This window comes from Nomascus leucogenys, chromosome 18, assembly GCF_006542625.1.
Source record: "Nomascus leucogenys isolate Asia chromosome 18, Asia_NLE_v1, whole genome shotgun sequence".
Taxonomy (NCBI): Eukaryota; Metazoa; Chordata; class Mammalia; order Primates; family Hylobatidae; genus Nomascus; species Nomascus leucogenys.
The window spans coordinates 404,704-473,839 of NC_044398.1; the positions used below are offsets into that span (position 1 = coordinate 404,704).

The window sequence follows — 69,136 nt, forward strand, 5'->3', positions numbered from 1 at the left end:
AGAAGGCCCCGGCCCCGCGTTCCAGAAGAGCCGCCTGCTCTCCGGCCTCAGGCTCCGCAGGGCCCCGCGGGGCTTCCCCCTCCTCTGCTCCCACCAGGCCGGGTCCAGGGGTCCCGACGTTTCCGGCCTCGAATCCCGCCTCCAGCCGCCGCGGTTCCGGGGCCGTGCGGGGCCTGCTGGGGAAAAGCGCCTTCTGCGGGCACCGGGGCTGGGAGGCGGGCGCGCGCACACACACCAGCGTCAGCCTCGCAACAGATTTTATTAGCGTGGGACAGGGGCTCCCGCGGGGGTGGGGGGGCGGCCGCGGCGCTGTGTGGGGACGGGGCGTCCGCTTCCTGGGAGCCCCGGCCTCCTCCGCAGGGCTGGGCGCCTCGTTGCAGGCCCTCACCGGGGGGAGGGGAAGGCTCCGCGCGCCCCGCACGCGGGGACCCCCCGGTGCAGATCCCGGATCCGCGCGGCCCACGGGGCTCAGCCCACCGGCTTGACCTTCGCGATGAACAGCGCGGCCGCCCTCTCCAGGAACTCCTCGCGGGTCATGGGCGCGCTGGGCCGCCGCCCCCCGACGGCGCGGTCCAGCGCCAGCGCCAGGCTGTCGGGCCCCAAGCGCGAGCCGGCCTCCAGGAAGCGCGCGGGCGCGGCGGCGTCGCTGGCCTGCAGCGCGCCCTCCAGGGTGTCCAGCACGGCCTGGCCCACGCGGCGGTCGGCCACGGCGGCAGCCGGGTCCTCCAGCAGCTGGAAGAGCGCGCCGGCGCGCGCCACGAACTCCAGCAGCACGAAGCAGGTGAGCGTGCCCGCGCGGAAGACGCTCAGCGGCACCGCCTCGTGGTCACGGCACTGCACCTTGCGCAGCAGCGGCGCCACCACCTCCTCGGGGGCTTGGCCGTCCCGGCAGATGCGCCTGAGCAGCTCGCTGTAGGTGCGCCCGTCCAGTCCCGGCCTCTTCCTGCGCCCGCCGGCGCTCAGGCACTCGTAGGCCACGCTCACGTTGTTGTTGAAGGCGGCCCTGCGGAGACGGGGACGTTGGGGGCCGGCAGGCAGAGCGCTCGCGCCCACCCAGCCCCAGCCTCCCCTCTTCCCCTACCCCCCATCCCCGGCCTCCCCTCCTCCTCACCCTCTATCCCTGCAGCTCCCCTCTTGAGCCCCCAGCCTCCCTCCTCCCAGCTAGGGCCTCTCCTCCCTGGAGCATCCCCAGCCCAGGCCTCCCTCCTCCCAGCCCCCACCCAGCCAGGCCTCCCTCCTCCCAGCCCCCACCCAGCCAGGCCTCCCCCCCCCCCCCCCCCCCTCCTCCCAGCCCCCACCCAGCCAGGCCTCCCTCCTCCCAGCCCCACCCAGCCAGGCCTCCCTCCTCCCAGCCCCCACCCAGCCAGGCCTCCCTCCTCCCAGCCCCCACCCAGCCAGGCCTCCCTCCTCCCAGCCCCCACCCAGCCAGGCCTCACTCCTCCCAGCCTCCTCCCAGCCCGGGCCTCCTCCTCCCAACCTGGGCCTCCCTCCTCCCAACCTGGGCCTCCCTCCTCCCAGCCCCTACCCAGCCTGGGCCTCCTCCCCGCCAGCACCCCCAGCCCGGGCCTCCCTCCTCCCAGCCTCCACCCAGCTCAGGCCTCTCCTCGCCGCAGCTCCCATCCAGCCCTGGCTTCCCAGCTCCAACTCTGGACGGGCCTCAGGGCCTCTGCAAGGGCAGTGACACTGCCTTCCCCCAGATCTCCCTCACCTCCTCCCTGGTCTCCTCCAGGTCTCCCCTCAAACGTCGCCTCCCTGACGCCTAACTCCTTTTCTCCTGTTTTCTTCCTAGTGGTCATCCTGTCCCACATCCCTGTGAGCTTCATGTCTCCCACCAGTGTGTGGGCACGTGCCCTCCAGGGCCGGAAGTTCATCTTGGTTATAGCCCTGGTGCCTAGAACACTGCCCTGCACACAGTAGGTGCTCAGTAAATGTCTGTTGAATCAATCAACAGGCATCTGTCGGGGGCATCTGGCCCCAGTGAAGAAGGAATTAATGAAATCAACCCTAACCTAATAGTAGTAGTAATAGAAATTTTAAAATCCTCTTAAAGTTGCTGCAAAGTGTGACCCCCGCCCTTACACTCAAGTTAAAAGAGAATATTAACAGCCTGTCTTCTCTCTGTAGTCAGTGGACCTTATCTATACTCTCCAACTCCACATTCCTCAGTTTATTACAGGCCCAGCGAGTTCCTGCTTACCTCCCTAGCACGGCTGCAGGGTCACAAGACTGATAAGTTTAGGTTGTAAGACATGTTTTTCTCAAGATGTAAGAAATGTTGGCCGGGCATGCTGGCTCACGCCTGTAATCCCAGCACTTTGGGAGGCCAAGGTGGGAGGATCACGAGGTCAAGAGATTGAGACCATCCTGGCCAACATGGTGAAACCCCGTCTCTACTAAAAATACAAAAATTAGCCGGGCGTGGTGGTGCACGTCTGTAGTCCCAGCTACTCGAGAGTCTGAGGCAGGAGAATCGCTTGAACCTGGGAGGTGGAGGTTGCAGTGAGCCAAGATGGCACCACTGCACTCCAGCCTGGGCGACAGAGTGAGACTCCGTCTCAAAAAAAAAAAAAGAAAGAAAAAAAGAAAAATAAATGCTGTAATGCTTGATTAACTGCCTTTGCTTCTCGCCTCTGTAACTTGCTTCCCACCTCACGTAGTTCCCGCCTTACGATGTTTGAAAGTGGGAAAAGCCCTTTGTTTGGAGCTCAGACTTTCTGGATGTGTGTCCGGCTGAGCCGGTGATCACCTTGATAAACTCTCCTGAACCTTTTTTGGTCTCTCCAGTCTTTGTCCCACAACACCAGGACCCTCTGGTCTTCCTCGCTGCAGCAGCAGCGCCTGTTTACACTTGGCCAAATACTGTGCTCAACATTTAACACAACTGACATTTCTTTTTTTCTTTTCTTTCTTTTTTGAGACAGAGTCTCATTCTGTCGTCAGGCTGGAGTGCAGTGGCACAATCTCAGCTCACAGCAACCTCCACCTCCCGGGTTCAAGCGATTCTCCTGCCTCAGCCACCTGAGTAGCTGGGATTACAGGCACGTGTTACCACGCCCAGCTAATTTTTGTATTTTTAGTAGAGACGGGGTTTCACCGTGTTGGCCAGGATGGTCTGGATCTCTTGACCTCGTGATCCGCCCACCTTGGCCTCCCAAAGTACTGGGATTACAGGTGTGAGCCACCGTGCCCAGCCTGTGCTGAATATTTAACACAGCTGACATTTCATTTTTTAAAATTTTTTTGAGACGGGGTCTCAGTGTGTTGTGCAGGCTGGAGAGCAGTGGTACAATCAGGGCTCACAGCAGCCTCCACCTCCTGGGCTCAAGCGATCCTCCTACCTCAGCCTCCCAAACTGCTGGGATTACAGGCGACAGCTGCTGCTTGGGGCCAGTGGTGGTGTTTCTCTCCCCACAATCCCCACAGGCAAGGCCCCACAGTCAGCCTGAGGGTCAAATCCGACCCGCTGCCCCCTTGTGCAAATAAAGCTTTATTGGAACGTAACCATGTCAGTCCGCTGACATGTGGCCTGTGGCAGCTTCAGACCAGAACCGTAGAGCTGAATGTCAGGATGGAGGCTGCCACGCAAAGCTGAAATGTTCACCATCTGGCCCCTTACAGAAGGCTGTCAGCCCTGCTGCCGGCTCTGGGGTGGGTTCGATTCCTTGCCCCAGTGAGGAGCCTGAGGCGTTACTCCGTGCCACTTGTGTGCTGGCAGTGTGACACACGCTCCCGTGGAGGGCACCAGGGAGTGGCCAGGGAGCACTGTGGCCAGCGTGGGGGCCGCTGCAGGACCCTGGGTGGGCTGCTTAACCCCCGGGCCTCACTCCCCCCGTCAGTTCCCGGCCAGGCCTCATGCTAGTGGCCTGTTACTTCCTCTGGGACATATAGGGAAACTGAGGCTCAGGGCAGCCCCATGGCCTGGCCAAGGGTCCCAGGAGGAAGTGGCCAACCTCAGGGCTTACGCTTTTCCCTTCTGGGAGCTCAGCTTCATGGTAAGGAGGGCAGCCTTTCCTCCGGCATGACCTGGGCACACGACTTCACCTTTCCGTGGGCCACCTGTGGTAGGTGCCAGGGAAGTGCTGAGCCAGCATGCAGCAGGTGCTCAGTAATGCAGGGCTGGCGCACAGTAGGTGCTCAGTGATGCTGGGCCAGCATGCAATAGGTGCTCAGTAAATATGGGGCTGGTGTGCAGTGGGTGCTCAGTAAATGCTGGGCCAGCATGCAATAGGTGCTCAGTAAATGTGGGGCTGGTGTGCAGTAGGTACTCAGTAATGCTGGGCTGGTGTGCAGTAGGTACTCAGTAATGCTGGGCTGGTGTGCAGTAGGTGTTCAGTAATGCAGGGCCGGTGTGCAGTAGGTGCTCAGTAATGCTGGGCTGGTGTGCAGTAGGTGCTCAGTAATGCTGGGCTGGTGCACGGTGGGTGCTTGGTGAACACGTGCCTCCCTGGTCATCGCTGCTGCTCAGTTCAGGGCTTCGGGATGGATGTGCCATCTCAGCGAACTCAGGGTCAAAGCTCTGCTATGGAGGAGGAAACAGGCCCGGAGGCGGGAGGGCAGCGACCTGCAATTCAACTCTGGGCCCATCTGGCTGTACGCTCCTTTTCCCTCCCAAGTAGTAAAGGCCCCATTTGTTGGCCCTTCTAATCTGCTGAGCGCTTTTACCATCCATGAGGTCATCCCCAAAATGCGCTGGGGGCAGGCGCAGTGTCAGCACGGTGGCCCGAGCTCCCATCACGCCTGACTTCACGACCGCGAGCTGAGCCCAGCTGACCCCTCTGCATGAGCCAGCAGGAGCCGGACCGAGGCCCCTCTCATCAGGATCTGCTGTGAGGTCGGGCAGGCTGCTGCGGCCTCACAGATCACACCCCAAACCTAGAGGCCTAAAACCAACAAGCATGTACTATTGTCACAGCGTCTCGGCGGCGGCTTTGCTGCGAGGCTCTGGCTTGGGGTCTCTCATGAGGTTACCGGGGCCACACTCCCCCCGGGGCTCGACGCGAGGCGGCCCACTCCCCCGCAGGGGAGCCCGCGCGGCTCTTGGCAGCGGCTGCAGGTGCTCCCTGGGAGCTGCGCGAGCGACCCCACCGCATGGCGGCTGCACAGCCGAGCCAGCAACCCACCCAGGAGGGAAGGGGACACCACGATGTCCTTCGTGACCCGCCTCGGAGGCCACACTCTGTCCGCTGCTTCTGCAGTCCCGTTCCGGCTGTGCAGGGGGAAGGGACGGCACCAGGCCGTGAACGCCGGGAACCGAGGCTCGCAGGGGCATCTCGGAGGCTGGCGACGGCAGCGCTGCCCCGCGGATCCCTGCGCCACTTCTCCACCCCGCCGAGGGTGAGCCTCTGGGCCTTTCTTTGCCCCCCTGAAACGTGCAAGGGGGCGTGGCCCACTTTCATCGGGAATGTTAGGAGCCATCGTGCTACTTCCCAGTCCACTTCGCTGTGGTCATGATTGGAGGCGCGTGTCAACATCAGACAAGCCCTTGGTGGGGGGCGGGGTGCAGTGGCTCATGCCTGTGAGCCCAGCACTTTGGGAGGCCAAGGCAGGAGGATTGCTTGAGTCCAGGAGTTCGAAACCAGCCTGGGCAACATAGTGAGATCCCGTCTCTACAAAAATTTAAAAATCATCCAGCTGTGGTGGCGTACGTCTGTGGCCTGGGAGGCAGAGGTAGGAGGATCCCTTGAGCCCAGGAGGTCGAGGCTGCAGTGAGCTGGAATTACGCCACTGCACTGCAGGCTAGGTGACAGCAAGACTCTGGCTCAAAAAGAAAACTGGGCCAGGCACAGTGGCTCATGCCTGTAATCCCAGCACTTTGGGAGGCCGAGGCGGGTGGATCATTTGAGGTCAGGAGTTCAAGACCAGCCTGGCCAACATGGTGAAACCCCGTCTCTACTAAAAATACAAAAATTAGCCGGGCATGGTGGCGGGCGCCTGTAGTCCCAGCTACTTGGAGAGGCTGAGGCAGGAGAATGGCGTGAACCCGGGAGGCGGAGCTTGCAGTGAGCCGAGATCGCGCCACTGCACTCCAGCCTGGGCGACAGAGCGAGCCTCCATCACAAACAAACAAACAAAAAACAACTGGACGTCCCCTGCAGAGTAAGCGAGAAGAGTTTTGGTTGTGTTGAAGCCACTGAGCTTTGGGGTTGTTGGTTCCTGTGGTGCTTGAAGCCTCTCCTGACTGACAGGTCTGTGGGCCAGGATTACCCAGCTCCATCCACCACCACTTCTGCACAAATTCTCTCCTCTCTCAGGGCGGCAGCCCTGGTCTGGCTCCCCAAGCATCCACGCGGCCCCTCGGTGTGCAGGGCTCTGTGCCTGGCCCAGGCCTGCCTCGGCTGTTCGTCTGCCCCTCCCAGCCTGGCCTTGTGCATCTACGGAGTGGGGGTTCTTTTGAGGACGGCAGCACAGGGCTGGAGCCAGGTGCTCAGGACAGCAGCCGGCATACGTGTGGGAGGCCCCACCTGCGCTTATTTCGGGCTGTAATTAGGGCTGCAGCTCAGCCGCAGCTGCCTTGACCAGCAGGAAGACACACAAAGAGGTAATTACAGCCTGGTGAGATCACAGCCATGATGACGGCAGGAGACAGGAAGGTGACAGCCGACTTCAAGGCGGCTGCATACCCGCCCCTCCTGGGCTCCCGGGCGGCTCCCAGCAGAATCATCGGGTGAGGGAGGAGGAGGAAGAGGAAGGCAGCAAGCTCTGGGCTCGGAGGAGGCCGGGGCTGGAACGTCAGCTCTGCCTGTGACGGTGGCCTCTGGGCCTTGGTTTCCCTGATTGCACCATGGAAAGCGGGAGCCCAGCCAGGGCTCCGTCTGTGTCGGCTCCTACACAGAGCGGTTTGTAAGGCTGAGCATTTGTTAATACAGGAAAGATCCTATTTATGGAACGTCTCCAGAAAGAGACACAGGAGCCACTCTGCACCTTAGACTTCTGCTTCCCACTCCTGCCCCCAGCAGACGCCGGGCGGTGTCTGGGACATCTGTGGTTGTCACGACTCGGGAGCTCCTGGCAAGGAGTGGGTGGAGGCCAGGGACGCTGCTCAGGGCCCTGCAGTACCCAGGACGGCCCCCAGAGGGCGAGTCGGGGGGAACCCTGGCCCCGATCAGCGGGGGCTTCGTTTCCGTGCACGTTTTCCTGGCAGTGACCTGCGGGGGGCGGTGCAGCCCTTGCTGCTACGATGAGCAACGTGGTGGCTGAGGAGGCCTCCGGGGCTGCACTCTGGGGCTCTCTGACCCCAGCTCTGCCCATGGTGGCCGTGTGACCTTCAGCAAGTCATGTAACGTCTGTGTTTGTGCTCCAGGATGCCTAGGAGACGACCAGGAAGGTGGCAGGAGGGGGACACTGTGGCTGCCATCACCAGCCCTGGTGGCTTGAGCTTGCCATTTCTCAAAAGAAGGTGGCAGAGAGGATTTGGGGTGACTTCTCCCCCAGTCTACCATGGTGATGCTCTCAGGAGCAGCCCCAGTCAGCCCCTCAGCCTTTGGGGGTCCACACGCTGGACTGAGTGGGGACAAATCTGCCAAGCTCTGGGTTTCTCTTCCTGACTGGCCAGGTGACCTCTGGGGTTCCTGACGGTCCAAGGATGGAGGGGCGGCCGGACCTGCCCGCTGGGAGGACGGGAGCAGGCCTGGCTCCGTGAGCACAGAATCAGATGCCACGCAGGTCTGCACGCCTGTCTTCTGCGTTCCCCACTGGCTGTGTCTCTGGGGAGCCCAGGCGAGCCGAGGGCCAGGATGCATCTGCCACCAGCACCGCCCTTGCCCTGAGTCCCTGCTATGAGAACTCTTCTAGCCAATGGCTCCACTCCTGTCCTGGGGTGACTGGTGCCCATCAAACTCATGCCCATCCAGAACCTCAGACTAAGCTTATTTGGGACAGCGCTTTGCAGATGTAGACGGTTGAGGTCACCTGGAGTAGGGTGGGGCCTGGTGGTGTCCTTATGAGGGAACACAGGACAGAGACACAGAGGAGGCCGCATGACGACGGAGGCAGAGACTGCAGCGATGTGGCCACAAGCCAAAGACTGCTGGCCGCCACTGGAAGCTGGGGAGGCAAGGAAGCCTCCTTCCCTGGAGCCTCCAGAGGGAGTGTGGCCCTCCTGACACCTCGATTTCAGACTTCTGCCCTCCAGAACTGTGAGAGAATAAATTTCTGTTGTTTTAAGCCACGAAGTTGGAGGTAATTTGTTCCAGCAGCCCTCAGAAATTAATATAAATATAAATATCCTCATCTGTGGTGTCTGTGGGGTGAGTGGCTTGTACAGTGCTCAACCTGAACAACCATATATGGTGGGCCTGCTGTTGACCCCTTTTCCTCCTTGGAAGATTCTCTTCCGGATGTCCTGGGAGGCTGTCTGCCTCCTGCTCCCCCTTCACCTCTGGTCTCATCTTCTCACCCTTTCTTGTGGGCTCTCTGGGCTAGGTGCCCTCAGGGTGCAGTCCTGAGCTCTTCTCATCTCTCCTGAAGCCTTCAGGACCCCTCCACTTCAGTCTTCTGTCCTAGCCCCGTGTCTCAGTTGCAGACGCTTCTTTCTACAGAACTTCCTGTCTCCAGGCTCCTCCCAGCCTCCAACTTAATCCGCAAGTGGCTCTGGCAGCTTCTTCAAAGCAGGGGCCTTCCATCGCAGTAAACGGCTCCACTGACGCTCTGGGGCTGCCCTTGCCCGCTCCCCTCCCACCTGGCTCCAGCAAATCCTCGGGCGGGGCCTTCAGAGCCATTGGGCCACTGGAGCAAGTCTGCTCCTTGTCCAGGTCCCCAACACCCTGCCACCATTATCTGAGTATGATCTTGGACACCAGTGCACCCTGACCGTGGTAGGGGGGACACTCCCCGTCTCTCTTCTCCCCCCGAACTTCTCTGGGACTCTGGCGAGGGCTGCCATGGTGGGCGCTTATGCCCTGGTTATGAGGCTGAAAGGGCACCTTTGCTTGGCATCCTTCCCTGCCTGCTCTTCTCACCCCCTTCCTGGGTTCTATTGGGCGCACCCCTTATAAAATCACCTGCACACACAATGCCTACCTCAGGCTCCGCTTCTGGGGACCCCACCCCCACAAAAGACAGCAGCCCATCCATCCCCATCGTCAACACATCGTCCTCAACCACCTTCCCTGGGCTCAGAACTGGCCCCAGCCAGGGGACACCGCGCGTAGGCACCTGCAGCCTCGCATGCTTCAGCCAAATTCCGTGGCTTTCCCGCCTCCCGTGTGTCCCACACTCGGGCTCTAAATTTGCACCTGCTGGGCCTCTTCCCTGCAACCCGCCCCGCACATCGCCAGGCTCTTCCAGGAATCCCCACCTGCCCGCTGGGAGCCTGTCCCCTAAGGTGGGGGCCCTGGTGACTGCGCTGCTCTCTGTAAATATTCACGTTCTGGCCGAATGGACGGGGATGCCATGAGGCTGCTAACGAGGCGTCTAGGAGGACCTGGCTCGGGGACTGGCTCTGCGACTTCGGGCCAAGTCCTCTCTGGGCTGCATGATTTTAAAAATTACGAACTGCAAGGGGAAACTCAGCACCTGCAAAAAGGCATCACAGAAGGCGAAGCCGGCCAGAAGGACTCGCGCCGCATGCAGCGCGCTGCCCAGCGCCGGACCCAAGCCTGGACCCTCCAGCCCACCTTGTCCGGTCCATCCCAGCCAAGAAGGCACCGCAGACTACAACTCCCAGGAAGCCCCGGGCCCCCGCGCCGGCGCTGCGGGTAGGGAGCCGCGCGGGGCACGCTGGGAGTTGAAGTCCGTCGCCGCCCCACCCGCCCAAGCCGGCCCGCTGCGCACCTCTGGGAGTGGTGGGCCAGGCGAAGGTGCCACAGCGCGCGGCCCAGGCGCTGCTGCTGCAGCAGGAGCTGGCTTGGAGGCTCCCCGGCGCCGCCGTTTACAGGCGAGCGCAGGCCCATGTTCTCGAAGTAGTGAGCCAGGAAGGCGATCGGCTCCTCGGGCCGCGCCTCCAGCACCTTCAGCAGGGCCGCGCGTAGCATTTCCGTCACGCCGACCTGCCGCAGAAAGTCCTCCTCGCTCTCGGCCGCCCCCGCCGCCCGGGATACCGACTGGCGGCCGCTGTCTGTGAAACCGGCCGGCGGTGGTACCGCTTGCCGCCGCTTCTCCACTGCCGCCATCTTCGCTGAGGGCAGCGGGGCCGGAAGCACCGCCATGTTCCACTGTGCGCTAGAGCCCCCCCAAGGCGGCCATTTTGATTAAGGGCAGAGGGCACTGGTATCCCGCTGGGAGACTTGGGGAAATGACAATGGCACGCTATCACTTTCCCTGTGTCCTTATTGGTACTCTCTCTTCTCCTCCCTCTTTGTGTATATTGATTGGCTCTCCTGGCTTTGGCCTCGGTCCTGAATTTTGCCAGACTCCAAAATGGCTGCCTCGGAAGTGCTCCGTTTCTGGCACGAAGCCGGATTGCTTGCCATTTGGGTAGCGAGCGAGTCCTTCATTAGCATGGTCTCCTAGCAGCCAGTCTCCCTGGTTACCAGAGAAGCCTGACGGAGCATGCGCAGGGATGGACCTGCCCAGGACTGCCGGACCCAGCCCCGCGCCCGGCCTCCAGACCCTTTTGTCATGTTCATCTCTGAGCCTTGGTGCTGGGGGTCGAGCTCAGCCTGGCCTTCCGCCTAACTCAGTCAACGTCTGAGTGCGTAGCTCACCTCGTGGGAGAAGCCCCCTCCCCAGCTCCGCTGCAGCCGCGCCGAGCCCCTACTGGCGGCCACCCGGGCGAGCATCCCAGGCTGTTACCCCCTGACCGCCAGAGGGAGCTTTCAGACCCCGCAGCCTCCAGAGCTCTAACCTCTCCCATGGCTCCCCAGTGCCCCCAGGCTGGCATTTCCAGGCCTTCATCGGCTGACTTCGCTTCCAGCCGCCCTCCCAACCCTCCGCAGCCCCCAGCCACCTCAAAACACAAGCAGTCTCCTCCATAAGCCGCCTCTCCGTGTGTTTCCCCAGGCAATCTCTATGTATCTTCCCTCACTTCTCCCACTGCTTTCGGGGACTCCTGGTTAAGCTTCTCACCAAGGAAACCACTAAGCCCTCGCGTTTTCCCGTCCCCGGCAAAGCTTGCTGGGTGCCATCCCCGTCCCTCGGGCGTTGCCCCGGGCAGGGGGCAATGAGAGCTGTTTGCGGGGGGCCATTCCACCATCCTCCGACCACAGGAATCTCTGGCGGGCAGACCAAATGCCCTTTGTAAAAAGTAAAGTAGAGGTTCTTCTTCAAATGAGACTTTCCTCCCCATCTAATTAGGAATAAATAGTAACTTCTCTTAGAAGCAAAATTTATTCAAAGATCAGCGGTAGGCTGGGCGCGGTGACTCATGCCTGTAATCCCAGCACTTTGGGAGGCCGAGGCGGGCGGATCACGAGGTCAGGAGATCGAGATCATCCTGGCTAACACGGGGAAACCCCGTCTCTACTAAAAATACAAAAAACTAGCTGGGCGTGGTGGCGGGTGCCTGTAGTCCCAGCTACTCAGGAGGCTGAGGCAGGAGAATGGCGTGAACCCGGGAGGCAGAGCTTGCAGTGAGCTGAGATCGCGCCACTGCACTCCAGCCTGGGTGACAGCGAGACTCCGTCTCAAACAAAAACCAAACAAACCAAAAAAAGACCTGTGCTAACATTCTTTGTTAATTGTTAATGTTATATTGTATATATTCCTCTTTTTCTTTTTTTTGGAGACGGAGTCTCTGTCGCCCAGGCTGGAGTGCAGTGGTGCAATCTCGGCTCACTGCAAGCTCCGCCTCCCGGGTTCACGCCATTCTCCTGCCTCAGCCTCCCGAGTAGCTGGGACTACAGGCGCCCGCCACTGCGCCTGACTAATTTTTTGTATTTTTAGTAGAGACGGGGTTTCACTGTGGTCTCGATCTCCTGACCTCGTGATCCGCCCGCCTCTGCCTCCCAAAGTGCTGGGATTACAGGCGTGAGCCACCGCGCCCGGCCTCTCTTCCTTATTTGAAGGTGTTTTTACCTTTCTCAGCATTCCACAAGCTACTTCTTCCTTCCTTTGTTCTCCTCTGCCTTTGCCTCTTTTTAAAAGTTCCGAGTTGCTAGCCAGTCGGGACAAATACAGAATGTGAGGTCCTGTGTTCCAGTCAATGGAAACCCGACACAGCAGTAGGGTGGACGCGTCAGGTTATAAATGTGTCTGTCTCCTTTGTTCTGGATACTCTCGTGGCAAAACTGCTGGCGAATGTACCCTTTCTGCAGAAAGTAAAACAGTGGCCTTGCTGAGGAAATTAAATTTATATTCAAGTGCTATTTCTTTATGGCACCGGGGAACAAGCATTTCTAACACTTTATTCTCCAGCCCTGGACTGTGGGATGAGGGACATGGAGCCATCAGGGCAGGGCCCACAGTCAGCCCTCCTGCTGTCCGGAGCCCTCAGACCCCTCCTCTCCACGGAGTGGGGGTCAACTGAGAAAAATGACACGTTTCTATCATTTTAGGAGGTTTATTTGCCAAAGCCTTTGGAGGTCCTGAAGACAGGGGCCCAGGGTGGTCAGGGCACAGCTTGGTTTTACGCATTTTTAGGGAGACATGAGACATGAATCAATATTTGTAAGAAGTATGTTGGTTCCGTCCTGAAAGGCGGGGACCACTCAGGGAGTGGCTTGAGGTCACGGGTAGGTGAGACAAACGGTGGCCTTCTTTTGAGTTTCTGATGAGCTTCTCCAAAGGAGGCAATCAGAACATGCATCCATCTCTGTGAGCAGAGGGATGACTTTGAGTAGAATGGGAGGCAGGTTTGCCCTGACCAGTTCTCAGCTTCAAGGGGTCCAAGCTATTTTGCTTTCACAGGGGGAAGGGCTGGCCACTCAAGAGGGGCTGATCCCGACCTGGCCAGTCCCCCTTAACCCAGCCCAGGCTGACACCTGGGGCAGGAACCTCAGAGAAGCTGGTGGGTGGGCGCCGTCCTCAGCCAGGTGCCGGCAGCGTTTCCAGAGGTGATAGGTGAGCAAGGCCAGGAGCAACAGTCCCAGCACCACACTGCTGGTCCACAGAGCCGTGGGCAGCTGGTCACCTGCAGGTTTGGACGCTGGAGAGAGCAGGAGATGCCGGTCAGAGCCCTCCGGGCCTCTGCAGGCTTGGGAAGGAGGAGCCTCTCAGAGGCTACACGTGCTTCCAAAGTTACCACGTTCCCTGAAATTTCACAAAGGACTTTACCATGACCCTTCCAAAATGCGCATAGCACCTTAGAGTTTATAAACGGGCAGTCCAGGCCGGGCGCGGTGGCTCACGCCTGAAATCCCAGCACTTTGGGAGGCCGAAGCGGGCGGATCACGAGGTCAGGAGTTCGAGACCAGCCTGACCATGGTGGAATCCCGTCTCTACTAAAAATACAAAACTATTCGGGCGTGGTGGCGGGTGCCTGTAATCCCAGCTACTCAGGAGGCTGAGGCAGGAGAATCACTTGAACCCGGGAGGTGGAGGTTGCAGTGACCCGAGATCGCGCCGCTTCACTCCAGCCTGGGGGACAGAATGAGACTCTGTCTCTCAAAAAAAAAAAAAGGACAGTCCAGAGAGAGGACGGCTCACCACCACGAAGGGTGCTGACCCTGCAATCTGCACTTTGAAGCCTTAGTCTGGGGAAAATGGAGGAATGTCATATATCTCCATACTATTTTCTATTGATTACCTGTTGAAATGATAATGCTTGGGATATATTGGGCTCTGTGAAATGTATGACCACACTTTTTTTTTTTTTGAGATGGAGTCTCGCTCTGTTGCCCAGGCTGGAGTGCAGCGGTGCGATCTTGGCTCACTGCAAGCTCCGCCTCCCGGGTTCACGCCATTCTCCTGCCTCAGCCTCCCGAGTAGCTGGGACCACAGGCGCCCGCCACCTCGCCCGGCTAATGTTTTGTAATTTTTTTAGTAGAGACGGGGTTTCACTGTCTTAGCCAGGATGGTCTCAATCTCCTGACCTCGTGATCCGCCCGCCTCGGCCTCCCAAAGTGTTGGGATTACAGGCATGAGCCACCGCGCCCGGCCATGACCACACTGTTTTTCCTTTTGAGATGGAGTCTCGCTCTGTCCCCCAGGCTGGAGTGCAGTGGTGCGATCTTGGCTCACTGCAAGCTCCGCCTCCCGGGTTCAAGTGATTCTCCTGCCTCAGCCTCCCGAGTAGCTGGGATTACAGGCACGCGCCGGCACACCTGGCTAATTTTTGTATTTTTAGTAGAGATGAAGTTTCACCATGTTGGCCAGGCTGGTCTCGAACTCCTGACCTCGTGATCTGCCTGCCTCGGCCTCCCAAAGTGCTGGGATGACAGGCATGAGCCACAATGTCTGGCCGACAATTTTTTTTTGAGACTAGGTCTTACTCTGTCACCGAGGTGTGAGCTCAGCTCACTGCAGCCTCAATCTCCTGGGCTCAAGCAATCCTCCACCCCCAGCCACCCAAGTAGCTGGGACCACAGGTATACAACACCACTCCTGGCTAATTTTTAATTGTTCTGTGTGGAAATGGGGGTCTCAGTATGTTGCCTAGAATGGTCTTGAACTCCTGGGCTCAAGTGATCCTCCTGCCTTGGCCTCCCAAAGTGCTGGGATTATAGGCATGAGCCACCGTGCTTGGCCAGACCACATTAGTTTTAATTTTTTTTGTTTCTTTTTTCTTTTTCTTTTTTTTTTTTTTTGAGACGGAGTCTCTCTCTGTGGCCCAGGCTGGAGTGCAGTGGCACGATCTTGGCTCACTGCAAGCTCCGCCTCCCAGGTTCATGCCATTCTCCTGCCTCAGCCTCCCCAGTAGCTGGGACTACAGGCGCCCGCCACCACGCCCGGCTAATTTTTTGTATTTTTAGTAGAGGCGGGGTTTCACCGTGTTAGCCAGGATGGTCTCGATCTCCTGACCTCGTGATCCGCCCACCTCGGCCTCCCAAAGTGCTGGGATTACAGGCGTGAGCCACCGCCCCCGGCCTTTACTTTTAAATTTGAAATTACCTGTAGAAAGTAGAAAAGTTCCCCTTCAAAGCTCGTCTTGCTTTACAAATAAAATAATAGACACTAGAAATAATAGCTTCTTACTCTAAAGCCTCCTATCAGCTATTAGTTCTTACACTTTAGCCCAGTTAGTTGCTGGGCTTACCCAGGTACGTCTGGACAGCCCCAGGTAAGTCTTAGCTCATAGCTTATGCCTCTTCCTTATTTGGAAATGTTATTGCTTCCTTAAACCTTTCGTAAGCAACTTCCTCTCCTGGTTTGTCCTCCTTTGCACTTACCTGTTTAGGAAAGTTTTAAGTTGTTAGCAAATTGGGTATGAGTTTAAGACTGTGACGTCCTGCTCCAGCCAGTGGATGCAGAATGCAGCAGTAAGGGTGACCCAAATGTGTGAGGGATAAATATGTCCGCTTTTCCTTGGTTCAGTTGTGCTCTCGCCATTGTTCCATCTGCGATGAGCACCCTTTCTGCAGAAACTAAAATGGCCTTGCTGAGAGAATTAAATTTGAGTGCGATTTCTTTGTGGCACCGGGGGACAAGCATTTCTAACATTACCTATGTGGGCCGGGTGCAGTGGTTCATGCCTGTAATCCCAGCACTTTGGGAGGCCGAGGGGGGCAGATCACCTCAGGTCAGGAGTTCGAGACCAGCCTGGTCAACATGGTGAAACCCCATCTCTACTAAAAATACAAAAATTATCTAGGCATGGTGATGGGTGCCTGTAATCCCAGCAATTCAGGAGGCTGAGGCAGGAGAATCACTTGAACCCAGGAGGTGGAGGTTGCAATGAGTGGAGATTGCACCACTGCACTCTAGCCCTGGGGGACAGGGCGAGACTCTATCTAAAAAAAAAAAAAAGAAAGAAATTAGCTATGTGGCCGCATTCTGTTTCTGCTTGTATTCCAAAGACTGTTCCAGTCTACAAGGCTTAGAATTTACCACGTGACTGTGCCTTGACATCTACACAGTCCCTGAGGTTTACAAAAAGGACCCACAGTTAAGAGAAGCTCACTGGACAGATGGGGAAACCAAGGCTGGACAGACGGGGAAACCGAGGCTGGAGAAACCGGGAAACCGAGGCTGGACAGACGGGGAAACTGAGGCTGGACAGACGGGGAAACAGAGGCTGGAGAAACCGGGAAACCGACGCTGGGCAGACGGGGAAACCGAGGCTGGAGAGATGGGGAAACTGAGGCTGGGCAGACGGGGAAACTGAGGCTGGGCAGACGGGGAAACCGAGGCTGGAGAGACGGGGAAACTGAGGCTGGGCAGACGGGGAAACCGAGGCTGGAGAGACGGGGAAACTGAGGCTGGGCAGACGGGGAAACTGAGGCTGGGCAGACGGGGAAACCGAGGCTGGAGAGACGGGGAAACTGAGGCTGGGCAGACGGGGAAACTGAGGCTGGGCAGACGGCGAAACCGAGGCTGGAGAGACGGGGAAACTGAGGCTGGGCAGACGGGGAACTGAGGCTGGGCAGACGGGGAAACTGAGGCTGGGCAGAAGGGGAAACAGAGGCTGGAGAAACCGGGAAACCGAGGCTGGACAGACGGGGAAACTGAGGCTGGACAGATGGGGAAACAGAGGCTGGAGAAACGGGAAACCGAAGCTGGGCAGACGGGGAAACCGAGGCTGGAGAGACGGGGAAACTGAGGCTGGGCAGACGGGGAAACTGAGGCTGGGCAGACGGGGAAACCGAGGCTGGAGAGACGGGGAAACTGAGGCTGGGCAGACGGGGAAACTGAGGCTGGGCAGACGGCGAAACCGAGGCTGGAGAGACGGGGAAACTGAGGCTGGGCAGAAGGGGAAACTGAGGCTGGACAGATGGGGAAACAGAGGCTGGAGAAACCGGGAAACCGAGGCTGGACAGACGGGGAAACTGAGGCTGGACAGATGGGGAAACAGAGGCTGGAGAAACCGGGAAACCGAGGCTGGACAGACGGGGAAACTGAGGCTGGAGAGACGGGGAAGCTGAGGCTGGGCAGACAGGGAAACAGAGGCTGGGCAGACGGGGAAACAGAGGCTGGGCGGACGGAGAAACAGAGGCTGGAAAGATGGGGAAACCGAGGCTGGGCAGATGGGGAAACCGAGGCTGGACAGACGGGGAAACTGAGGCTGGACAGATGGGAAACTGAGGCTGGAGAGACGGGGAAACCGAGGCTGGAAAGACGGGGAAACCGAGGCTGGGCAGAAGGGGAAACCGAGGCTGGAAAGACGGGGAAACTGAGGCTGGACAGACGGAGAAACCGAGGCTGGAAAGATGGGGAAACCGAGGCTGGAAAGACGGGGAAAACGAGGCTGGGAAGATGGGGAAACTGAGGCTGGAAAGATGGGGAAACAGGCTGGAAAGATGGGGAAACTGAGGCTGGGAAGACGGGGAAACCGAGGCTGGAAAGATGGGGAAACTGAGGCTGGAAAGATGGGGAAACCAAGGCTGGACAGACGGGGAAACCGAGGCTGGAAAGATGGGGAAACTGAGGCTGGGCAGACGGGGAAACTGAGGCTGGAAAGATGGGGAAACCGAGGCTGGGCAGGGCAATTTCTTGTCTAAAGTCTTCATCCAAGGAACCTCTCGCTGCCAGCCCTTCCCACCCTCCCTGCCTGCAGGGATCAGAACTCACAGCCTGTTGGGATCACTTCTCCCTGCGTGGGCCCAGCCTGGCAGATCTCAGGGCGGCAAGTCCTGGTGGAGCCTGGGCTCCTGGGGCTGTGTGTGGAGCCCTGCTGGGAGGTGGTCTCCGGGGAGGTCGTGTTGGGAAGCTCCGGGGAGGTCGTGTCGGGAAGCTCCGGGGAGGTCGTGTCAGGAGGTTCTGGGGAGGCCGTGTCAGGAGGTTCCGGGGAGGTCGGGCAGTGCAGGACTGGAAACAGAGTGAGGGCTTTTTTTCTCTGCGGCCCCAGGCCTGCCTCTCCTGCCTCAGTCTCCGCATCTGGATGAAGGGCTTGGACCACAACCCCTCCAAGCCCCTTCCCTGGACCACTCTGGTGAGTCACATTTCCATTTATTCTTTTTTTTTTTTTGAGACGGAGTTTTGCTCTTGTTACCCAGGCTGGAGTGCAGTGGCGCAATCTCAGCTTGCCACAACCTCTGCTTCCCAGGTTCAAGCGATTCCCCTGCCTCAGCCTCTGGAGCTGAGATCACAGGCGCGCGCCACCACACCCGGCTAATTTTGTATTTTTAGTAGAGACGGGGTTTCTCCATGTTGGTCAGGCTGGCCTTGAACTCCCAACCTCAGGTCATCTACCCGCCTCGGCCTCCCAAAGTGCTGGGATTACAGGCGTGAGCCACCGCGCCTGGCCATGTCTAATTTTTGTATTTTTAATAGAGATGGGGTTTCACTATGTTGGCCAGGCTGGTCTTGAACTCCTGACCTCAGGTAATCCACCCACCTCAGCCTCCCAAAGTGCTGGGATTACAGGCGTGAGCCCGGCCTAAAGCCTAGAATTTATAAAGTGCTTTGAAATCCACACGGTCCCTGAAATTTACAAAGGATCCACTGTCAGGGAAGTCCCCTGGACAAATGGGAAAACTGAGGCACCACAGGGTGCAGGATGGGAGTCCGGGCATTGCAGGGCCCCCACTCACTGGCAACATCACCCAGCAGGCTCCTTAATCTCCACGTGCCTCAGTTTCCTCAACTGTCAAAGGGGTGAGAGTCACCTCTTTGAGCTGCCCTGAGAGTGAGTGGGTGCCGCGTTTATTATGATGGGCTGTGGACGGAGGAGAGTTGGGAGGAGGCTGGTGTGGAGAGAGGAGCTGCTTGGGGGCTTTCTGCCCTGGCCTTCTGCTCCATCCCCTGTGGGACTGATGGGGAGACTGAGGCCCGTGAGGGCCCGTGTTCTGTAAAATATCCTTCAAATCCAGCCTCCTCTCTGCCCACCCCAGCCCCACCCCCACCACCAAGACCTCCCGGGTCTCCCAGCTTCTGCTCCATCCCCGGGAGCCCTTTGCTTGAAATTCATGACCTCACGTCCATTAACATGGGTATCAGGGTGCCCCGTGGGAGGACAAATCCCTCTTTCTTTAGTGGGAGAAGCTGGCAGGGGCTTTGGGATTGGACAGGGCACGAAGGGAGCATCTCCTGGGCACCGGCCACGTTAAATGTCTTCATCCGAGCATTCCGCAAAGGTTTATTGAGCACCTGCTATGCACCAAGCCCTGTTTTAGCTTCTGTGGACACAGCCGTGCGCAAGACATGATTCCCACCTTGGGAGCCACAGTGGGAGAAGGTCATGGAAAAGGCAGAGAATGCACGGGATTGGGGAATGTCAGATGTTATCCAAGGTGTCAAGAAACAAAACAGAAGGGAAAGGGGGCTCACAGGCGTGTGCGTGTTTGTACGCACGTGTGCGTGTGTGCCTGTGTTTGTACACGTGTGTGCGTGTGCCTGTGTTTGTGCACGCGTGTGCACGTGTGCCTGTTTGTACACGCGTGTGCGTGTGTGCCTGTGTTTGTACACGTGTGTGCTTGTGCCTGTGTTTGTGCACGCGTGTGCACGTGTGCGTGTTTGTACGCGCGTGTGCGTGTGTGCCTGTACACGCGTGTGGGTGTGTGCCTGTTTGTACTCGTGTGTGCTTGTGTGCCTGTGTTTGTACACGTGTGTGTGTGCCTGTGTTTGTGCACGCGTGTGCACGTGTGCCTGTGTTTGTACACGCGTGTGCTTGTGTGCCTGTGTTTGTACACGCGTGTGCTTGTGTGCCTATGTTTGTACACGTTGAGGATCGGGGGTTGACCCTTTAAACGGGAATCCAGGGAAGCCTCACGGAGGAGGCAACATTCTACAGAGATCTGAGGTGGAGGAGGAGAGAGCCGTGGAAAGATCCGGAAGAAGGGTATTCCAGGCAGAGGGCACAGCCGTGCAAAGGCCCCGGGGCAGGATCACGCCTGGCGTGTTGGAGGAACAGCTAGGAGGCCCGTGTGGTTGGAGCAGAATGAGGAGGGGGAGAAAGGGTGGAGGGAGGGCAGGAAGGGGACAGGGCAGGTGGTGCAGGTTCCTGTGGGCGGCGGGGAGGACTCGGGCTTTGACCCCGAGGCAGGAGCCATGGAGCGCGGTGGGCAGGGAAGGGGTGGGACCTGTGCTGGGGGGCAGGTGCTGGGTAAATACACGTTGAGTTGATGAATGTCGCTCTGGCTGCGTGGGGGGAATCCAGTCCTCCCAGCGCCCCACAGCACAGGTGCTGCCCCCCGTCCCGAAGTGCTTGTCAAGGCTGGCGAGCGGGTGGGTCTCCAGGGCACCCAGCAGACTCACCGGGGATGGCCTGGCGGTGGCTGAGCTCCAAGCCAGGCAGCCTCATCGTGGCCTGGCAGTAGAGGGCGGGCGGGACAGGGGTCCCCAGGGGCGGCAGCCGCCAGCGCTCTGTCACCCTGAACAGCACGTCCTCGTCCTCCTGGGGCTCCTCTTCCTCCATCTCCGGACCCAGGGCCTGCGCCCCTCCAGTTCCTGGCCCCCCAGGAGCAGGGAGAAGGAGAGCGCGTTGGGGTCCCCGGGCGTGACCTTGTGGGCCGTACAGGCCACCTCCGGGTCACCAGGCGCCAGGACTGCCGGGGAGACGGTCAGCTGGTCCGGGAAGGCTGTGATGGAGGGTCGGGGGTGAGGGCTGAGCCCAGAGTCGGGGCTGGACGGGATGAAGGGGCCGGAGCCCGGAGGGGGCTTGGAGATGGGGCCAAGGATGCGTGGGGGCTGCTGATGAACAGGCAGTGGGGACGGCCTGTGCCCAGGCCCCGTGGCCCCACCCTGGGAGGCTGGAATAGACTGGAGAATGGGCCAGGGCCGGCCCTGGGAGGGTTGGGGTGAGTTGGGGGGAGGCGAAGGCTGGGGACCTGGGTTCGGGGAGCTGCGCATGGAGCCGGGACCCGGCCCGCAATCTGGGAGGCTTCCAGGAAGAGGTGGCGTAGGGAAGGAGCCGTGAGTCCAAGGGTCAGAGAGAGGCGGGGCGCGGGGGGACGCCTTACCGTACACAAGGAGCTGCACGGTGTGCTGGAAGGTGCGGCCCCAGCAGGAGCCCACGCACACGCGCGTCCCGGCCGCCGACAGCGAGGCGTTGCGCACGGTGAGGACGCTGCGGCCCGTGTCCGACTGCACCGCGCCCAGGCTGGTGTCCAGGCCCCGCCACTGCACCGCGGCCCCGCGGTCGGCGCAGGTCAGGCGGCAGGTGAGCTGGCGCGAGGCGCCCAGGGCCACGGCCACCACCGGCTCCGGGGGCTCCACCTGCAGGGGCTTCACCTGGAGAGACTGGCCTGCGGCGACCGCGGCTCTCGCTCAGCCGCGCGGAGTCCCGGACCCCGCCCCGACCCCTCCCTGCGTCCCGCTCCACCCCGGACCCCCGTCCCGCCTCTGCCCGGTTCCCGGACCCTCCGCTCCACCCCCGGACCCCCGCCCCGCCGCTACCCGGACTCCCAGGCTCGGTCCCTGAACCCCGCCCCGACCGCCGCCTCTGCCCCAGTCCCCCGAACCCCAGCTGCCTGGAGCCAGTTTCGCTGCGGGTCAGAGGGCCGCGCGGAGCCCCCCAACTTCCCCTCTCAGCCCCTGCCTCCTCCGAGCGCCCTCCTCTGGCAGGATCACCAATCACCCCCTCTCTCGGAGCCCCTTAACTCCGAGCCCCCTCCTCCCTCCCGAGCCCCCTCCCCTCTCCCGAGCCCCTCCCCTCTCCCGAGCCCCTCCCCTCTCCCGAGCCCCCTCCCTCTCCCGAGCCCCCTCCTCCCTCCCGAGCCCCCTCCCCTCTCCCGAGCCCCTCCCCTCTCCCGAGCCCCCTCCTCTCTCCCGAGCCCCCTCCTCCCTCCCGAGCCCCCTCCTCCCTCCCGAGACCCCTCCCCTCTCCCGAGCCCCCTCCTCCCTCCCGAGCCCCCTCCTCCCTCCGGAGCCCCCTCCGCTCTCCCGAGCCCCCTTCTCTCTCCCGAGCCCCCTCCCCTCTCCCGGGTCCCCTCCTCTCTCCCGAGCCCCCTCTTCTGCGCCCCCTCCTCTTTCCTGCGCCCCCTCCCCTCCGCTCCCCTCCTCTCTCCCGAGCCCCCTCCCGTCTCCTGCGCCCCCTCCACTCTCCTGAGCCCCCTCCCTCTCCTAAGCCCCCTCCTAACTCACTCCTCTCTCCCGCTTCCCCTCCCCCGCTCACCGAGGAGGAGCCCCAGAAGCCCCGCCAGCAGGAGGGCCAGTCCCCAATCCATGCTCAGTCCCCTCTGTCCCGAGGCCGCGGTGAAGCCGCTTAAATAGCGGCGCCCACTCCTTCCCGCCGCCCCGCGACCCCGCTCCAGCTGCTCCCCGGGGGCTTCCCAAGGGGCTTTCCCGGCCTGACCCCCGACCCTGGAGGCGGCAGAGAGGCAGAGGCTGGGGGCCAAAGATGGGGCGGGGGCCCCGGGGCCACTCGGGACGGGCGGGCAGGAAGGTCTGGGTCTGTTCCAGGCCTCATTTTCTGGGACGGGAAGATCGCAGACGGAGGCCGGAGGGTCGAGGTCAAGTGCATGGAAGTGGGACAGAGGCCGGGCAGCGCCGCCCCCGCCCCGACGGCGGGTCCCCTGCACTTTTTCTTTCTTTTTTTTTTTTTTTTTTGAGTTTCGCTCTTGTTGCCCAGGCTGGAGTGCAATGGTGCGATCTCAGCTCACTGCAACCTCTGCCTCCCGGGTTCAAGCGATTCTCCTGCCTCAGCCTCCCGAGTAGCTGGGATTACAGGCATGTGTCACCACGCCTGGTTAATTTTGTATCTTTAGTAGAGACAGGCGTTCTCCATGTTGGTCAGACTGGCCTCGAACTCGCGACCTCAGGTGATCCGCCCACCTCGGCCTCCCAAAGTGCTGAGATTACAGGCATGAGCCACCGCGCCCAGCCCGCCTGCACTTTCCTGGGCGGCCGCACAGGGGCGGTGGAGAGCAGCCGCGCCTTGCTCCGGAGCTGCGGGCCGGGTCTTGTGCGCTGGGGTCCCCTGGGGGTCAGGTGAAGGTCGCTGGGGATGGAGGCCCCCTGGGCTGAAGTCTCCTGGCCGTGGGGGAGCTGTGAGACCCTCCAGGACGTGGGACAAGTCACCCCATCTCTGAGCCTGGCTTCCTTCCATCACACGGCAGAGGCCGCCCACCTAGCAGGCCCGGCTGGGGCCTTGGAGCCCGAGGCGGGGCTGCCTCTGTTCCTTGGTCTACACTGAGACCCGGATCTCGGTCCACAAGAGGGATCTGGAAGGGATGCCGGCTGGGCCCCCACTCACAGCTGCCATCAGGGAGTCCTGGGAACCTCAGCTTCCAAACACACTGGAATCCACCACCTGTCCCTCCAAGCCCCCCACACTTCCGGTTCTGCTTCCCGTTCTGTTTCCACTTGTGGCTTGTTTACCCCCCTGCACCACCGGGACCCTCCCAGGGCCTCTGGGCCTCTGCCCGGGCTGCTGCTCACCTTACCCAGGTTCTGCCCACCCCCTCGCCCCCTCGCCCTCCTCCACTGTGGTTCCCAGGGTGCTCTCCTCCAAGCTCAATGAAGGCCTGTGGCGGCAGTCGTGATGGCTGGCTCCCCTCTACCCAGGGGCCCGTCCCTGTGACCCTGGACCCCATGCACCGCAGGCACGTGGGAATAAAATAATGGAGCATTCCTGCTGACCTCAGGGTCTGTCTGTGCCTGTTTCCCTGGGCATGGAATAAAAAGCAGCAGCCAGTCCATGTGGTTCCAAGCATTGCCAATTGGCTTACCTGTCAGAGGAGGGAAACTGAGGCCCACAGGAGGGTCTGGGACCAGAGGAGGGAAACTGAGGCCCACAGGAGGGTCTGGGACCAGAGGAGGGAAACTGAGGCCCAGGGGCGGGGCTGGGATCAGAGGAGGGAAACTGAGGCCCAGGGGCGGGGCTGGGACCAGAGGAGGGAAACTGAGGACCAGAGGAGGGGTTGGGATCAGAGGAGGCAAAATGAGGCTCAGGGGAGGGGCTGGGTGCTGAGGAGGGAAACTGAGGGTCAGAGGAGGGGCTGGGTGCAAAGGAGAGAAACTGAGGTCTAGAGGAGGGAAACTGAGGCCTGGGGTGGGGAAACAGTCCCCTCGGAGATGAGGGCCCAGGTGTGTGAGCTCACAGCCCTGTCTCCCTGGGCCCCATCCCCCTCCTGCCCAGGCTGGTGCCGGGAAAGGCCTCACCGGAAGGCAGACTCCAAGAAGAGGCCCTCCCCAGGCCGGAGGTGCAGGCCCTTCCCGGGAAGCTGGGCCCTTAACCCGGGCGGGGGGCAGCAGGCCTGGTGAATGGGCTGTTTCCCAGCCCCTGACCCCACTTCCTGCAGGTGGGGAGGGGCCACTGGGCGCCAGGAGGGCTGAGGCCCCTTGCAGGGTGTGTCCCAGCTCTCCAGGGCTCTGTCCTGCGCCCGCCTGCTGGGTCATGCGTGGTGATCATGCCACTCACAGTCCCATGTGCCGAGCCCTTACATCCACAGGCTTGTGGGGGCGGGGACACGACAAAGCTGGGGTCCCCCTGGGACAGGGCAGGTGGGATGGACACAGGAAGGAGGAGGGAGGGTTCCCAGGGGCAGAGGGACCTGCAGGTTTAAACGGCCAGAGGTGGGGAAGGCGGGGGTGAGGGAGACACAGAGACAGAGAGACAGAGAGAGAGAGAGAGAGACAGAGACACAGAGAGACAGAGACAGAGCGAGGAAGAGAGACAAGGCCGAGAGACACAGGGAGACAGAGACACAGAGAGGCAGAGACAGCAAGGAAGAGAGACAAGGCAGACAGACACAGGGAGATAGAGACAGAGACACAGAGAGGGAGACAGAGACACAGAGCGGCAGAGACAGATCGAGGAAGAGAGACAAGGCAGAGAGACACAGGGAGATAGAGACACAGGGAGACAGAGATGCAGAGAGGGAGAGACACAGTGATGAGGAAGAGAGACACAGGGAGACAGAGACACAGAGAGACAGAGCGAGGAAGAGAGACAGAGTGAGGAAGAGAGACACAGGGAGACAGAGACACAGAGGGAGAGACAGAGCGAGTAAGAGAGACAAGGCAGAGAGACACGGTGAGATAGAGACACAGAGAGACAGAGACAGAGCGAGGAAGAGAGATAAGGCAGAGAGACACAGGGAGATAGAGACAGAGACACAGAGAGGCAGAAGCAGAGGGATGGAGAGACCGAGGTGGGCCAGAGGCCTGAGGGCCGGGGAGGACCCTGAGACCCCTGGGTCTGAGTCCTGGTCCCACAGGAAGGGACTGCACGGTATCTTCCGCCGGCAACAGGAACCTCCCTGTTGTCCTTGGGAGACTCGACCCCACCCCCAACATCAATCCCCTTCCCGGCATTGTCCTCAGCGGCCTCCCTCAGGAAGCCCCCTTCCCATGGAGGGTCCCAGCGGTCCCACCAGCCCCAGACCCCACATCCTGGCCTCCCTGTCCACAGTCGCCGAGGGAGCGTTCCCGATGACTGTGTTGCCCTGAGGGGAAGGGGCCGTGGGGGCGCCGGTGTCCAAGAACCCCAGACCTGAGGGTCTCAAGGAGAGGGGGGGAGGAATGAGATTGATGGAGGCTGCAGGAGGGGGTTCAATAAGTAGCCATGTGCATGCGTGTGTGTGCGCACATGCGTGTGTGTGCATGCGTGTGCGTGCGTGCATGTGTGTGTGCGTGCATGTGTCTGTGTGCATACGTGTGTGCGTGTGTACGTGTGGAGTTGTAGCCATGAAGCCCACGCTGGGGTGGGTCTGGCTCCCCATCAGGTTTAAGGAGGAAGGATCAACCTGGCGCGGTGGCTCACACCTGTAATCCCAGCACTTTGGGAGGCCAAGACGGGTGGATCACGAGGTCAGGAGATCGAGACCATCCTGGCTAACACAGTGAAACTCCGTCTCTACTAAAAATACAAAAAAAAATTAGCCGGGCGTGGTGGCGGGCACCTGTAGTCCCAGCTACTCAGGAGGCTGAGGCAGGAGAATGGCTTGAACCTGGGACACAGAGTTTGCAGTGAGCTGAGACTGTGCCACTGCACTCCAGCCTGGGCGACAGAGCAAGACTTCGTCTCAAAAAAAAAAAAAAAAAAAAAAAAAGGAGGAAGGATCACTTCGTGGCCCACCTGGCACAGGTCCCTGAAGGAAACCTTGTCTGAGTGGAGTCCCTCCCCACAGGCTGGCCGAGCTGACCACGTCACTGAGCCTGGGCAGGGCTGACAGGCCTCCCTGGGGTCAACGACCGTCTGGTGAGGGGCTGGGGCAGTGCTCAGTCCCCAGCAGCCCCCGGGAAATTGGACATGGAGCCTCAGGCAATGATGCTGGTGTGGTCTCCATGGCAGCCCCACCTGAGCTAATCAGGAGGGGTCTGGGGGGATGGGGGTCCATGGGGCAGGAGGCACACTATGGTGAGAGCTGGCTTGGGGCTGGCTCTGCCCAGGGGAGAGGCAAGGCTTGGGGCCGTGGTCAGCCGCTCTGACGCCTCGGTGCTCCCAGGGGCATCTCCAGGCTCACCCCAGCTTCCACAGCCCTGTCTCACGGGTCAAAGGGCCACTCAAAAGCTGCTTTGAAAACGGGGCCCAGCCAGGAGCTGCACAGGCCTCTCCCGAGGGGCTAGGAGGCTAGAAGGGCACAAGCCACACAGCGTTGCGTCCAGAGACTGAAATTGCCTGTGAACCGCCCTCGCCGGGTTTGAGGCTAGAGAGCTGGTGTTTGCACGACGTCGCAAACACCATAAAAGGCACTAAACTGTTGCTTTAAAAGCCCTCTTTTTTTTTTGAGAAAGAGTCTCACTCTGTCACCCAGGCTGGAGTGCAGTGGTGCGATCTTGGCTTACTGCAACCTCCGCCTCTTGGGTTCAAGCGATTCTCCCGCCTCAGCCTCCTGAGTAGCTGGGATTATAGGCCCGTGCCACCATGCTCAGATAATTTTTGTATTTGTAGACTTTTTTTTTTTTGAGATGGAGTCTTGCTCTGTCGCCTAGGCTGGAGTGCAGTGGCACGATCTCAGCTCACTGCAACCTCCGCCTCCCAGGTTTAAGCAATTCTGTCTCAGCCTCCGGAGTAGCTGGGACTACAGGCACCCGCCACCACGCCGGGCTAACTTTTGTATTTTTAGTAGAGATGGGGTTTCACCATATTGGTCAGGCTAGTCTCAAACTCCTGACCTCAGGTGATCCGCCCGCCTCGGCCTCCCAAGGTGCTGGGATTACAGGCGTGAGCCACCGCGCCCGGCCTTGTTTTATGTTTCATACGATTTATTTTACTTATTACCATCCATTTCTTTTCTTCTTTCTACCGTGGCCGCTGGACCTGGGGCTCCCGCTCCACTTCTGGGGACGCCGCTCTGGCCTCTCTCAGCACCGGGCAGGGGCCAAATGCGGGTGTTCGCCCTGGGTCGGGGCGCTCCCCAGGCCTGGGGTTCAGGCAGAGCCGCAGCCTGCTGGCTGGGAGGGTTCTCCCCTGCAGTCTCCAATCTCCATCCAACCTGCGCTGAGCGCTGGACATCCCGAGCGCGCTCTCCGCCCCTGCGGTTCCTAAGGGGTTAGGAGGGTGGTTCTCCCCTGGCCGTAATCCCGCCCCCAGGAGGCACTAACCCTAACCTGGCATCTGGGGCCATCTGTGGTTGTCACGACCGGGAAGGGGGCGATCCTGGCTTGGAGCTGCGGGGAGGCCGCGGACGCTGCCGGCCCCACCCGAGGATGGCCTGGGCCGGTGCCAGGCGCGTCGGGACCCGGGTGCGGGAAACCGCGGGCGGAGGGGACGGGAGGACGGGCCTGGCTGTAAGAGGGGAGCGCAGGGGCCGGGCACGGTCACCCCCAGGCCCGACGGCCCCGGGGAGCCTGTTTTGGGCGCAGGCCACCCGGGCTGGATCGAGCACGGTCGGGGAGGATGAGGGCTGGGTCAAGGCCCTCGGCTCTGCCGGGAGGGCGGGGAGCCGGTCCGGGGCGTCAGGGCAGGGAACGGGGCCGGGGCTCTGCGTCCACGGCCGGGCCGATGGGCCACGGGCTGGGAGGGCGGGTCGGGGGTCGAGGATCGGGCTGGGAGGGCGGGTCGGGGGTCGAGGATCGGGCTGGGAGGGCGGGTTGGGGGTCGAGGATCGGGCTGGGAGGGCGGGTCGGGGGTCGAGGATCGGGCTGGGAGGGCAGGTCGGGGGTCGGGGCTAAGGGCTGCGAGGGCGGGTCGGGGTTCGGGGGTCGAGGGTCGGGCTGCGAGGGCGGGTCAGAGGGTCGGGGCTCGGCCTGCGAGGGTGGGTCAAGGGTTGGGGCTCCCGGTCAGGGTCGCGCTCAGCACTCAGAGCGCCGCTGTCCCTGCTGACAACCTTCTCGACCCGCGGGGCGCAGCGGACCAGCCACTCCCCCTCCTTCTCCGCGGGTGCAGCTCCCTGGCCCAGCCACAGCGCCCGCACCCGCCCCGCGCACAGCTCCCGGCAGCTCCCGCGCCGCCCCTGCAGCTGGACCACAACTCCCGCCATGCCGCGGGGCGCAGGGCGCCGGGGCGTGTGGCCCACAAGGCTTTGCGCGCCGGCGGGGCCGCTCTAGCCCGCGGTCCTCAGAGTTCGCGGCGGGCTGATGAGGGCTCGGGGCGGGCGGCGCGGAAGTCCTGGCGGCTGCAGCGCCACGTGGTCGGTCTCCTCGCGTTCCCACTGCGGGGCGCCCCGGCTGCCCTTGCGTAGGGCCTGGCACGGGGCGGCCGAGGGGGCGTCCCCGCTGCAAGTCGCCGGGCGCGCTGGTCCGGGGAGGCCTGGCAGTTCACCCAGGGAGCCTGTCGTCCCCGGGCGTCTCGCGTTCCCGGGCGGAGACTGGGAAGCCGGGTCCTGTTCCCCGGCGCTGGGCTCGCTGCGGGGGTCGGGGCCGCACGGCCGGGCCGGGGATCCAGGTTCCGGGACGCGGATTCTGGATTAGGGGCTGCCAGGCTTCCGGCCGGCTCCGCGGGGTCGGGGTCACCGGGAGGCCGTGGCTGTGTTGGGGGCGCCCGGACGTCAGTCCCAGCAGCGCGAGGGACGAGGGCGCTCGTTAGTTCCACACAGATTTACTTATTTACGGAGTCTCGCTCTGTCGCCCAGGCTGGAGTGCAGTGGCGCGATCTCGCCTCACCGTAACCTCCGCCTCCTGGGGTCACGCCATTCTCCTGCCTCAGCCTCCCCGGGTAGCTGGGACTACAGGCGCCGCCACCGCGCCCGGCTAATTTTTTGTATTTTTTAGTAGAGACGGGGTTTCACCGTGTTAGCCAGGATGGTCTCGATCTCCTGACCTCGTGATCCGCCCGCCTCGGCCTCCCAAAGTGCTGGGATTACAGGCGTGAGCCACCGCGCCCGGCCTTTTTTTTTTTTTTGAGATAGAGTCTCCCTCTGTCGCCCGGGCTGGAGTCCAGTGGTGCGATCTCAGCTCACCGCAACCTCTGCCTCCCAGGTTCAAGTGATTCTTCTGCCTCAGTCTCCCGAGTAGCTGGGATTACAGGCACGCGCCACCACGCCCGGCCTTTTTTTTTGTGTTTTTAGTAGAGATAGTGTAGCAGGAAGAGCCGCAGACAAAACTCTTCAGACACCGAGTTAAAGAAGGAAGGGGTTTATTCGGCCGGGGCCGTGGGCAAGACTCCAGTCTCAAGAGCTGAGCTCCCCGAGTGAGCAATTCCTGTCCCTTTTAAGGGCTCACAACTTGGGGTGCGTGTGAGAGGGTCGTGATCGATTGAACAAGCAGGGGGTACGTGACTGGGGGCGGCATGCACCGGTGATGGGAACAGAACAGGACAGGGATTTTCACAGTGCTTTTCTATACAAAAGTGCTTTTCTATCTACATGGAATCTGTAGATAACATGACCAGTTAGGTCAGGGGTCAATCTTTAACCAGGCCCAGGGCGTGGCGCCGGGCTGTGTGCCTGTGGATTTCATTTCTGCCTTTTAGTTTTTACTTCTGTCTTTGGAGGCAGAAATTGGGCATGAGACAATATGAGGGGTGGTCTCCTCCCTTAACAGAGTTTCACCATGTTGGGCAGGCTGGTCTCAAACTCCTGACCTCAGCTGATCCCCCCCTGCCTCATGCTTGTTATTTTGACACAGAGTCTCACTCTGTGGCCCAGGCTGGAGAGCAGTGGCGTGATCTCCACCTCCCGAGTTCCAGTGATCCTCCCGCCTCGGCCTCCCAAAGTGTTGGGACCACAGGCACACGTCATGCGTCCGGCCAGCACATCTTTATTGAGTGCCTGCGGTATGCCAAGCGCTGTTTTAAGTGCCAAGGAGACAGCAGAGTGCAAAGTGGGCTGACCTCAGTCCGAAGGAGCTTCCATTCCAGTGAGCAGCAGGGAAGAGAGACCAGGAGCCGGGCTAGTCATGCCATAAACCCCGGGCATAATACCGAGGCAGTGCTGTGCAGAGAAATGGGGCAAAAGGCCCTCACTTGCAGCGCACGCCACCTCGTAAAGACTCCCATCGTGGCTGCCAATGTGAGCCAGCCAGCTCACAGATCGCTGCGAACTTCACAGTGGGCTCAGGAGCTGGCGTGATCAGCTCCAGCCCTGCTGCAATAGGTGAGGCGTGGAAAGTGCTGCTGGGAAGAAGGAAAAGGCAGGGAAGGAGGCAGGCAGCATGACGATAGGCAGGTTGCAGGATCAAATCTGTGGTCCTGATAGGCCAGGCATGGCGGCTCACGCCTGTAATCCCAGCACTTTGGGAGGCTGAGGTGGGCAGATCACTTGAGGTCAGGAGTTTGAGACCAGCCTGGCCAACATGGTGAAACCCCATCTCTATTTCTTTTCTTTTTTCTTTTTCTTTTTTTTTGAGATAGAGTCTTGCTCTGCTTCCCAGGCTGGAGTGCAGTGGCACGATCTCGGCTCACTGCAAGCTCTGCCTCCCGGATTCATGTCATTCTTCTGCCTCAGCCTCCCGTGTAGCTGGGACTACAGGCGCCTGCCACCACGCCTGGCTAATTTTTTGTATTTTTAGTAGAGACGAGGTTTCACCATGTTAGCCAGGATGGTCTCCATCTCCTGACCTCGTGATCTGCCTGCCTCGGCCTCCCAAAGTGCTGGGATTACAGGCGTGAGCCACCGCGCCCGGCCCCATCTCTATTAAAAAATACAAAAATTAGCTGGGTGTGGTGATGGGCGCCTGTAATCCCAGCTACTCGGGAGGCTGAGGCAGGAGAATGGCTTGAACCCACGAGGCGGAGGTTGCAGTGAGCTGAGATTGTGCCCCTACCCTCCAGCCTGGGCGACAGAGCAAGACTACAACAAGAAACAACAATCAATCAATCAATCAATCAGTCAATCAATCAGTGGTCCAAGGAAGATCTTGGAGGTGGAGAGGTTTGATCAAGGCCTTCCCGCAGGGGAAGGGAGTTGGACTGGGTGTACCAGGCAGAATGTACGGTGAGTGCAGAGGCTGAGTCCGGAGGGACCAACGCAGCCAGAGAGGGCAGGAAGGGCCTGGGCGTGTAGGACCTTGCAGGCTACAGCAGAGCCCACAAGGACCTCTCTCCAGCCCCCCAAATCCTCAGAATACAAGCCCTTCCTTCCTCTGAGCTTCGGTGTCCTCGTCTGTAACATGAGGACTTGCCAGGCATGGGCTGGGTGCCCAGCAGAGCCTGAGAGCTGGTCCTGTCCTCACTGTCCCACGGGGACAGCAGGCTCTCTCTGGATGAGGATGGAGGGAAGCTGGCAGGTTCTCTGTGTCCTCGCGGGAAGAACAAGCCTTCCTTGTTAGCGTCTCCCGGGGACAAAGGGGCGGGCAGCCCCAGGGCACGTGAGTCTGAGTCGGGGCTGGCCGCCGGACAAAGGACAGCAGTGAGCAGTCTCAGGGAAGTGGGGAGTGGCAGATCGCGGAGGCTGGGGGCATGAGCTGACCCTGGACGGGCCGGCAGCAGCACCCACAAACACCTGGCCTCCCCATCTCCTGCTGTGCCGTGTGCCAGGGACACAGAAACAGCAGGTCGTTGGAGGAACCCTGGCTCCTGGGAGCTGCTTCCCGGCTGCCGTAGCCTCGTCTGCAGCCCGAGGATGTGTTTTAGGAAAGAATGGCGGGAACTTGGGGCTGGCATCGTGGCTCACACCTGCCCTCCCGGTGCTTCAGGGGGCTGAGGTGGGAGGATCGCTAACCCCAGGAGGTCGAGGCTGCCTCATTCCCATCATCCTCTGATCATCCTTCTCCACCGTCAGCGAGCTGTGATCGCACCAGCCGGGATGGCGGAGTGAGACCTTGTCTCTAGAGAAGACAACAGCGGGACTTGGATCCGCAGCAGCCGCAGCAGTCATGTCCGTCATCTGGACTATATTGTAGAGCTTCGTTCCACTCGCCGGCTCAGCAGGTGCTCACTGTGCATCTGTCTGCGCAGGCGGTGTTTGGGATGCCCAGGGCACCACGGGGCTCCGGCACGCCCGGCTCCTGCCTCTTCGTGTTCCTATGTGTGCACACGTGTGTGTGCTCACCTGCCTGTGTGCTGCGCGGGCGGGTGTGTGTGCCCGCGCCTGCCTGTGTGTGCCTCGTCTGCGTGCGCACCCACGTGGTGTAAACGTGCACCTGCGTGTGTGTGTACGTGTGTTACATGGTAGAGCACGGCAGTGACCCTCCATAAACAACTAAGCAGGTCAGCAGGTCTTCCTCCAGGATGAGGTCGCATCCGGCCTTTCAGGACCCTCCCCGCTCTCCCGTCCACCCCACAGTGTCTGAGAAAATCTTGTTGAGTTCTGCCTCCAAGACAGGCCCAGAACCCACCCGCCCCTGTCCTTCCCACGGCAGCCCCCCGCCCAGGCCCCGTGGTGCCCACCTGGGCTGGTGTGGTCGCCTCCCCCGGGCTTCCCTACCCCCACCTTCCTACCCGCAGTCGATTCCTTCAGACCCAAGTCAGGCCGTGCCCTCCTCTGCTCCAGCAGAGGCCTCCGTGGCTCCCACCTTGCTCAGGGTAAAACCTTGTGTCCTCTCCGTGTCCTCAGGGCCCTTGACGACCTGCTGGGTCAGCCCCGCCCTCCCTCCTCCTGCTCTCCCCTCCTCACCCTGCGGCAGCCACCCTGGCCTCATCACTGCTCCTCCGCCTCGCCAGGTGCGGTCCTGTCCCAGGGCCTTTGCACAGCGGTGCCCTCCCCATACATCCCGTAGATGTCTGCACAGCTGGGCATCCCTTAGAGGTCCTCACTTCCTTCAGGCCTTTGCTAACGTTTCACCTCTTCAGGGGCCTTCCTGGCCACCGTATGTGAAGTCCCAACTCTCTGCCCTGAGGTTTCCTTTCTGTGGTCACGTCACTGCACACTCCAGCCTGAGCACAGACTGAGACCGTGTGTCAAAAACAAGAGGCCGGGCGCGGTGGCTCACGCCTGTAATCCCGGCACTTTGGGAGGCCAAGGCGGGCAGATCACTTGAGGTCGGGAGTTCGAGACCAGCCTGACCAACATGGAGAAACCCCGTCTCTACTAAAAATACAAAAATTAGCTGGGCATGGTGGCGGGCACCTGTAATCCCAGCTACTCGGGAGGCTGAGGCAGGAGAATGGTGTGAGCCTGAGAGGCAGAGATTGTGGTGAGCCAAGATCATGCCATTGCACTCCAGCCTGGCGACAAGAGTGAAACTGTCTCAAAAAAAAAAAAAAAAAGGAAAGAAAAAAGAAAAGAAAAAAATACATAAAACAAGAGAGACATGTGTTCACGGCATTATCTGCGGTTGTCCTGAGCTAGAAGCAGCCTAGAAGCTCCGAGTAAATCCTGGCATCTTCATGGGATGGAGCGTTGCCCAGCAACAAAAGTGAGTGATGGACAGGTGTCACCGACACCAGGACCGATCTCACAGGCAGGGTTGGGGGGATCTCATGAGTGCACTGTCCCCTTCCTGTGCCGCACAGAAGAGGCAAAGCGGGGCCTGGCTTTACAGGCAGGATGGCAGTTGATGGGTGGAGGGAAGGAAGATGGCTGCAGGGGCACCAGGGGCTTCCGGGGGGCTGGAGACACAGTGTTGATCCCAGAGCCAGCCCCATGGGGATGATTGATCCCAGAGCTTCTGGAGAGCCGTGAGAGGAAGAGCCGATGGCTCTCTACTGCAGGGTCTTCCGCAGGCCCTGTAGACATCCCAGGTGGGGCGGTCCCGGCCCCTGCAGGGTGCCTAGCGGCATCCCTGCCCCCACTCACTCCATGCCAGGAGCTCCCCCAGTCGTGACGATCACAGGTGTCCTTGGACACTGCCCAGCGTCCCCTGGGGGCAGTCACCTGGGTTGGGAACCCCTGGTCTGTTGATTTCAGCCCACCATGATCTCATATCTCCGTGTCACTGGAACCAGGGTGAGCCTGCGTGCCTGGGGGTGTGGTGAGGGGACTCAGGCAGGTGGAGGTCTGTCGGGGAGGAGCCTGTGCTAGACACAGTGACCGCCAGGACGGGCATCTGTAGGGCTCCCCATGGTCCTATCTGAAGAGCTGGCTCTGGCTGACATAGAGTGGCCTTTTGGGGCTAGGACAGGCGTCCCGGGGATCCCCGAGGAGGCGGGGGTGCGTGTGGGGGGAGGATGGGGCCCTGGACTGGGCCGTGGCTGTGGGATGGAGAGCAGCAGTCAGCTGCTGGGTGGGCTTTGGACCCAGGAAGCGGCCCCAGGGGTTTGGCTCTAAGTCAGCATGGGTCTGGAGGTGCCATTTGCTGGAGTGAGGGAAGGCTGGAAGAGGATGTTTGAATGATAAGGGGCCAGATGCGCTTGTCTTCAGAGTGACCCTGTGGAGTCAGGCTGACATATGCCCATTTTTCAGAGGAGGAAACAGATGCACAGCGGTGCAGTGACTCATCAGGGACCACACAGTGCCTAATCCAGAAACCCTGGTTCATGGGCGGAGGAGGGGTCTGCCTGGGAAATTCACTGCAGGAAATTGTAAAGGAGGATAAGTGGGAATAGCCTCGGTGCCCGTCGAGGGGCAGGGCTGGGGCAGTCTTATGAAGGCAGCCAGGGTGGGGGACATTGAGACTGGCAGGTGTGGGTGGGCAGGACAGTGCAGGGGCCAAGAACATTCTGGACTTGAGTCCTGGGTCCACACTCCTGCTGGCTTTGCGACCTCTGCCTCCGTCAATGGTGGTAGTCATGGAACAGCTCGTGGGGTGGCGTCTGTGAGCACAGAGCTGGCAGCAGAGCCGTTCTGCATGAGTGTAATCTGCTGTATGCCAAGGACGCCCTGCCGATCTCACCCTGTACGCAGTAGGCGATTAATAGTGCCCGGCCGGGCGCGGTGGCTCAAGCTGTAATCCCAGCACTTGGGAGGCCGAGGCGGGCGGATCACGAGGTCAGGAGATCGAGACCATCCTGGCTACACGGTGAAACCCCGTCTCTACTAAAATACACAAATTAGCCGGGCGTGTTGGCGGCCGCCTGTAGTCCCAGCTACTAGGGAGGCTGAGGCAGGAGAATGGCGTGAACCCCGGGAGGCGGAGCTTGCAGTGAGCCGAGATCGCGCCACTGCACTCCAGCCTGGGGACAGAGCAAGACTCCGTCTCAAAAAAAAAAAAAAAAAAAAAAAAAAAAAAATAAGTGCCCATCCACTAAGGCAGCATTTCTCCATCTTGACACCATTGACATTTGAGGGTCTTCTCTTGGGAGGAACAGCATTGTAGGTCTCCAGACACTAGATGCCATCAGCACCCCTGGTCCTGGCAGCCAAGAATGTCTCCAGACATAGCCAAGTGTCCCCTGGGGGCAGCAACGCCCATGGCTGAGCACCACTGGCCCAAGGGATCAGTCCTAGGCTCCACTCTCTAGACCTGGGCTGCCCGACACAGCGTCCACAGGCCACAGGTGACGCTGGAGCACTGGAACCATGGACGCTCCACACTAAGGCAGAGAGTGTAAAACATGCCAGGCTGGGAGGACAGCATGAAAAGAAGAGTGTGAATTATCTAACCTGTAATGTTTGTATGCAGAAATGATATTATTTTGGATATAGGGGTTAATAAGATATAATATTAAGATTAATTTCATGTGTTTCTCTTTTTTTGATACAACTACTAGAAAATTAAAAAATGGCCAAGCATGGTTGTTCATGCCTGTAAACCCAGTGCTTTGGGAGACTAAGGCAGGGGGATGGCTTGAGGCCAGGAGTTAAAGACCAGCCTGGGCAACATAGCAAGATCCCATCTCCACACACAAAAAGAAATTAGCCAGGGATGGTGACACATGCCTATAGTCCTAGCTACTCCAGAGGCTGAAGTGGGAAGATCACTTCAGCCCAGAGGTTGGAGGCTGCAGTGAGCTATGATTACACCACTGCACTCTCCAGCCTGGGTGATAGAGCAACGTATTGTCTCAAAAAAAAAAAAAAAAAAAAGTAGGAGGTTCTCAGTCTGTTTCTGGTGGGCAGTGCTGCTGTGGATGATCAACTTTCTGGCTAGACCATGAGCTTGGTGAAGATGAGTTGGTCTTAGTCGCCATCATCCTTCCCATTATCCTTTCCCGTCATCCTCCGATCATCCTTCTCCATCATCCTCCCATTGTCCTTGCCATCATCCTTCTCCATCATCCTTCCCACCATCCTTCCCATCATCCTTGTCCATCATCCTCCATCATCCTTCTTCATCATCCTTCCTATCATCCTTCCCCATCATCCTTCCCACCATCGTTCTCTATCATCGCTCTCCATCATCGTTCTCCATCATCCTTCCCATCATCCCTCCATCTTCTTTCTCATCATCCTTCCCATCAATCCTTCCCACCATCCTTCCCATCATCCTTGTCCATCATCCCCATCATCCTTCTTTATCATCCTTCCTATCATCCTTCCCATCATCCTTCCCCATCATCCTTCCCACCATCCTTCTCCATCATCGTTCTCCATCATCGTTCTCCATCATCCTTCCCATCATCCTTCCCATCTTCTTTCTCATATCCTTCCCATCATCCTTCCCATCATCCTTCCCATCATTCTTCCATCATCCTTCCCATCATTCTCCATCATCCTTCCATCATCCTTCCCCATCATCCTTCCCATCATCCTTCCCATCATCCTTCTCCATCATCTTCTCCATCATCGTTCTCCATCATCCTTCCCATCATCCTTCTCCATCATCCTTCCCATCATCCTTCCCATCATCCTTCCCATCATCCTTCCCATCTTCTTTTCCATCATCCTTCCCATCATCCTTCCCATCATCCTTCCATCATCCTTCCCCATCATCCTTCCCATCTCCTCTCCATCATCCTTCCATCATCCTCTCCTCATCCTCCATCATCCTTCCCATCATCCTTCCCACCCATCCTTCCCATCATGTTCCATCATCTTCTCCTCATCCTTCCCATCATCCTTCCCATCTCCTCCCATCATCCTTCCCATCTTTCCTTTCTCCATCATCTTCCTATCATCCTTCCCCATCATCCTTCCCACATCCTTTCTCCATCATTGTTCTCCATCATCGTTCTCCATCATCCTTCCCATCATCCTTCCCATCATCCTTCCCATCATCCTTCCCATCTTCTTTCTCCATCATCCTTCCTATCATCCTTCCCCATCATCCTTCCACCATCCTTCCCATCATTGTTCTCCATCATCTTCCCATCATCCTCCCATCATCCTTCCCACCATCCTTCCCCATCATCCTTCCCATCATTCTTTCCCCATCATCCTTCCCATCATTGTTCTCCATCATCCTTCCCATCATCCTTCCCTCATCTTCCCATCATCCTTCCCATCATCCTTCCCATCATCGTTCTCCATCATCCTTCTCCATCATCCTTCCCATCATCCTCTTCCCCATCATCCTTCCATCCTTCTCCATCATCCTTCATCCTTCTCCCATCATCCTTCCTCCTCATATCCTTCTCCATCATCCTTCCCCTCATCCTTCCTCATCCTTCTCCATTCATTGTTCTCCATCATCGTTCTCCATCATCCTTCCCATCATCCTTCCCATCTTTTCTTTCTCTTCATCATCCTTCCCATCATCCTTCCCCATCATCCCTTTCCCATCATCTTTCCCCCATCATCCTTTCCCATCATTCTTCCCCATCATCCTTCCCATCATTGTTCTCCATCATCCTTCTCCGTCATCCTTCCCATCATCCTTCCCATCATTCTTCCCCCATCATCCTTTCCCCATCATTTCTTCCCCATCATTCCTTCCCATCATTGTTCTCCATCATCCTTCTCCGTCATCCTTCCCCGTCATCCTTCCCATCATCCTTTCCCATCATCCTTCCCCATCATCCTTCCCCATCATCCTTCTCCATCATTCTTCCCCATCATCCTTCCCCATCATCCTTCTCCATCATCATTCTCCATCATCCTTCCCATCATCCTTCTCCATTCATCATTCACCATCATCCTTTCCCATCATCCTTCCCCATCGTCCTTCCTGTCATCCATCCCATCATCCTTCCCAGCATGTGACGCCCTCTCCCGGCACCGCCCGCATTTTGCTCTCCCAGGTGTCACCAGAGGGCGCCTGTGAGCTCTGATTGGGATGCGTCCCTGCCCACAGCTCTCACGTCACCCACGTCCCCACAAGTCCACAGGCCGTGCAGGACCCGCCACATCAGCTTCCTCCCGGCTCCTCTTCTCCTTGCTCACGCTGCTCCAGCTGCACGGGCCTCGTGGCTGTTTCTCCTACACACCAGGCAGGTCCTGCCCCAGGGCCTCTGGTGCGTGCAGTTCCTGTCAGCCTGGAATGCTTCCCCCGCCTCCCGAGCTCGGCTTCTCCTCTGGTCTCTGCTGGAGCGTCACCTTCTCAGTGAGGCTCCGACCTCCCAGTTCACATCGCAGACGCTCACACCACCAGCCACCCTGTGGCTGACCGTCAGTGACGGCTTGAGACCGTCATTACTGCAGTTACTACTGTTACTGCCTGAGACCATCATTACAAGACTGAACGAAGGGACAAATGTAGAAAATGATAACAAGAAACAAAAGAAATTTATTTATTTATTTATTTATTTTTTTGAGACGGGTCTTGCTCTGTCACCCAAGTTGGAGTGCAGTGGCGCGATCTTGGCTCACTGTAACCTCTGCCTCCCGGGTTGAAGGCGATTCTCCTGTCTCGCCCTCCCGAGTAGCTGGGACTACAGGCATGTGCCACCACACCCGGCTGATTTTTTTTATTTTTAGTAGAGACGGGGGTTTCACCATGTTAGCCAGGATGGTCTGGAAACTCCCTGACCTCGTGATCCGCCCGCCTCGGCCTCCCAAAGTGCTGGGATTACAGGCATGAGCCACCGCGCCCGGCCTTGAAACTTTTAAATAGAAATGAAAATTAAAGTAATTATTTTAAAGGAAGGGCAACACGGGGAAGAAGAGAGAAAAAAGAGAAGACGGGGCCAGGCGCAGTGGCTCACGCCTATAAACCCGGCACTTTGGGAGGCTGAGGCAGGCAGATCACAAGGTCAGGAGATCGAGACCAGCCTGGCCAACGTGGAGAAACCCCCGTCTCTACTAAAATACAAAATGAGCCGGGCGTGGTTTGCGCATGCCTGTAATCCCAGCTACGCAAGAGGCTGAGGCAGGAGGATCACCTGAACCTGGAGACAGAGGTTGCGGTGAGCTGAGATTTGCGCACTGCACTCCAGCCTGGGCAACAAGAGTGAAACTCCGTCTCAAAAAAAAAGAAAAGAAAAAAAGAAGAAAAGAACTCCCTGCTCCTAGAGGCAAAGGCAGCTTCCTGAGCTTCATACAGCCCTTAGTATTTATTGGGTAACAAGAGCAGGGAGGAGGAGGTAACGATTGAGCAGCTGCTTAATTGATCACAGGTTCATATTGTTACTGACAGGCTTCAATTATGCCTAATCATAAGAAACATTTGTGCCTGGGTGGCGGCAGCCCTACTGCAGCCTTCTGCATGGCAGACACAGTTTGTCAGTTTGCCAACATTCTGCATTTAATGGAACAGTTTGCTGTTTACTCATCTAGTGGTATACTGAGTTGATCAGGCCCTCACTCTTTCGGCCTCCAACACCCCCGTGCGCCACGTTTCCTCCATAGCACGACGTGCCTCTGCACTCATGTAAGTTTCACTTATCTGCCCGCCTGTCTCAAGGGAAAGGAAGGACGAGGAATTGTGTGTTTTGTCTTCTCCCGTTTTCCCAGCACCTGAGCGGGGCCTGGCCCCAAATAAACACTGGCTGAATTCCTACCTACGGGCGAGAACAAGAGTCTCGGGAGCACCGACGGCGTCACCTCCCAGGACACCGAGGCCGGGCAGTGACGTCCCTCGCCTGCAGCCGGCAGCTGGGCGGGTGGACGTGGGACTGGCGCCTGGCTTCTCATCCAGTCCAGCCTCCTTTTTTCACTGTGGGGATTTAGTCTCTTCTGTCGAACAGGCAGGATTAAAATCAGGGCTCATTTGCATGTGTGTTGAATTCATTTGCATCTCATTTGCAAGCTCTTTGCTTGGCAGTTGTGACAAGCTTTGGGCTGAAGACAGAGTTGATAGAATCTGGTGCGATCAGATCAGAAGGGGACTGGAGGCTGGAGGGGCCCCAGCTGGTTCTGGCGAGGCTGCCGGCCCTCAGCGTCCTCACAGCAACACGGGGTCGGCTTGGCCGGCTTCCCGTCCTATCTTCCCTGTGTTAGCTTTTGGTTCCAGCCCACGTAAAATGGGGAAACGGAGGCAGGTGGGGCCCGAGTCCTGGCTGGAACCTGGTTGTAGGGTTCTGACAGCCCAAGTCACAGAGGGGAAACTGAGTCAATTGGGGCCAAGTCCCGGCTGGAACCAAGGTCTCTGGCTGTCTGCCCTTAGTGGCTGTGTGGTGTGGCCTGGACCTGGTGACCCGGATGTGAGGAGGGATGGGGTTGGGGGAAGACCTTCTAGGCCCTCGTCCCCTCTGTCTCTCTAGCCCTGGGAGCCCCTGGGGTCCTGCACTTCGGCTGGTTTTGGTGAAGGAGCAGCTTCGGCCGAGGGAGGTTGGGGTGTTTCCTCCTTTCTCCCTCCTCAGCACCCATCCCTGCTGTGGCTCTGGAGTTTGTGCTGCCTCTGGAAACAAGCAAATGGTGTGTCCAGGGTTGGGCAGTGACAGGGCCTGTGGTCTGGGGGCCCTCGTGACTGAGGAAGGGGCCAGCGAGGTTGGTTTGCTGGCAGAGGTATCTCAGGTAGAGACAGCTCAGGCAGAGCCCGAGGTGGAGACCGTCTTAGGGGCTCGAGGGAGGGAAAGCAGGTCCGGATGGTCAGAGTAGAGCGGCAAAGGGCAAGGAGCAGGATGAGGGAGCAGGGGGAGGTGGGGACGAGGCCGTGCAGGGCCTGTGTGCGGCGTGGTGGCGGGCGCCTGCAGTACCAGCTACTCGGGAGGCTGAAGTAGGAGAATGGAGTGAACCCAGGAGGTGGAGCTTGCAGTGAGCCGAGATCGCGCCACTGCACTCCAGCCTGGGCGACAGAGCGAGACTCTGTCTCAAAAATAAATAAATACATAAATAAAAATAAAAATAAAGACCAGCTTCTTTTGAGTGGGGAGGAGGCGTTCTTTTTTTCTCTCTCTTTTTTTTTTATTTTGATGTGGAGTCTCACTCTGTCACTCGGGCTGGAGTGCAGTGGTGTGATCTCGGCTCAGGGCAACCTCCACCTCCCGGGTTCAAGCGATTCTCCCGCCTCAGCCTCCTGTGTGGCTGGGATTACAGACATGCACCACTGTGCCCAGCTAATTTTTTTATTTTTAGTAGAGACCAGGTTTCATCATGGTGGCCAGGCTGGTCTCGAACCCCTGATCTCAAGTGAGCCGCCCGCCTCGGCCTCCCAGAGTGCCGGGATTACAGGCGTGAGCACCGCGCCCGGCCAAGGGATTATTTCCACAGTGTTCAATTCCATGGATTTCTACCGTTATCTTTACGATCTTCCTTATACTTCCTCTTGTTTTCCTAGCTTCTTAGGTGGAAACTGAGGCCAGGCTGGAGTGCAGTGGCACAGTCTTGGCTCACTGCAGCCTTGACCTCCTTAGGCTCAAGCAATCCTCTCACCTCAGCCTCCTGAGTAGCTGGGATTACAGGCACACACTACCACTCCCAGATGATTTTTGTATTTTTTATAGAGACGGGGTTTCACCATGTTGCCTAGGCTGGTCTTGAACTCCTGAGCTGAAGTAATCTGCTTGCCTTGGCCTCCCAAAGTGCTGGGATTACGGGTGTGAGCCGCTGTGCCCAGCCTTCTTTTCTCATATAAAAATTTAAAGCAACCATTTTTCCTCTAAGCACTTCTTTAGCTGCATCCTACACAGTTTAATATGTTGAATTTTTATAGTCATTTAGTTTGAAAATTTTCTAACTTCCTTTGTGATTACTTCTTTGATGCATGGGTTATTTAGAAGTATGTTGTTTAACTTCTAAATATATTTGGGGGATCCTGGATATCCTATTGTTGGTGTTTCTATTTTAATTCCTTTTTCACCAGATAATATGATCTGTAAGTTTCAAAAGTTTGATATGTACTAAGACTTGTTTTATGATCCTTTACGTAGACTATACCATTTTGATTAAAAAGTTTTAAAACATTATGCAATACATTAAAATTACATTGCAGGGTGAATTGTATAATTGTATGGTATGTGAATTATATCAATAAAACTGTTAAAAATTACACTGTAGGCCGGGCATGGTGCCTCACACCTGTAATCCCAGCCCTTTGGGAAGCTGAGGTGTGTGGATCACCTGAGGTCAGGAGTTTGAAACCAGCCTGGCCAACATGGTGAAACCCCGTCTCTACTAAAAATACAAAAAAATTAGCTGGACATGGTGATGTGTGCCTGTAATTAGCTACTAAAAGTACAAAAATTAGCTAGACGTGGTGGTGCATGCCTGTAATCCCAGCTACTCGGGAGGCTGAGGCAGGAGAATTGCTTGAACCCTAGAAGCGGAGGTTGCAGTGAGCCGAGATCGCGCCACTGCCCTCCAGCCTGGGCGAGGGAGCAAGACTCCGTCTCAAAAAAAAAAAAAAAAAATTAGCCAGGCGTGGTGAAACCCCATCTCTACTAAAAAATACAAGAATTAGTCAGGCGTGGTGGCGGGTGCCTGTAATCTCAGCTACTCAGGAGGCTGAGGCAGGAGAATCGCTTAAACCCAGGAGGCAGAGGTTGCAGTGAGCCGAGATCGCACCACTGCACTCCAGGCTCGGTGACAGAGCGAGACTCCATCTCAAAAAAAAATTACGCTGCAAAAGTCTCCAAAAAATATAGAAACGAACAAGGAAGAGACAGGAACGTGCATCTCATTTGGCAGTTTTCTGAGCCTCTTCTTGGAGCCTCACGCAGTGGTCACCTGCAGTGTATCAAAATCCATTGCGGTTTAAATCTCGGAGGCATCTGGGAGGCAGTGAGGACGGCTCTCACCTCCCCTCTGTCCTCGCCGCTGCCCCAGGGCCTCTGCACGGCTGCCTCCTCACCTGCTTTGGGACTGTTCAGTTTTACCTTCTCCGCGGGGCTCACCCGCACCCACACTGCCACCCTGGGCCCCAAACCTGTCTGCATTTTCCCTCACACTCAGTGCCTCCTCATACACCAGACTCTGTTCACTTAACACGTTTACTGACGACTTTCTCTCTCCCATCCTGAGAACTTCTCCTTCTTTTCCGTCTGTTCCTGTCCAGTTCTCACCACCCCCAACAGAGACTGGTACGCAGTAGGTGCCCAGTACATGCTTTGGGAGGAATGAGTGACAGGATGAGGCAGTGAATGCTTCTTGGCTCAGAGTTGAAACTCCCAGAGTTGTGCAGTTGCTGTATGACCTTGGGCTGTGCCTCAGTTTCCCCAGGTGTAGAAACGGGGCCACGCCACCCACGACCCCGCCAGGCCCTCCTGCTGCGAGGCTGTGGGTGTCATGTTTGCAGGTCTAGTTCCCTGGGGCCAGCCCTGGCCTCAGCTGCCCAGCTCTGCCGGCTCCCGGGAGACACACTCTGCTGACACCGGACTCTTTCCTGGACCGTCCGGCCGCCTGGCCGACACTCGATCCCGGCCCACTTCCAGGCCAGTGTCCGGCCGACCAGCCTGCCTCGGGCCAGGGCCCCACGACTCCCTGCTGCGAGACAAGGGGCCGTCTGTGCGGCTGTGGTCGTGGGTGGGCGTGGTGAGGCCGTGCAGGTGGGGACGGTGCCTGGGCCTGTGGCCACCAGAGCTGCTGCGGCTCAGAAGGTAGCACCAGGCCCCGTGGGTGCTGTGGGGGCCATCGCCTGCCCACCATGGGGACCCTCAGCTGCGACCCCGCCCCACGGCTGGCCACAGCCCCCTTGGCCGGCGAGTGACGGAGGGCCAGATTCCGGAGACCGGCCTGAGGAAGTCCTGTGGGACGGCCACCCTGGAGAACGGTGCGTGCCAGCCACGGGGGACGGGTGGGACCCTTTCCTCCTCCACTCCCCCTACTTCTGGGGCTTCTGGAATGTTCTGGGAGTCCAGCAGGAGGCAGGAGTTTCAGGCAAGTCCTTGCCCTTCCCCAGACCTCAGTTTTCCTTCCGGCAGGATGGGTGTGGACACGGGGTTGCCATGAGCCCCGCGTAAGTGTCTGTCCGACGGAAGCTGAATGCTTTGCCAGCCGGGCCCCTTGCCGGGGGCTGTGGGTACAGCGGTGGGCAAAGCCACAGCGATCGTGAGGGAGACGCGGGGAGGAGGGAATGTTTCCAGCGTGGCCCTCAGGGACTGGGGCCCTAGACAACCCGGGGCAGGGCGAGGGGTGCGTGTGCAGAGGCTGCTCCGCTGGGAACCACATCAGCTGCCGGCCTCGGTGAGGGCCCAGGACGCACCGCAGTTTCCTCACCCACACCCAAGCCAGGTCCTCCGGCTGGTTCTGTGGTCTCTCCTGACCCCTGTGGCATCGAGATTCTGCAGAAGCCACAACACGTGGCGTCTGTGACCGTGTATTTCTGGGAGGCTTAGGCCTCAGTTTCCCCATCTGTGACTGTCTATCTCTGCCTGGGCCTCAGTTTACCCACCTGTGACCATGTATCACTGGGAGGCTTAGGCCCCAGTCTCCCTGTCTGTGCCGCAGGGTGAGGGGCGCTGCTGTCCCCAGCCTTTCCCTCTGTGATTCATGTCTGACTCACAATGCAAGCATCACATTTTGTCCCCGAGGGGCAGCAGACTCCTGCTCCCCGGGGCCCCCAATCCTCACCATGGAGGGAGAGGGGAACCCAGGCTGAGGCTCAGGAGCGGGGCCAGGGCTCCTTCCGCGGGGAATCTGGGCCCAGGCGGTGACCTGAGGGCTTTGGACTGCAGGCTCGGGGCCAGGCTTGTATGTCCTGCCGTCCACCGTGGGCTTCATCAACCACGACTGCACCAGGGTGGCCAGTCCCGCCTATTCGCTCGTCCGGAGGCCCAGTGAGGGTAAGGCGAGCGGGCGGGCGGCTGGGGGCTTCCCTGATCCTCCAATCTCCCCCCAGGAGCACTGATGGGTCTCCTTACCCCTTAGATCCAGGCCCCCAGTTAGTGTGGCAGGAAGCAGGCAGGGCTGGGCTCTACAACCTGCTCCACCTCCTACTTGCTGTGAGACCTCAGGCAAGCTGCTGTCCCTCTCTGTTTTTTTTTTTGTTTTTTTATTTTATTTTATTTTTTTATTTTTATTTTTTATTATACTTTAGGGTTTTAGGGTACATGTGCACAATGTGCAGGTTTGTTACATATGTATCCATGTGCCATGTTGATTTCCTGCACCCATTAACTCGTCATTTAGCATTAGGTGTATCTCCTAATGCTGTCCCTCCCCCTCCCCCCACCCCACAACAGTCCCCGGAGTGTGATGTTCCCCTTCCTGTGTCCATGAGTTCTCATTGTTCAATTCCCACCTATGAGAGAGAACATGCGGTGTTTGGTTTTTTGTCTTTGCGATAGTTTACTGAGATTGATGTTTTCCAGTTTCATCCATGTCCCTACAAAGGACACGAACTCATCATTTTTTATGGCTGCATAGTATTCTGTTTTTTCATTGATAAAGAGAATGGAAGGAGAAAGAGCGCAGTAGGGGGGTGAATACCTGTACCTGCCTTCCCGTGTTTGCAATTCCTTGCTGCTTGGACTCAGGCAAATTGCTTAAGTGCTCTGCAACTCAGTTTCTGTTAAAAGTTAACAATAGTAGGCCGGGCACGGTGGCTCACGCCTGTAATCCCCGCACTTAGGGAGGCTGAGGCGGGTGGATCACGAGGGCAGGAGATCCAGACCATCCTGGCTAACACGGTGAAACCCCGTCTCTACTAAAAATGCAAAAAAATTAGCTGGCTGCGGTGGCTCACCCCTGTAATCCCCACACTTAGGGAGGCCGAGGCGGGCAGATCACGAGGTCAGGAGATTAAGACCATCCTGGCTAGGCCGGGCGCGGTGGCTCACGCCTGTAATCCCAGCACTTTGGGAGGCCGAGGTGGGCAGATCACGAGGTCAGGAGATCAAGACCATCCTGGCTAACGCAGTGAAACCCCATCTCTACTAAAAATACCAAAAAAAAAAATTAGCTGGGCATGGTGGCGGGCGCCTGTAGTCCCAGCTATTTGGGAGGCTGAGGCAGGAGAATGTCGGGAACCCGGGAGGCGGAGCTTGCAGTGAGCCGAGATCGTGCCACTGCACTCCAGCCTGGGCGACAGAGTGAGACTCTGTCTCTAAAAAGAAAAAAAAAAAGTTAACAATAGTCACAAAAAAATTAACATAATATTAAAAATAACAGACTCCATACAGGCCTGTTGTAAGGATTAGATGCATATTAGATGCCTTTTTGAGATTCATTAAATGAGGATTAAATGCTTTTAAAAGTAGCCGCAAAGCTGGGTGTGGTCGTGTGTGCCTGTGGTCCCAGCTGCTGAGGAGGCCCAGGCAGGAGGATCACTTGAATCCAGGAGGTCGAGGCTGCAGTGAGCTATGATCGCGCCACTGCACTCCAGCCTGGGCGACAGGGCGAGACCTCGTCTCAAAACAAATTTAAGAAAAAAAAAAGTAAACGTGTGCTGTCCGGTGTGAGGCTGAGCCCTGAGCCCCAGTTTCTCCACCATGAAGGTGGGGGCTCCCCAGGCCTGGCCCATCTCACAGGGCTGTCGTGTATCTCTGTGGACATTCCTGTCCTTGGGCAGGCAGCACGGCGGGAGGGAGGGCATGGGGTGCCCCGGCTCGCTGTGCCACGTGCTGGTGGCCTTGCTCCTGTCTAGAATGGGCGTAGTGGCTGCGATGGGCTCCGACCGAGAGAAGCAGCTCAGGCATGGACCCTGCCCGGCGCACAGGGAGCTGTTGGTGTTCATTAGCGGCGCTGAGGGGCCAGCAGGTCTCCGGGCTCCCAAATTCCGTAACTCCATCAATGCTCCCAGATTCCATCCCTCCATTTTCTACCGCTGCTCCAACGCCCCAGCTGGGCTGGGAGCGCCGTCGGAAGGGTCTTGTGTGGGGATTTGGACAGAGGCCCTGCTGGGAGGGGCGTCTGGAGGAGGGGCAGGACAGCAGCCTGTTCTCAGCCTTCAGAATGAGCAAAAATCCCAGAACACACTGGGACTCAGGAAGCTGCAAGGGGTCCCAGAAGGCCAGTGAAGGCCTCAGCACCCCCTGTCCCCAGGACTGGCTTAAGATCTTAGCCTATGGGCCGGGCGTGGTGACTCACGCCTGTAATCCCAGCACTTTGGGAGGCTGAGGCGGGTGGACCATGAGGTCAGGAGATCGAGACCATCCTGGCTAACACAGTGAAAACCCCGTGTCTACTAAAAATACAAAAAAAAAAAAAAATTAGCCGGCCGCAGTGGCGGGCGCCTGTAGTCCCAGCTACTCGGGAGGCTGAGGCAGGAGAATCGCTTGAACCCGGGAGGCGGAGCTTGCAGTGAGCCGAGACTGCGAGACTGCACTCCAGCCTGGGCGACAGCGAGACTCCGTCTCAAAAAAAAAAAGAACTTAGCCTACGACCCAGACAGATCTGAGTTCCCAGGTTCAAATCCCAGTCTCAGGACACCTCCTGGGTCAGAGACAGCGTGGGGAGTCTGGTGCAGTGGGGATCGGACAGCGTGGGGAGTCTGGTGCAGTGGGGAGTCTGGTGCAGTGGGGACTGTGCACACTTTGCTGAAGGCCCAGCATAGGCGTCTTGGAAGTGGAGCATGGGATCTGGGTTTTGTAGGATGAGTAGGAGTTCGGTGGAGCCCCCAGAAGAACTGAACTCCAGGCAGAGCCTGCTTTGTAGGCTGAGGCCTTGAGATGAGTGATGTCAGGATGAGCTGGGGTGTGTTCATTTCTCACGGGGCACTGAGCCAGGGGTTGGGGAGGGCAGAAACAAAGGCTGGAAGGTTCTAGGTGCATGGTAGAGGCCAAGGTCAGTGCTTCAGCATGGGGAGTCCTGATGGCCAAGCCCTGCACAGTGAGCACTTTGAGGCAAGTCTGTGGTCACGTGAGTGAGGCCCAGGCATCTGCAGAGGGGCGATGGGATTATGACCAGGGATTTCATTTTTTTTTTTGAGACTGAGTCTCACACTGTCGCTCAGGCTGGAGTGCAGTGGCGTGATCTTGGCTCACGGCAACCTCTGCCTCCCGGGGTTCAAGTGATTCTCCTGCCTCAGCCTCCCGAGCAGCTGGGACTACAGGCGCCCGCCACCACACACAACTAATTTTTTGTATTTTTAGTAGAGACGGGGTTTCACCGTGTTAGCCAGAATGGTGTCAATCTCCTGATCTTGTGATCCACCCACCTTGGCCTCCCAAAGTGCTGGGATTACAGGCGTGAGCCACCGCGCCCGGCCTCTTTTCTTTTTTTTGAGACTGAGTCTCACTCTATTGCCCAGGCTGGAGTGCAGTGGTGCCATCTCGGCTCACTGCAAGCTCCACCTCCCAGGTTCAAGCAATTCTCCTGCCTCAGCCTCCCGAGTAGCTGGGACTATAGGCGCCTGCCACCACGCCCAGCTAATTTTTTGTATTTTTAGTAGAGACAGGGTTTCACCATATTGGCCAGGCTGGTCTTGAACTCGTGACCCCAGGTGATCTGCCTGCCTCAGCCTCCCAAAGTGCTGGGATGCCAGGCATGAGCCACCATGCCCAGCTATGATCAAGGGTTTCTAATAAAAAATTAGCAGGGCCTGGTGGTGCATGCCTGTGGTCCTAGCGTTCAGGAGGCTGAGGTGGGAGGATCACTTGAGCCCAGGAGGTCGTGGCTTCAGTGAGCCATGAGCCACCACACTCTCCAGCCTGGGCGATAGAGTGAGACACTCCCTTAAAAAAAAAAAAATCTCCCCAGCCTCTTCCAGTCCTGGGGGACTGTTATTTGCCCTGGGCCTGGGGAAGGGGCTAAAAATAGACCCCCTCCCTCCTGCCAGTCTAACGAAGGATGAGGCCGTGGCTAAGGGTCAGTGATCACCCTTGGAGTGTGGCCAGTGAGCCTGCATTGGGGACCACAGCGTATGTGCAAGTACTTGTGCCTGTGGCAGGGAGGTCTGGAGCCGTGTCTGGGCCACACTGCGTGCCACGGACTCCTCAGGGGAGGGCAAAGGTTTGGATGATGTTTCGGGGAGGTCTGGAGCCGTATCTGGGCCACACTGCGTGCCACGGACTCCTCAGGGGAGGGCAAAGGTTTGGATGACGTTTCGTCCCTCGCCCGTGGCTCGCTGCCACGTGTACTGAGTGTGTGCACAGACGGTCTGTGGGGCCGTGAACACCGGTCATGCTGCTACACGCAGGTGCCTGCGCATCTGTCACTGGATGTGCTTTGGCGGGGCAACAATGGTGAAAGCAGCAAACGGTCCCAATCGTGAAGTGCAAGGCCCCAGGATCACTCCCTTCTGTGGATCCTCTCACTTTTTGATTTTCTCAACATACTGATGAGAAAAACAGGCTTAGGATAAATAACTTGGCCAAGGTCACCAGCTCACAAGAGGCCCTGCTGGATTTGAACGTGGTCCAACGCCGGGCCCCTCTCTTAAGCACGCGACCTGCCAACAAGCCGAAGCCGTGGTTCAGAGCCCAGTTGCTCTTGTTACTCTTTCTTTACGTACAGTTTTTTTTTTTTTTTCTTTTGAGTCTCCGTCTTGCTCCGTTGCCCAGGCTGGAGTGCAGTGGCGCGATCACAGCTCACTGCAGCCTCAACTTCCCAGGCTCAAGTGATCCTCCCCCTTCAGCCTTCTGAGGAGCTGGGACCTCAGGTGCATGTCAACATGTCTGGCTAAGTTTTAAATTTTTAGTAGAGATGGGATCTCGCTGTGTTGCCCATGCTGGTCTCAAAGTCCTGAGCTCAAGTGAGCCTCCTGCCTCGGCCTCTGAAAGTGCTGGGATTACAGGTGTGCACCCCCACACCCAGCCTAATCATGTCCAGTTCCAACAAACCCACGAGCTGGTTCTCCAGCCCACACCTGCGCACAGGTTAGAGGGACAGAGGTGGCTACAAACAGCAGCACAGCAGAATCACTTTGATTGTGAGGAGACAGAGTCAGAACAGAGACCTGAGGCACCCAGTTCAGGCAGCCACAACTCAGGGCCCCTGGGGTGACCACTCCGAGATGGGGCTGGGGTGGCCTCTGACCGGGTGGGAGTGTCTTGGGGCCAACAGGGACACTGCAGCCGGGCGGTGGGGCCGGCCCCATCTTCAGAATCACTCTCAGCCCTCTGGGCTCCTCTCCCCAGCACCACGTCAGGACACCAGCCCAGGCCCCATCTACTTCTTGGACCCAAAAGTCACACGCTTTGGCCGCAGCTGCACCCCTGCCTACTCCATGCAGGGCCGGGCCAAGCCCCGGGGTGAGTACTGGGGCCATGCAGCTGCACGAGGACCTGCTTTCCAGGGTCTCAGCGACTCCCCTGCCCTGTCCTCCCTCCCCCTCTTATCCTTGGAGTTCTTAGAATGCAGTCTTTGGAGTGATCAAATCCAAGGGACACGGAGGAGAGGCCGCCACTCCAGTGCCCACCGGGGCTGGGAGAACTGAATGAGTGAAGTGGGTCAGGGTCACAGAGGCCCTGGGCACACATGACCACAGAGGCAGCTGTCCTAGGTGTCAGGAGGTGAGAGGTGAATGGGGACTGTGGCAAATCAGCAGTGTCCTTCACAGGCACCCAACAGTTTGACCGCACAGCTGACACACCTGCCTGACTCCATTCTCCCATCCACCTGCCTACTCAGCCACCATCTATCCATCCATCCACCCACCCACCCATCTATCCACCCACCCATCCACCGTCCATCCATTCATCTATCCACTCACCCATCCATCTATCCACCCATCCTTCCACCATCCACCCAACCATCTATCCATCCATCAGTCCACTCATCCATCCACCCACCTAGCATCCAGCCACCCATCCACCCACTCACTCATCCATCTATCCACCCATCCATCCATCTATCTATCCATCCATCCACCCATCCATCCATCCATCCATCCATCCATCCATCCATCCACCCATCCATCCACCCACCCATCCATCCACCCACCCACCCATCCATCCTTCCATCCATCCATCCACCCATCTATCCATCCATCCATCCATCCATCCACCCACCCACCCATCCATCCACCCACCCACCCACCCACCCACCGATCCATCCATCCATCCATCCATCCATCCACCCACCCACCCATCCATCCATCCACCCACCCACCCATCCATCCATCCACCCACCCACCCATCCATCCATCCACCCACCCATCCATCCATCCATCCATTTACAAATCCCTTCATGAACCATTCACTCCTCGCTCAACCACTCACCTCCTACCTATCCTGTTCACCCATCAACTCAGTCAACTGCTGGAGAGTTGGAGTAGATTTGACATGCCTTCCTTTTTATGAGATCCCAGTCTGGTGGGGCAGTTAGATGCGGGTGCAGACCATCCCACCTCAGTGTGCTCACGTCTGGAGAGAAGGGAAAACCCAGGCTGCGGGGCTTGGGAAGGGCTGTGAGGGCTCTACCCTGGATGGTATGGGGAAGGCAGCAGGGAGGAGGGGTGGAAAATGAAGGCATGCTTGGCCCTGGGTCCAGCTTGGGCAAAGTCCTGGAGGCTTGAACACACACCATGTGTGTGGAGGATGGGGAAGGGAGAGAAAGGCACCCAGGCTGCTTGAGAAGCGTTGTGAGCTCCAGGATGCATGTGGGCAGTGGGGACCATGCCGGGTCTCCGGGCAGGTGAAGACATCAGTGCCACCCTTCCTTCCCCACTCTCTCAGGTCCGGAGGTGACGCCAGGCCCTGGGGCCTACAGCCCAGAGAAGGTGCCCCCTGTGCGCCATCGGACACCGCCGGCGTTCACCCTGGGCTGCCGCCTCCCCCCGAAACCCCTGGACACCTCAGCCCCTGCCCCTAATGCCTACACCATGCCCCCTCTGTGGGGCTCCCAGATCTTCACCAAACCCAGCAGCCCCAGCTACACGGTGGTGGGTCGCACACCGCCCGCCCGCCCCCCGCAGGATCCTGCGGAGATACCAGGCCCGGGCCAGTACGACAGCCCAGACACCAACACCTACCGCCGGCGCCTGCCTGCCTTCACCATGCTGGGGCGGCCCCGGGCCCCGCGCCCCCTGGAGGAGACCCCCGGCCCCGGCGCCCACTGCCCAGAGCAGGTCACCGTGAACAAAGTCAGGGCTCCAGCATTCTCTATGGGTATCCGCCACTCCAAACGGGCCAGCACCATGGCCGCCACCACACCCTCCCGGCCTGCGGGGCACAGGCTGCCCGGCCGCTGCTGCTAGGCCAGGCCTGTTTCCCACACAGCGAACGGGGCGGGCGGGCCTCTCCTGGGGCCTGGCTTGGCTGGAGGGGCTAGAAGCCGAGAAGGGCTGGGAAAGGAGGCTTCCCTCCCCTTTCTTGAACTGTCCAGGTCCTTCTAGGACATCTGACCCTTCCAGTCCCTGGGGGCTGTGACCCATGGCCCTCTGCAGGGTGCAGGGTGAGTCCCCTTCCAGTGCCCCAGTTTCTTCCAGTTTCTTCCAGGTCACACCAGGCCAGGCCAGGCCAGGCCAGGCGGGGAAAGGGACACCTTCCGGCCCTCCCCAGTAGCTGGCTGGAGACGGAGCTTCCTGTGTCCTAGAACTCGGCGTCCAGCCCACTAGGGCCTGGATCCCCATCACAGCGTGGGTTAGCCCCGGTCCCAGCCCAAACTCAGGCTGGAGGCAGCCGCCAGACCTGTGCCTTTCCCACTCTGCCTTCTACAGTTGCTTAGCCAATAAACCTTTCCTGGGCTGGAGAGCTGTCAGCATCACACGTGCTTGCTCATTTAACGTGTCTATTGATGTCACAGAAAGGAGACCTGAACGCTGCCCTCCAGATCCAGACCCGTAGCCCTCCAGCGCCCTGGGGGTCAGAAAGACCAGAAGAGAGACCCAGGGCGAGGGGAGGCTGGAGGTGGAGCCAAGCTTTTGAGCGGGCAGCCAGGTAGGCTTCCTGGTAGAGGCAATACTGAAGCTGGGTTTTGAAGGATGTATAGGAGCTTGAGGTATTCTAATATCTGCCATCAGTAGCTGCTTGCTATGTTTTGGATGTTAATAAAGAGCATCTAAGCTTCACAGCAACTCAGGACCAGGTGGCATTTACTGAGAGGAAATGGTGCTTTGGAAAGACTGGACACTTGTCCTGGGGCATGCTGTGAGCCCCCACCTCAGTCTGACGTCAGGATTTGAACCCTGGACGTTGGACTCAGTTCCTGCCACCGTCTCCAAGGGACAGGAAGGAAACACACTGGGGGTGCCGTGCGACTGAGCCCTCTGTGTGCCAGGGAGAGATGGCACCTGGACCACCTTACAAACCTCCCATCCAGAAAGACCCTAATCCTGGAGCTTGGGAGGGTCCGACGCTGCCCCGGGACCTCCCCAAGGGATGCAGCCTGGGAGGCATGCAGGGCGCAGAGTGGGGGTGGTGGGGCTGCTCTCTCCTCAGCCCACAGCCCTCAGCCTCTGGGGCCGCCAAAGCTGTCCCACCCTTTACCCATTAGGTGAACACACCCCACGACCTAGCAGCCTGAATCCCCTGCATATGCCTGGACACGCACCCAGACACAGCGTCCACCCTGCGCACAACACACACATCGCCCGCAGGTCCAGCCGCGGCTCCACCCCGACCAGTCGCGCCCACGATCCGCTCCTCCGGCGGACGCGCAGGGGCGATCTGAGTCCGACACGCGCCGCGGCAGAGACGGCCAATCGCGGCCGCGCGCCTCCCTCCTCGCCCCCACCTCCCCGGCCCCGCGGGCGGCGCCGGCTGTGATCTCATCCTCTGAATTATCGATCAGGCTCCGGGCAGCCTCGCCCCTCCCTCCCTCCCCACCTGCCAGCGCGTCCCGGCCCCTCCCTTTGTTCCCGGCAATCAGCCCTGCTTGGGGCGGGGCAGGTGCAGGGGAGCTCCGGCCAAGTCGGGCCAGGATGTTGGGTGACAGGGACACCCCGTTTTCTGGTGCAGAAGGAACCGACCGTTGAGGCCAGGGAAGGTGCGGCCGGTCTCGGAGAGGCTGAGGGTGGGGACGGAGCGGCCGGCCTGGGAGGCTGAGGCCCAGAGCTCAGATGAGCTGGTGCAGGACCGGGCTCCCCAGAAGTGAGGGAGGAAGGGCCGCGACCCTCCAGCCCACTCCCCTGGGTTACAGCCGGAGAAACTGAGGCCGAGACAGGCCGCAGAGCAGGGGCCCGGCTCCGCTCCTAGCACCCCCCTCCGAGAGCCGGCACTCCTGGGTCTGAACCTCGTCTGTGAGCCCTCGGCCGCGCCCCTTCCCCTCCCCGCGCCTCAGTTTCCCCACTAAGAAATAGGGGTGACCCTAAGGTATCTTCTAGCTGGAACAACGGAGAGGGAGGGGCTGACCTTAGGGTCTGGGGTTCTCTTTTCCCTGGCCGCGCCTCCCCGGGCCTCAGTTTCCCCACTAGGAAATAGGGGAAAGAAGGGATGTGATTTCTAAGCTTCTCCAGCTCGGTCCTTCTGGGAACTTGGGCCGCGGGCGGGGGTGGGGGGCGCAGCGGGGAGGGTCGCTGACGGGGGTCTGGGTTCAAAGCCCCGTCCCGCCTTGGCTGCGGGTTCCAGGCCAGCGCCCGGTGCCCTCGGAGGGCCTCAGTTTCCCCAGCCTCGCGGCCAGGCGCCGGGACGAGGAGGGCCGGGGTCCCAGGGGCGCAGCCCCCCGCGGCTGCGCGCTGGGCCGGGCGGATGACATCACCGGGCCGGGGGCGGGAGGGAGCGGGCGGAGCGGGAGGGCCTCCTCCGCGCCAGGCGCAGCGCCCGGGCGGGCGCCGGCGGGCGGCCGCGGCCATGACGCAGGGGCCGGGCGGGCGCGCGCCCCCGGCGCCCCCCGAGCCCGAGGCGCCCACCACCTTCTGCGCGTTGCTGCCCCGAATGCCGCAGTGGAAGTTCGCGGCCCCGGGCGGCTTCCTGGGCCGCGGCCCGGCGGCGGCGCGGGCGGCTGGGGCCTCGGGGGGCGCGGACCCCCAGCCCGAGCCGGCGGGCCCTGGGGGCGTCCCGGCGCTGGCGGCCGCCGTCCTGGGCGCCTGCGAGCCCCGCTGCGCCGCGCCCTGTCCCCTGCCGGCGCTCAGCCGCTGTCGGGGCGCGGGGCCGCGGGGGCCGCGGGGCGCGAGGGGGGCGGCCGGGTCCGGGGACGCCGTCGCCGCAGCCGAGTGGATCCGGAAGGGCAGCTTCATCCCCAAACCCGCGCACGGCTGGCTACACCCCGACGCCAGGGTCCTGGGGCCCGGGGTCTCCTACGTCGTGCGGGTGAGTCCCCCCACCCCCACCCCGGGAGCCCGTTCGCGGCGGCCTTCCCTCCCCCACCCTCTCCTCTGGGACCCCCGGACCCCGTGAGCCAGGTGTCCCCTCCCCATCCTTCCTGCTCTCCCGCCACCCCGGACCCCCATCTCCGGCCGGCGCCTGGCGGCTGCCCCCACCGGGAGTTGCTGGGGTCCGGGTTCCCACGGCGTCACGTGGGGAGGGGCGGGGAGAGGGCGGCGGGGGAGGGGCGCGCATGCGCAGGTGCACCGCCCCCACTCGGACTGGGCGGGCGAGGCCGAGAGCGGCGAGCGGCCGGGGTGTCTCTGCCACCGGAGCCCCCTGGACAGCTGTTCACGAATGACAGACGGGGCCCGAGACGCTGGCCTGCGGTGGGGGTGCGGGAAGGGGTGTTTGGAAAGGGGCTGGACAGACCCCAGGATTCCAGATGGGAGGCTGCAGGGACTTCCAGGGCGGCCAAAGAAGCGGCCTTTGTTTATGTATCCTGGGTCTTATGATAAATGAACCTTTTCAAACACACGGGGAAGTCGGGTGCCTGGACACAGCACGCCTCCACCTAGGACGGTAACCTTCCCCTCTGCTGACCGGTCTGCCGCTCTCTGTGGTTTATGATAAACCGTGTGAAGTCACCTGCAGGAGTGACAGCGCCGTGCAAGTCCCCCGTCTTCTGAGAGAGCGGCAGTCCTACAGCTGCAGTCATTACGGCGTCTGGGAAAATGATCAGCCATTCCCGCACGCCACTGCCGGTGGGTGCTCCCAGCTCCCCCGGGCCTCTGCGGCCAAGAACATTAGCCTGTGTTCGCATTGGGTTATGTCTTTGCTTTTCAGGGTCTCCCCTACATTGGGTTCAGTGGGGTCCTTCCCCCTACACCGAGTTGAGAAGGGTCCCCCTACAATTCCTGTGCTGCAGGAGTCTGACCTTGTTTGGAAACGGGGTCCTTGCACATGTAATCTAGTTAAGATGACGCCTGGCTGGATCAGGGTGGGTCTTTGTAAGGAGAAGGAAATTTAGACTCAGATGCACAGAGGAGCGGGCCGTTAGGAGACAGGCAGCGGTGGGGGCCTCAAGCTAGGGCCCGCCAAAGCCTGTGGGAGCCCCCAGAAGCTGGCTGCGAAACCTCACTCCCCCACGTGTGGTCCGGGGGCCTGGGATTGTCAGCCTCGGGCACGCTCGGCCTGCGGAGTACAACCGGCTTCTGCCTCCCCAGGACCCGCTTCCGCCTCCCCGAACCCACTTCCGCCTCCCCGGGACCCGCTTCCGCCTCCCCGAACCCCGCTTCCGCCTCCCCGGGACCCGCTTCCGCCTCCCCGGGACCCGCTTCCCCCTCCCCGGGACCCGCTTCCGCCTCCCCGAACCCACTTCCGCCTCCCCGGAACCCGCTTCCGCCTCCCCCGGGTCTGTGCAGGTGCCAGGCCTGGTTGGGTCTGTTTTCCCCGGTGGCATCGGGCCGCCCTCGCCGTCTCCCGGCAGTTTGTCCTGCAGGTTTAACGCCGACAGCCAGCGTGTTCCACGGAGGACGCGTGGGCTTCCTTCGCACCACGTGCATCGGGACCAGTCGGGTCTGGCCATTGGCCGTGGATGTGGGTTTTAGAATGTTCAGAATTCAGACGCCAGGGTTGTTGGGGCTCCGGATGTTGGGGGGTAACTGCTGCTTTCCGTCAGTGCAGGAAATATTTAGCATACGCTTCCCCTGCCCGGCACAGATGAGGAGTAGACAATGAGAGACCTTGTTCCTGCTCTCAGGGAGCTTAGATTCCAGTGGGAGAGACAGTCAGTAAATCAGAAGAGGACAAACAGATGAGGAAATAGGTTCTGGTAGCGGCTCTGCAGAGCTAAAATCGTGTGATGTTAGAGCTGGAGGCTGGGCGGCTGCCCCTCCCAGGAGGCGACCTTGAAGCTGAGACCTGAGCCATGGAAACCCCGGCCGTGGGGGTTGCAGACAGTTCTAGGCGGGGCACAGCAGGTGCAGGTGCAAAGGCCCCACGCGGTGGGATTGCAGACAGAGTTCTAGGCGGGGCACAGCAGGTGCAGGTGCAAAGGCCCCACGCGGTGGGATTGCAGACAGAGTTCTAGGCGGGGCACAGCAGGTGCGGGTGCAAAGGCCCGACGCAGTGGGGGTTGCAGACAGGGTTCTAGGCGGGGGCACAGCAGGTGCAAAGGCGCCTCGCGGTGGGATTGCGGACAGAGTTCTAGGCGGGGCACAGCAGGTGCAGGTGCAAAGGCCCGACGCAGTGGGGGTTGCAGACAGGGTTCTAGGCGGGGGCACAGCAGGTGCAAAGGCGCCTCGCGGTGGGATTGCGGACAGAGTTCTAGGCGGGGCACAGCAGGTGCAGGTGCAAAGGCCCCACGCAGTGGGATTGCGGACAGAATTCTAGGGGGGCGCAGCAGGTGCAAAGGCCCCACGCTGGGAGCGGACCTGGTGCATGTGCGTCACGGCAAGGAGAGCCACGAGGCTGGAGCTGATGGAGAGGGAGGAGGACTCTCTCTGTGGGCTGTGGTGAGGAGTGGGGGTGGTTTTATTTAGGGGGGTGGCGCAGAGTGTGCAGTTCTGAAAGCCCCTTCCAGGGGCGGTGTGGAAGTGGTGCTGAGGGAGGAGGAGGGTCTGGAAGGGCAGCAGAGACCCAGGAGGAGCCTGCGAGGGCCGGTGGTGGCCCAGGCCGGGGGACCTAGGCGAGTGGATAAGTGGACAATGAGCCTGTGTTGGAGCCCGGATGGAGTTGCTGGAGTTGCTGATGGACGAGGGGCCCCGGCGCTAGGGAGCCTGACCGGCCTCAGCCCCCAGCACTGTCCCCCGGGAGCCCCGTCCCCCAGCACCTACATCACAGCAGGCACAGGGACAGCCGGTCCCTCCTGGTCACAGGGAAGCTTGAGTTAAGGAGGGGAATAGCCAAGCCCCATCACCCGGGGGCTGCGGCCTGCGGCTCAGGCCCGCGGGGCTCTTCCACACTGGAGGAACCCTGTGCACTGAGGGAAACTGAGGCACAGAGCGGCAGAGCTGCGTCTGAGGTTACGCAGCGAAAAGCAGGACCAGAACCCGGGGATGAGGGTCCTCCTGTGGGAGCCGGAGAGAACATTCTGAGGGCACTCATCACGCACGCACCTGTGTGGGGCACAGCAACGGTCCCCCAGTGTCCACATCCAGCCCTCGGATTCTGTGAAGGTGCCCGTCACACGGCGACAGGGGACCTGCAGGTGGGACCGAGTGGGGAACCCTGAGATGGGATGATTTGGGGGCCCGGTGTCCTCGCAGCAGGGGGTGAGGGTCAGAGAGAGACCGGAAGAGGCTGCCCTGTGGCTGCTAACTGGGAGGAAGGGGCCCCCAGCCAAGGGATGTGGGCCCCTCAGGACGCTGGGAAAGGTGGAGCAGATTAGGAACCAACTCTGCCCACACCTTGATTTTAGACTTCTGACCTCTAGATGGAAGCGGATTAGCTCGCATTGTTTTGAGCCACTCGATTTGTGGTAATTGGTGACAGCAGCAAGAGGGAGTGGATGGGCCGGGCAACTCAGCCGGCATCGCAGAACCCCCACAGAACCCTGCGGCGATCCCGGTGTGCGGGAGAGAAGTCGGACGCTGGACAAGCAGCGGCGTGGGCCCCGCATCCAAGCGCCGTGGGCAGCATCGTTGCAAATGCAGCACCTCAGGCACCGAGGCTCACACCGCTGAGTCCTGCGCGGTGCTGAGTCCCGTGGAGCCCCGGGTTCCATTCTCCCCACAACCCTGCGTCTTCCACCCATTTTATAGATGAGGCAGCTGAGGCACAGCAGGTCAAAGGGCTGCCCGAGAGCCCTCCCCTGGGTCACAGCACTTGTGATGCCTTTGGGGCAGTCACCACAGACCTGACTCGGAGCCGCTGGGCGCCGAAGGGACCTTGATTGTCCCTTGTGAGAAGCACCCGGCGTCGGCGGCTCTGGGGTTGGTTAATTCAGCAGCTTCAGTGACCTTGTCACGGGTCCAGGTCGTTGTTATTCCCCCGAAATTCATGCCAACCTGGAACCCCAAAATGAGGCTTTCTGTGGAACAGGCTCTCTGCAGGTGTCATTAAACGAGGTCACGTTGGATTCACATCACCCTGAGCCGGTGACTGCCGTCCTTACGAGAAGCTGCGTGAGGGCACGGAGAGAAGGACATGGGACAGGATGAGGGGGGCAGAGACGAGCGACGCGGCCACGCTCCAAGGATGCTGGGGAGCCCCGGCCACCACCAGCGCTGGGAGAGGCGGGACGGGCCCTCCCTGCTGCCTCCGGAGGGGACGGGCTTCCGGCCCTCAGGCCTGTGTGAGGAAGCATTTCTATCGTCTTTTTTTTTTTTTGAGATGGAGTTTCCCTCTTGTTGCTGAGGCTGGAGTGCAGTGGCGCCTTCTCGGCTCACTGCAACCTCCGCCTCCCGGGTTCAAGCGATTCTCCTGTCTCAGCCTCCCGAGTAGCTGGGATTACAGGCGCCCGCCACCACGCCCAGCTAATTTTTGTATTTTTAGTAGAGACAAGGTTTCAACCTGTTGGCCAGGCTGGTCTTGAGCTCCTGACCTCAGGTGATCCACCCGCCTCGGCCTCCCAAAGTGCTGGGATTACAGGTGTGCGCCATCGCGTCCGGCCCATTTCTGTGGTCTTAAGCCCCGTTTGTGGGGATCTGTTAGGGCAGCCACGGGAGACCGACCGTCCTTCCCGGGGCCTCTGCTGGTCTTGGGTCAGTTCCTCCCCTGGCCGAAAGGCAGTGGCTCTGGTTCGGCAGAACAGGGTGCCCTCTCTCTGTGGGGCTCCTTTTGTGAATGCGGACATTTTTCCTGGGAATCCCCCGCCGACTTTGCTGTGGGTCTCATGAGCCCAGCCCAGCACTGCCCAGCAGAACCGTCTGTGTCTGCACCATCCAGGGTGGCTGCCACGAGTCACATGGGTGGCTGGGCCTTGAGGTGTGGCCTGTGCTACTGTGGTGCCAACTTAATTTTACTTGACTTTAAACTTAAGTGGCCACAGGCAGCAAGCAGCTGCCGTGCTGGACAGCTCGGTCTGGATGAATCTTTATGCCTGATCTTTGGGCCTCACCTGAAGGCGTAGATCTGAGCAATATGTCTCTGTTGAGAAAGACACAGCTTGTCTTGTGGAGAGGCCAGAGTTCGTGCCAAGGCCTGTGGACACTGACCCCGTGTTCCTCCCACACGTACCATTTTGGTGCTGGGCTCGTCCCTACACAGAAGTCCCGCGAGTCAGGCCGTCCTGCCCTCTGCGGTGCCCTCGTGCACCTCACCTCGTGAATGCTTCAGGGAGAGTTTCCTGGGCGTGTCCGGCTCTGCCCCAGGAGCGTGGAGCCCAGGCCCAGCAGGGGATGGACGCCAACCAGGACACGGTCGGCAAAAAGACACTTCATCCTTCCTGTATCACGGGTCCCTCACACTGGGACGTGCAGGGAGTTGTGAGAGGGTGACGAAGTTGAGATGGTTCAGCTCCAAATGCAGCTTTTCCTTGAAGGCGAGGGGTCAGGTGTGGCCAGTTGACACGGTGGATGAATCCCATGGCTTGACAGCATCCCTAAAGATCTGGGTTCTGGCCAGGCGTGGTGGCTCACGCCTGTAATCCAGCATTTTGGAAGACCAAGGCGGCAGGATCACTTGAGCCCAGGAGTTTGAGACCAGCCTGGGCAGCTTGGTGGAACCCTGTCTCTACCAAAAAAGAAAAAACATCAGCCAGGCAGGGTGGTGCACACCTGTGGTCCTGGCTACATGGGAGGCTGAGGCAGGAGGATCACGTGAGCCTGAGAATTCGAGGCCGCAGGGAGCCAAGATCGTGCCATTGCCCTCCAGCCTGGGTGACAGAGCAAGACCCTGCCTCAGAAACAAGAGAACCCATATCTGAGTTTCTGAGAGACAGAGAGTTTCTGAGAAACAAAAGAACCCATATCTGGGTTCTTTCTGTCCTCCTGCCATCCAAGTACCAACCAGGCCCAACCCTGCTCAGCTTCCAAGGCCAGACGGCACCAGGCTTTTTCAGGACGGTGTGACCACAGCGTCTCCCGTCTTTCTGTGCCGCCATCCTCGGCACGCTGGCTTGGCGACCTTCAGGGTCACAAAAATGGTGGCCATGGCACCCGACGTCGCTGGGACCTGGCCACGTCCACTGGAAGCAGAGGTCATCCCTTCCTGGAGCTCTTTGTGAGAGACTCTGGCCATTCTCCCTCCCCCGATTGGCTGGAAATGGCAAACCCTTCACTCGTGGAGGGGAACGGGGCCACCAAACTGGCTTAAAGACCAGCGGCATCTGGGAACCTGCTGCAGATGCTGATTCTCGAGCCCCACCCCAGACCTGCTGGGTCAGAGACTGGGGTGGGGGGGGGCTTGGAGAGCTGCGTTTTGTGAGTCCTCCAGGTGATTCTGATTCACACTCAGGTTTGAGATCCACCAGCTGAAGCTGCATGTGGCCGTCCTGCCGATCAACTACCACTATTTATAGCAAGCATTTTGTGACCCTTCACTCCTGAAATGAAACCCAAGTGTACCTGTAACACCCACCTACGCAGGAATTCCCCAAGTCAGTACGATGCCCCAACCTCAGTGAAACAGAGAAACGCAATGGCGGCGATTCCTAGTAACTTGAAATATGTTTCAGCCTGTAAATATGTAGGGTCCGCTCTCCGGGAAGCACAGAGGCCACCACAAAGGCCACCATTCCTGTGACAGCCACAGACGGGGCAGATGCAGGCTGCGATTCTGCAGCTCCAACACCACGGCTGGAGTCATGCGGATGATGTGGCTTCTAAAATAGTGAACAACTATTTTAGTCCAACGTGTATTAAAACGATGCTGCCAGGCGCGGTGGCTCACGCCTGTCATCCCAGCACTTTGGGAGGCTGAGGCGGGGAGATCACCTGAGGTCAGGGGTTCGAGACCAGCCTGGCCAACATGGTGAAACCCCATCTCTACTAAAAATACAAAAATTGGCTGGGTGTGATGGCAGACAACTGTAATCCCAGCTACTTGGGAGGCTGAGGCAGGAGAATCGCTTGAACCCAAGAGGTGGAGGTTGCAGTGAGCCGAGATCACGCCACTGCACTCCAGCCTGGGCGACAGAGTAAGACTGTCTCAAAATAAACAAACAAAAAATGCCAAAAAGTTAAAGAGAATTACCATATGATCTAGCAGTTTCACCTCTTGGATATACACCTTCCAGAAACGGAGAGCAGGGACTTGAAAGGATGTTTGTACACTCACGGCCACAGCAGCATAACTCCCGGCAGTCCAGAGGTGGAAACAGCCCAGGTGTCTGTTGATGGATGAGTGGATCAACACAGCATGGCCATCCACACGCTGAAATATGACCAGGTCACGGCGTGGCCATCCAGACGCTGAAATATGGTGTGGCCACGGTGTGGCCAACCACACACTGAAATACGGTCTGGCCACGGCATGGCCATCCACACTGAAATATGGTGTGGCCACAGCGTGGCCATCCACACACTGAAATACGACGTGGCCACAGCGTGGCCATCCACACGCTGAAATACCACCAGGCCACGGCGTGGCCATCCAGACACTGAAATATGATGCGGCCACGGTGTGGCCATCCACATGCTGAAATACCACCAGGCCACGGCGTGGCCATCCACATGCTGAAATACCACCAGGCCACGGCGTGGCCATCCACATGCTGAAATATGATGTGGCAACAGTATGGCCATTCACACGCTGAAATACAACACAGCCACGGCGTGGGCATCCACACACTGAAATATGACGTGGCCAAGGAAAAATGAGGCTGTGACCCAGGCATGAGTGGATCACCATGGCGTGGCCATCCACACGCTGAAATATGATGCGGCCAAGAAAAGGAACGAGGCTCTGACTTAGGCCACGGCACGGACGGACCTTGAGCATGTCTCACTTGGTGAGAGACTCCAGACATGGAAGGACAAGCATTGTGTGATTCCACCCATCAGAGGTCCCCAGAGCCATCAGATTCAGAGAGACAAAAAGTAGGATGGGGCTGGGGAGGGGACGGGGAGTAAGTGTTTCGTGGGATCAATTTGAGTTTGGGAAGATGAGGATGTTCTGGACAGACGGTGGTGGTGGCTGCACAGCCACGGGAATGCGCTGAGTGCCACTGAACTGTGCACTTAAAGACAGTTAAAACTCTAAGTTTTATGTTATGTGTGTTTTACCACAATAAAAAAGCAAGCACACGAAAACGCACCACTCTCGCGTCACGGGTCACGTGGAGTTAGGTTGGAGGCGTGGCAGTCATGGAAAGCTTTCCCCACACGATGCCCGGAGGAAGCTCCGAGGCCCTGGGGACAGTTTGGCGTCATTGTGAGTCCCCCCTCCTGTAGCGCCGGCTGCCCAGCCTTGCGATGATGGCCAACAGGGCCCCACATTTCCAGGGCGCCCCCAGGGCAGCACGCACCCCTCGCCCCTGTGGAAAGCCATGGCCGGGGGCACTGACGGGGGCTGTGGCCAGTGGGAGGGGCGTTCTCCTGGCCAGGGGCGGAGGGCGGCAGTGGTCAGTGTGGCGCAGGGCGTCAAAGAAATTTGCCTTTAAATAGTTTCAACCTTAGATCAAAGAAATAAGAACAGGGCCGGGCGTGCGTGGTGGCTCCCGCCTGTAATCCCAGCACTTTGGGAGGCCAAGGCGGGCAGATCACAACGTCAGGAGATCGAGACCATCCTGGCTAACACAGTGAAACCCCGTCTCTACTAAAAAAATACAAAAAATTAGCCGGGCGTGGTGGCGGGCGCCTGTAGTCCCAGCTACCTGGGAGGCTGAGGCAGGAGAATGGCGTGAACCCGGGAGGCGGAGCTTGCAGTGAGCCGAGATTGTGCCACTGCACTCCAGCCTGGGCGACAGAGCGAGACTCCGTCTCAAAAAAAAAAAAAAGAAATAAGAACAGTAGAATACACAGAGCTTTTGTAAGTTTGAAATTCTATTGAGATGAAGAGTTACAAAGAAGACTCGTACAAAGAGTTCCTGTGTGTCATTCACCTAGATTCGCCGATTATTAACATCTTGCCTCATTTATTCTGTCTGTATAAATTATTATTATTGTCATTATTGAGACACAGTTTCGCTCTTGTTGCCCAGGCTGGAGTGCAGTGGCGCAATCTCGGCTCACTGCAACCTCCGCCTCCTGTGTTCAAGCGATTCTCCTGCCTCAGCCTCCCGAGTAGCTGGGACTACAGGTGTGCACGACCATGCCTGGCTACTTTTTGTATTTTTTTTTTTTTTTGTAGAGACGGGATTTCACCATGTTGCCCAGGCTGGTCTTGAACTCCTGAGCTCAAGCCGTCTGTCCGCCTGGCCTCCCACAGTGCTGGGATTAGAGGCGTGAGCCACCGCACCCCATCCGTCCTGTCTCTTTAACCGCCTTTAGCCTCGCAGTTGTTCCGTGCTGGGATCCGTGGAGCCAGTAGTATTGAAGAGTGCACGCTGGCTGCTGGGCTGCCGTCCCTCAGTTTGTGTCTGCCTGGTGTTTGCCTGCACTTGGGTCAAGGTTGTGTTTTTGGCAGGAAGCACGGAGGGGTGCTGTGTTTTCCCAGCTCATCATGTCAGGAGGTCCCCAGGGTGCTGGTTTGTCCTGATACTGGTGCTGGAGACTTTGATCACCTAGTGTCCTGGGGCGAACGGTGTTCCCCAAAACTCATGTCCACCTCCAGCCTCAGAATGGGTCCTTATTTGGGAAAGGGCCCTTGCAGACATGGTTAGTTAAGATAAGGCCATACTGGAGTTACTGGAGTAAGGTGGGGCCTGAATGCAATGGCTTGTGTCCTCTAAGAAGAGGGAAATTTGCACAGAAGCACATAAGGAGACAGCTGTGCAGAGAGGAGGCAGAGATGGAGTAACACGGCCACGAGCCAAGGACGCCAGGAGCCCCCAGAAGCTGGAAGAGGCAGGAAGGACCCTCCCCCGGGGCGTGGGAGGGAGCGAGGCCCTGCCCACAGCTTGACCTCAGACTCCCGGCTCCGGGACGAGGAGAGGATCAGCTCCTGTGGCCCCCATGAGTGGCCTTTGCTCACGGCAGCCCTGGGAAATGAATGCACTTGGTGAAGGTGAGCTCTGTCTGTTTCCCTTATAATTAGGAAGATCCGTGGGGACTCGTGGAATTGGGGGTGAGGTGCATGGGGACGTCTCAGCGCACGCCCCGGGAGCCCCTCGCAGGCCCGGCCGTGCACGTTTCCAGCCCAGCGCTGCCTGCGGCCTCCCCAGCCCTGGCCCCGGCATCCGGTCTTTCTGCCCTGGAACGTGATCTGGGGGAGACAGACGTTGACACTGTGCAGACATCCTGGTTCCCAGCTCCCAGCAAACCTTCACATACTTGTTTTAGCAAAACCTTAGGGTTCTTGTGTGAATGGAGACCGTTCATTTTATCAATATATTTATATTAATGGAAAAGCAGGGAGTTATGGTTGCAGTGTGAAGTTTCTTCTTTTTCTCACATAATTTTTTTTATTTTTTTTGAGATGGAGTTTTGTTCTTGTTGCCCAGGCTGGAGTGTAGTGGTGCGATCTCGGCTCACTGCAACTTCCGCCTTCTGGGTTCAAGTGATTCTCGTGCCTCAGCCTCCCGAGTAGCTGGGATTACAGGCATGTGCCAACACGCCCAGCTAATTTTGTATTTTTAGTAGAGATAGGGTTTCACCGTGTTGGTCAGGCTGGTCTTGAGCTCCTGACCTCAGGTGAGCCGCCTGCCTTGGCCTCCCAAAGTGCTGGGATTACAGGCGGGAGCCATCGTGCCCGGCTCTCGTGCAAATTTTAAAAAATGAAGATATAATTCACGTATCCTAATCCTTAACTGTTTAAACTGTGCAATTCAGTGTTATTTAGTGCAGCCACAGGGGTGTGCAACCCTCACCAATGTCTAGTTCCAGGACGCTCCCATCAGGCAAAATGGAAACTTACGGCCCGCCCTCAGCCATCCCTCCCCTCCGCCCCCTCCCCAGCCCCGGCGCCCACGCGTCCCCTCCCTGCCTCTGTGGATCGGCCTGTCTTGGACATTTCATAGAAATGGGATCACATGCTGTGTGGCCTTTCATGTCCGGCATCTCCCACGGAGCGTGTGTCCTCACGGTGCATCCGTGCTGTGGCCTGTGTGGGAGCCTTGCTGCTTTTCACGCCTGGGTCACGTTCCAGCGTGTGGATGGACCCCACTGGATTTATCAGTTCATCTGTTGATAGATATTTTAGTTGTTTCCTGCAATTCCTTTAAAAAGTAAACGCAGTTATGTTGTAAGTGGAGTTTATTTAAAAGGAAAATACCCAGTAAATGACATCAATACAGACCATGGCAAAGCCTATGAGGTGGGTCCCCGTGGCTGACGCGGGCGGCGGCGGAGGGTCCCCGTGGCTGACGCGGGCGGCGGCGGAGGGTCCCCCGTGGCTGACGCGGGCGGCGGTGGAGGGTCCCCGTGGCTGACGCGGGCGGCGGCGGAGGGTCCCCGTGGCTGATGTGGGCAGTGGTGGAGACTTGGACAGTCTCCCAGGCTGGGAGCACAGACACAGCGACCTCGGCTTGTATCTGCCCTGGCCTGCTGCGTGCGTGAGGCCGGCCAGGTGGCTTCCCCTCTCCGGGCTTCAGTTTACTGACTTGTACAGCGGCTCCTTCCTTAACCTTCTGTGGGTTCTGGGTCATGCTTTCTCTCTGGGCCTCAGTTTCTGAATTTGCAAAGGGGAAGGTTGAACGTGAAGCTGCCAGGGCTCCTCCCCATCTTCTGTGGGAGGGTCCCGGGGCTGCCACCACAAACCACCACAAACTGTGGGGCTTAAAACAACACAGACAGCCGGGCACGGTGCCTCACGCCCGTAGACCCAGCACTTCGGGAGGCTGAGGCGGATCACAAGGTCAAGAGATCCAGACCAGCCAGGCCAACATGGTGAACCCTGTCTCTACTAAAATACAAAAATTAGCCGGGCGTGGTGGCGGGCGCCTGTAATCCCAGCTACTCAGGAGGCTGAGGCAGGGGAATGGCGTGAACCCGGAAGGTGGAAGTTGCAGTGAATGGAGATCACACCACTGCATTGCAGCCTGACGACAGAGCAAGACTCCGTCTCAAACAAACAAACAAAAACAAAACAACACACACACATAGACTTGTTCTGTCACAGTTCTGGGGCCCCAAGTCCGAGCCAAGGTGTGGGCAGGGCTGGTTTCTGCTGGAGGCTCCGTCCCAGGCCCCTCTCCGGCATCTGGTGCCTGCGGCCGGCCTTGGTGTCCTCGGCTGCACACGGCCCCTCCAGTGTCTGCCTCTGTCTTCACCCGGCCCCTCCTTCTGTGTCTCTGTCTCTCAAATCTCCCTCTGTGCTTGTCTTTTATTTTTATTTTTTTTTGAGACAGACTCTCCCCGCTGTCACCCCAGGCTGGAGTGCAGTGGCGTGATCTTGGCTCTCTGCAGCCTCCGCCTCCGGGTTCAAATGATTCTCCTGCCTCAGCCTGCCGAGTAGCTGGGATTACAGGCGTGCACCACCACGCCCAGCTAATTTTTTTTATTTTTATTTTTGTATTTTCAGTAGAGTTGGGGTTTCGCCATGTTGGCCAGGCTGGTCTCAAAACTCCTGACTTCAAGTGATCCACTCACCTCGGCCTCCCAAAGTGCTGGGATTACAGGCGTGAGCCACCGCGCCCGGGCCTAACAATGTGATTTTTAAGACATGGTCTTGCCCTGTCGCCAGGCTGGAGTGCAGTGGCGCCATCACAGCTCACTGCAGCCTCAACCTCCTGGGCTCAAGCCATCCTCCCACCTCAGCCTCCTGAGTAGCTGGGACCACAGGCCCACACTCACCACGCCTGGCTAAAATTATTTTTTTGTAGAGATTAGGGCTCATTATATTGCCCAGGCTGGTCTTGAACTCCTGGCTTCGAGAGAGCCTCCGACCTCAGTCTCCTGAAGTGCTGCGATTACAGGCATGAGCTGCTGTGCCAGGCCTGGAAATTTATTTCTCACGGTTCTGGAGGCTGGCAGGGCCACGATCAAGGCGCCGGAAGACTCGGTGTCTGGCGAGGGCCTCTTGTTCTCCTGTGTCCTCACGTGGTGGAGGGCCGGGCTCTGTCTGGGGTCTCTGTTATAAGGGCGCTCATCCCAGTCCTGAGGGTGGAGCCCTCACAGCCTCCTCACCTCCCAAAGGCCCACCTTTAAATACCCTCACTGTGGGGCGTAGGTTTCCACAGAGGGATTTTGAGGGGGGCACAGACATTCAGCCCTAGATTGATATTTACGAACTGGGGGAATTTCACAGAAAAGCCCTGAATTTCTGGTCTCTTTAAAAAAAAAGCACATGGCCGGCAGCATCGGTGCCCTGGAACGTGGGACATGCAGTGAGCTGAGGTCCCCACCTCTTCCTGTCGTGCAGGGGGAGCAGTTCCGATCCTGGAGCCCAGGGGTGTGGGTTCAGGACCCAGCTCGGCAGGCCGTGTGCCCAGCAGGCCAGTCACCCTCCCGCCCATGCCTGTTTCCCGAGGGGTCATCGCTGTCCATGGCATGTGGATTTGCGTGGAGTGGATTAAAGGACCACGTGCACAGCGTGTCCACAGCAGAGCCTCACACGTGACAAGCGCCCTGAGTCAGCGAGGTGCCGGTATCGTTACCGGATCTGCGTGCAGTGGATTAGAGGACTCTGTGCACAGCGTGCCCACAGCAGAGCCTCACGTGACAAGCGCCCAGAGTTAGCGAGGTGTCAGTATCGCTACTGCATTGCATCCTACCTTGTGTGTTTACCTGGCGATCCTGCAGGCTGCAGGCATCTGAGTTTGCAGTCCCTGTTCTCAACCGAATAGGATATTGCATTTCCTCTCGTGAGCTGCTGTGGGCCGCAGAGAGTTTGCTCCCCACC

General features: G+C 59.0%; 3 protein-coding genes across 3 annotated transcripts; 1 reads left to right on the top strand and 2 right to left on the bottom strand.

Moving 5' to 3' along the window:
• Positions 1–240: 240 nt before the first annotated feature.
• TPGS1 (tubulin polyglutamylase complex subunit 1) lies at positions 241–11,211 on the bottom strand. Its single transcript, XM_030798638.1, has 2 exons — positions 9,772–11,211; positions 241–1,003 (listed from the first exon to the last, which is right to left on the bottom strand). The coding sequence occupies exons 1-2, from the start codon at positions 10,143–10,145 to the stop codon at positions 469–471; spliced, it is 909 nt and encodes a 302-aa protein (XP_030654498.1). The 5' UTR covers positions 10,146–11,211; the 3' UTR covers positions 241–468.
• Positions 11,212–12,422: 1,211 nt separating this feature from the next.
• On the bottom strand, positions 12,423–22,408 carry LOC115831193 (mucosal addressin cell adhesion molecule 1-like). Its single transcript, XM_030798151.1, is given in 6 exon segments — positions 12,423–13,021; positions 17,542–17,778; positions 20,167–20,346; positions 20,349–20,489; positions 20,871–21,155; positions 22,025–22,408. Coding segments are annotated over 6 exon segments (1,116 nt in total). The 5' UTR covers positions 22,077–22,408; the 3' UTR covers positions 12,423–12,800.
• Positions 22,409–43,893: 21,485 nt separating this feature from the next.
• Positions 43,894–52,326, top strand: LOC115831240 (outer dense fiber protein 3-like protein 2). The gene is given in 5 exon segments (XM_030798637.1): positions 43,894–43,933; positions 43,936–44,019; positions 44,924–45,031; positions 50,267–50,380; positions 51,806–52,326. Coding segments are annotated over 5 exon segments (867 nt in total).
• The last annotated feature ends 16,810 nt before the right edge of the window (positions 52,327–69,136 follow it).

Bases quoted from the DNA above. Each gene is read 5' to 3' on its own strand.
- TPGS1 (XM_030798638.1), bottom strand. From the start codon at position 10,145: ATGGCGGTGCTTCCGGCCCCGCTGCCCTCAGCGAAGATGGCGGCAGTG. The intron at 1,004-9,771 runs GTGCGCAGCGGG...CCGTCTCCGCAG, and splicing joins CTGGCCCACCACTCCCAGAG to GGCCGCCTTCAACAACAACG.